The sequence below is a fragment of the Astyanax mexicanus genome, chromosome 25 (genome assembly GCF_023375975.1).
Source record: "Astyanax mexicanus isolate ESR-SI-001 chromosome 25, AstMex3_surface, whole genome shotgun sequence".
Classification (NCBI taxonomy): Eukaryota; Metazoa; Chordata; class Actinopteri; order Characiformes; family Acestrorhamphidae; genus Astyanax; species Astyanax mexicanus.
The window spans coordinates 23,717,787-23,773,075 of NC_064432.1; the positions used below are offsets into that span (position 1 = coordinate 23,717,787).

A 55,289-nucleotide genomic window follows, 5' to 3' on the forward strand; every position below is an offset into this window, starting at 1 on the left:
ATCTGGTGAAAAACTACAGGAAAGTTTGAGCTCTGTAACTGCAAACAAAGGCTACTGTACCAAACATTAACATTGATTTTCACAGGTGTTCAAATATTTATTTGCTGCAGTAACAAACAAATAAATTATTAAAAAATCATACATTGTGATTTCCGGATTTTTTTTTTTTTTAGATTATGTTTTTTTAACCTGTTTTTTTTCCCATGGAAAAAAATTCAATTCATTTTTTTTACTTCAGCTTAGCAGATACCCAAGAAAACAATTGTCACATTTGACTGGTACAAACCACCTAGTGTTGAGCTCTGGAGGATAAGAAAGGATAAGAAAAAAAACTATATTTTTAACAGTTGAGACAATACTTTTATTCTAAAATTAGCTCTTAAAAAAAGTGACTAGTGATCAGCTAGAAATCAATAAATAATCGTTTATTATAACTGTAATATTAATATAATGCTATAAAATTTGAATATTTTGATTTTTTTTTAACTAAACCACATAAACTTGCAAATATTAAAGTCTTATTCTCACCTTTAATTGTTTTTTTTTTTTTAAATATATTATGTTTTTAGGTGAAGATGAGTGACTGGAGTCAGCCAGAGTGACCAGCCCCACACTTTTCCCTCTCTCACTCTGATGATCTATAGTTCGTCTCGCCCTCTCTCTCCTTCCCTCCACCCTCGCTCCCTCTCTCCCTCCCTCCTCGAGCCCCCTTCCCTCCTTAATATGATGTAAAAAGCTAATCGCATGCAAATGTCTGTTGTCCCGGTAACGGGGCCGAAAAATCCCTTTGATGTTTCACCCAGCTCATTCTCTCCACGTTCCCTTTGTTCTCCAGAGTCTCTCTCTCTCTCTCTGCTTTGTCAACATACCCCCTCTATCCCCGCTCTACCCCTCTACCCCTCTCTCTCACTCACTCTCTCTTTCTATACAACTCTCTCACTCATTCACTCACTCACTCACTCTTTCTGTATACATGTCTCTCTCTCTCTTTCTACACCTCTCTCTATCTCTCTTACCCTATTTCTCTTTCTTTCTGTTTCCACATATTTCTCTCTCCTTTTTTACACATCTTTCTCTCTCACTTTCTTTCTTTTTTCTCTCTTTAACATTCTTTCTACACATTTCTATCTCTATTTCTCTCTGTCCCTCTCTCTCCTTCTACACGTCTCATTCCATCTTTCAATTTCTCTTTTTTCTATTTTTACTATACACACGCACACACACACACACACACACACACACACACACACATACATACATATATATACATATATATATATATATATATATGTTGACATTTAGAGAAATATCACATACAGCTCTGAAAAAAATTGAGACCAATTTAGTTTCTCTGATTTTACTATTTATAGGTATATATTTAATTAAAATGAACATTGTTGTTTTATTCTATTATTGTTGTAAATTACAAATAAAAATATTTTCATTTAGAGCATTTATTTACAGAAAATGAGAAATGGTTGAAACAACAAAAAAAGATGCAGAGCTTTCAGACCTCAAACAACAATCACAGTTTTCATGCATCTTGGCATCATGGTCTCCTCCACCAGTCTTACACACTGCTTTTGGATAACTTTATTCTTTACACTCCTTGTGCACAAATTCAAGCAGTTCAGTTTGGTGGTTTGATGGCTTGTGATCATCCATCTTCCTCTTGATTATATTCCAGAGGTTTTCAATTTGGTAAAATCAAAGAAACTCATCATTTTATGTGTTCTTTTATTTTTTCCAGAGCTGTGTATATATATTGCCATTTAGAGAAAATGAAAGTTCAAAAATCCATGGTTAATAGAATAACCCTATTTTTTTAAAGCACTCCTCCACCAGTCTTACACAATGCTTTTGGATAACTTTATGCCTGCACACCTGGTCCAAATTAAAGCACTTCAGCTTTGTTTGGTTTGATGGCTTGTGAACTCATCAGTTTTTCTCTTTGTTACATTAAAGAGGTTTTTTAATTGGGTTCAGGTCTGGAGATTGACTGTCAACTTATTGGAATGTCATTCAGAAACATGGTGACCAGTACAGCTGGAAAAAGCCTTTCATCAATGGGAAGCAAAGAAAAGCCAGGCTGGATTGTCACAAGCCATCAAACCAAGCTTGCAAAAAAGTGGCATAAGGTCACCCAAAAGCAGTGTGTAAGACTGGTGGAGGAGGGCATGCCAAGATGCATGAAAATTGTGATTAAAAACCCAGGTTATTCAACCAAATTGTGTTTTCTTTGCATTATTTGAGGTCCAAAAGCTTTCCCATTTTCTGCTGATAAATGCTCTAAATTATTATATTTTTATATGGAATTTGGTTGAAATGTTGTCTGTAGTTTATAGAATAATTGGAGAAACAAACAAAATTGAAACAAAATCGAGAAGAAAACTGATCATTTTTAAAAGTTCTCTCTCTTTATTTTTTCGGGAGCTGTATATAAAAAAAACATGTCTTTCCCCATAACCTCTGTGCCCTCTCTCTCTCTCTATCTTTTTCTCTCTCTTTCTCTCTATCTCTATCCATCTCCCCCTTTTTCCACTTTTGCTCGCTCGCCCGCTCTTCAGCGTTCCTGCCAGACAAAAAAACCCTAGAAAACTTCCCCACTTCAGCATACCTCCCTCTCTCTCATTTCTCTCCCTCTCTCTCTTTCTTTTCTCTCTCATTCTTTCACTCTTGTTCTCTCACTCTTGTTCTCCGACTCCCCTCTCTCTGTGCCTCCCCGTCCGTGCTCTCTCACTCCGTCATTCCCCATCATCCTATCTACTGTCTTCTGCCCCTCTCTCCCTCTCTCGTTTTCTCTCTCTCTTTCTTTTTCTCTAAACCCCTTCCTGTTCCTCACTGTGCTCTATAGATCCTCTTTTCACCCCTCCCTCTCTCTCTCTTTCTCTCTCTCCCTCCCTTTCTCAAATATCTGATCCCCTTCATTGGCCGCTGAGCCGCTGCCATTTTCAGTGTGTCAGTAATGTTGTCAAGTGCGTATCCCATAATGCCCGGGTGCTTTAGTGCAGCGATATGTGCTAAATGTCATTAGCCCCGCTCACTAAAATGGCTGCAACAAACAGAGCTCTCCCCGGCTCTCCTCTCGCCTCGGTTCTCTCAGAAAACGCTAGAAAATCATCACACTTACAGACGTGATACAGTAAAGCTCACCACAGAGAATCACTATCATTAAAACCTTCAGTATTTAACACACTTTACAAATAAACTCAGCTCAGAAGCTTCTAAACACTCAAGCTTCTACTCATTGATGCAGTTCAGAAAAAACATCAAAACCTTCCTTTAATATAGAATATTATAGAACTTTTCCACATTTTGTCTTTTTATGTGTATTTTATTTACGTTTTAAGTGATTTTAAGACAAACACAAAGTATTGCATAAATGTGAAGTGGACCGAAAATGATGCATGGCTTTCAAAGGTATATCAATAGTTTGCTAGTATTTCCCCACGCCCTTGACTAAAAGAGAAGAAAAAAGAGAAGAAAGGGGGAAACAGGAAGATACAGAAAGTGAAAGGGAGAAAATAAATAAAAGAAGGAGGAAGATGGGGAGGAGGTGGGTGCGAGGTTGCTTTATATTGGGCGGAGAGTGGGAGGAGTAAGGGCGTGGAACAATCTCCCAAAATTAAGTTTATATATATAAGAATATGTGTAAAAAAATAATGACTACAACAGCCTTGCATCAAACTAATAACCTTGCGGGTAACACAATCAACATGCATTGTGGGAAACGTAGTTTTTGGTCAAAGCACGCTTTTAACCTATTTATTTGAAGACACTAAGACCTTCCAAGCTCATATTTGGCCCACGGGCCTTGAGTTTGACACATATGATATAGAGACTGAGATTTTTGCCCCATTCTTCTTTATAAAACAGCTCCAACTCAGCCAGGTTGGATGGAGAGCGTCTGTGAACAGAAGCTCAATGCGATTTAAGACTGGATCATTCTAACACATGAATATTCTCTGATCTAAACCATTCCTCTGTAGCTCTGACTGTATGTTTAGGTTTAGGTCATTGTCCTGCTGGAAGGTGAATCTCCATCTCAATCTCAAGTGTTTTCCAGCTTCCAAAAAGTTTTCTCCTTCCAGTATTGTCCTATATTTAACTCCAACCATATTCCCGTCAGCTTTAACCAGCTTCTCTGTCCCTGCTGAAGAAAAAAAAGCATCTCATCATAATGATGCTGCCACCACCATGTTTCACAGTGCGGATGGTGTGTTTGGGGTGATGATCACTGTTACTTTTCCTCCCCATTTAGCGCTTTGCATTTAGGCCAGAAAGTTCTTTCTTCATGCTAATCTTCTATAAAGGCCAGATTTGTGGAGTGCATGACTCCACATTATGATAGTTGTCCTGTGGACTGTTTCTCCCACCTGAGTTGTGGATCTCTGCAGCTCCTCCAGAGTGACCATGGGTCTATTGGCTGCTTCTCTGACTAGTGTTCTCCTTGCTTGATCTTTCAGTTTGGATGGACCTTGGTCATGTGTTGGTAAGTTGTAGAAACAGTTGTAGAACACTTTTTCTATATTTTTGGATGATGGATTGATTGTGAAACAGTGCTCCTTGGTTTGCTCAAAGCTTGGGATATGTTTTTATAACCTAATCCTGCTTTAAACGTCTTCTCTACAACTTTATCTTTTCTGACCTGTCTGGTGAGTTCATTAATCTTCATGATGCTGTTTGTTCACTAGTGTTCACTAGCAAACCACTGAGGCTTTCACAGTTTTTAACAGCTGTATTTATACTGAGATTTATAATTTAGTAATTAGTATACTTAATTAACTAATTAAATTACTTCTAAGAGCAGTTAATTGCAATGGATTTGTATTTTATTTAGGGGTTTTAGAGTAAAGGGGGTTGAATGCATTTTTCCGATTTTTATTTGATAAACATTTTGAAAACCATGTATTATTTTTATTCCACTTCACACGTACGCAATACTTTTGTGATTGTCTATCACTTAACATGTCAAGTACCTGTGACAGGCTCTGTATCTACTGTAACTGTAGATTAATCCTTATTTATAAGCAGAAATAAAAGGAATACTCACATGCATTCAACTGATTGAGTCAAATTCTGTCAGGGAGGCAGATCTTGATAAAACACCTGGAAAGACAACTTGCTGAATTAAAAAACATGATGGGTGGAGGGTGGAGCCTGCTGCACTGACCACTGCATGCCAGGAACACAGTACCAGACCTGCCCGATGTTCTGGAGATGTTCTGACCCGTTATTAGCTCAGTAGCTGATGAGAACACTGTGTTTCTTTAGGAAAGGCTTCTATTTATAATGAAAACCGTGAGTCATGCCAAGGTATTTATAGTGATAAAGAACGAGCAGCTTTAAGAGCAGTGAATCACGGGGGCTTGGGTTTATATTGGGTCTGAACTACATTCCTAATGCAGCTCACACGGACACACCTCAGAACTTTGATCAAATTCGATTAGCTTTTTTTTATGGGACTTCCATGAGCTGGAACTGTTTCTGAACCTTAGCTGAATAGTACATAAAGACAATGGGCTCTATTTTAGCAAAAAAATATGCTTTGTGAGGGTCAAAAAGTGTTTTGAGCACAACGTAAAATAAACCAATCAGTGTACCAGTCGTCATTCTCTTTAAGAGCCAGGTGAGCTCTGACTTTGATGTGCGATATCGCAGGACGTGCGATATCACTTAAGGCAATTAAATCAAACACGTCATGTTGCAAAGTTTTGATTCTTGACACAAGAAGTACAGGGGTTGGAGAATGAAACTGAAACACCTGGTTTTAGAGCACAGTAATTGATTGTGGTGACGGACAGTTCTGGTGGAAACAGGAGAGTTGAGGTGCACATTGAATTCTGTGTGATTTGATCAGTCGTGGTTTTATGTGTTTTTGGATACAATCCGGGTTAGCACCCAAACATCCCTTTCAGACAGCTTCCTCTTACAGCGTACACAGTTAATCCTGTTGGATGTGGTTGGTCCTTCTTGGTGGTTAATGCTGACATTACCCTGGATACCGTGGCTCTTGATGCATCACAAAGACCTGCTGTCTTGGTCACAGATGCTCAAGCAAGACGTGCACCAACAATTTGTCCTACACTTGCAATGTAATTTTTTTCCTGTAATACTAATACTAACTGGACCTGAAAGCAGCTCAGATGCTTTAAAACTAGGAAACATAATGTAAAATAAAATAAATAGGTGAACAAACACAGAGCGTTCTGGTTCATCTCCAGTTTTAATTCTCTCAGGAGCGACAAAATCAGACACAACAAGTACAAAAGTGAAACAAAGATCAACACAGCATGCAGTCGATCCATCATTAATGCAGATAAGAGGGTTTTACGACGCTAAATACATGTAAACAGTATCAAAAAGAGGCTGAGAAGCTTATGAGAGCGCTGTGTTTCTTTGGTAGAAGCTCCTATTTACAATGAAAACGGCGAGTCATGCCAAGGTATTTATAGTTGTGAAGAGCGAGCTGCTTCAAAAGCGCTGAATCGCACAGATTTCCCACTGTGGAAAGTATGTTTGGATTGAGTTTGGTGTGGGTTTAAAGCCTTAGCTACATTCCTAATGCAGCTCACACACACACACACACACACACACACACACACTCTCTCTCTCGCTCGCCCTCTCTATTTCTCTCTCTCACTAATACACACTTACACTCACACACTCTCTCTAATAAAGCAGGATAAAGTCCTAAGGAATGTCAGAGAAACTCTAAAAGCATTAGTTCTTGTTAGTTCTTGATAAGAATCAGCCTGGCCCGACCACACAGAGTCCCGGAGCGGCGGCTGGAGCGAGCCATGTTTTGGGTTAAATAAAAGGAGAAAGAGATGAGCAGAAAGTAAGATAAAGAAGATGAATGAGCAGAAGATAGACTGACTCTTCCCAAACTGGACGACCACCAGAACTTAACAAACTGTACACATCCAGAGAGCCTGCAGTCGTGATGTTGGGTGCAATTTTTGATGATTCCAGATCACCAGATCACCTCTTTACACAAATTAAAACACAAAATAAAACTAGAAAGGGAAAGTTGTGAATGAACTTAAACTTTAAGTAGGAAAATCAAGCTAAGTGCAAGCTAATCAGGTCAAGGTCCTACGATATTACAAATTTGTCGTGATCCCACCCTAAAAGCTGTGGGATGAGAAACGTTATGGCATCACAGCGGTTTACTAGGTTCTGATACACCAGCTTACAGACGCAGCCTTGTGCTAATCAACATCATCCTAGGAGTGATGAGGGGAAAGAGCGCCATCTACTGTACCCACCCAGAGAGACAGAGAGAGAGCAAGGCCAATTGTGCTCTCTCGGGGCTCCGGCCGCTGATGGCAAATCCATATCACCCAGCTCTATTTGAAATTACTCTTTTCTTGTAAAGCTATAAAATTAGCCTTTTAGAAATTCCAGCGCAGATTCTCTAGGACGAGTGGAGCGATGCGGAGCTCTGCGAGATTAAAGCAGCTGAAGGTCTGATGGAGGATAATAGAATATATACGAGGGTGGGGTTCAACAATTACATAACTCATAAAGCAAGAAAGCAGAAAGTCACAGCGTTCGCTCTCATGCAAACCATCCTCGGATTTGGCTGGCGGAGCCGCCATGACAATCAAAGCCAGCTGGATCCTCACGCAGCTCCGAGCCGGAGCAGAACCCTCTTCCCCTCGAACAGCAAGAGAGAACCCGGGCCAGAGAGAGAAAGAGAGAGAAAGAAAGAGAGAGAAAGAGAGAGAGTGGTGGGTATGAGAATTCATATGGCACTAACTAACAGCAGAGTAACAGTAGGATCTGTGTTGGAAAATATGCTCAAATCTGAACTTTTATGGCCCTATTTTAGCTTGTTTTAGGGTCATTTAGGGTGTGTCAGTGTTTTTTTGCTATTATAACAATGGGAAAAGTATAACTTGATTTAGGGTGTGTCAGTGTGTATTTGCTATCATAACAACGGGAAAAGTACACCTTGATTTAAGGTGTATCAGTGGGTTTTTGTTATCATTACAATGGGAAAAGTATATCTTGGTTTAGGGCATGTAAGTGTTTCTTTGCTATTGCAACAATGAGAAAAGTACACCTTGATTTAGGGTGTGTCATTGTTTTTTGCTATCATAACAATGGGAAAAGAATACCTTGATTTAGGGCATGTCAGTGTGTCTTTGCTATCGTAACAACGGGAAAAGTACACCTTGCACAGCTTAAAACACGCAAAAGGCATGTAGTAATTCACTTAATTAATCATGGGTGTGTTTTAGGAGTGTGGCGTGAAATAAACCAATCAGCGTGTCACTTTCACTTTAAGCATTCCCTTTAGGAGCCAGGTGAGCTCTGACTTTGGCACTGCTGAGCTCGTGCTTTAAGGATTGTTCCACTTATTAGGGGACAATTTCACCCCTTTCTCTTGTAGTTAGTTAAGGAAAAATAGGACTGGGCCTTAATCATATACACATACAGCGCTGGAAAAAAAAATAAGAGTCCACTTAAAATGATGAGATTCTTTGATTTTACCAAATTGAAAACCTCTGTAATATAATCAAGAGGAAGATGGATGATCTGAACTGCTTAAATTTTTGCACCAGGAGTAAAGCAGCATAAAGTTATCCAAAAGCAGTGTGTAAGACTGGTGGAGGAGAAGAACATGATGCCAAGATGCATGAAAACTGTGATTAAAAAACAGGGTTATTCCACCAAATATTGATTTCTGAACTCTTAAAACTTTATGAATATGAACTTGTTTTCTTTGCATTATTTGAGGTCTGAAAGCTGAATTTCTCATTTTCTGCAAATAAATGCTCTAAATGACTATTTTTATTTGTAATTTGGGAGAAATGTTGTCTGTAGTTTATAGAACAAAACATCAATGTTTATTTTACTCAAACATAAACCTATAAAAAGAAAAAAAATCAGAGAAACTGATTCAGAAACTGAAGTGCTCTCTTAATTTTTTCCAGCGCTGTATATTACTATATGTAATAAATACCTCTGTCCAGAGAACCAGGCCCTGGGGTTTATACAGTTTATAGTGTTTATTAAACGTGTGGATTAAGCCAGAGAACGAGAATGAGATCTGAACATGTACAGCATCACCATAAGAGAACAATAATTCATTGGCTTGAACACAAAAAAATGGATTTGGCCTTTAGCAGAGTGTTTGAAAAATGCCAGACTCATTGTCTTCAAGCTGTTTCTGCTCCCTAGCACCTCCTGTTGGACAAAACAAGACCTGAACATCTGTAAAAACTGAGAAAAACCCAATAAAAAAGCAAGAAAAACTGAGAAAAACAAAAAATTTGCATTTACACTCAGGGGAAAAAGTAAAAAACAAAACAATCAGCACCTTATAGATAGAAATAGCTAAAATTCAAAATTCTGACCTGCTTCAGCAGAGCATGCAGTGTTAGATGCCCTACACTGATATTATGTAGTATTATACTCGAGGAATAAACACACAAAACACAGTCATACAGTCGTACAGATGCCGTACGTTATATAATATATACAGATTAATACAGTGGTTTGAAAATGTATTTGCCCCCTATAGATGTTGTACGTTTTTTGCATTTTTGTCATACTAATATTTTTCCAAATAATAGTAAAATCTAAAAAGCACTTTTTAAATGATAATTTTATTTATTCTATCCAAACCAATCTGTGTGGAAAAGTGTTTGCCTTCTAAATCCAATAACAGCTGCAAATCAGGCTTTACTGATAACTGGAAGTGAGTCTTTCTCATCTCTGTGGAGGAATTTAGTTCCACTCTTCTTTACAGAATTATTTAAATTCAGACTCATTGAATGATTTTCCAGCATAACCTTTCTGTTTAAGATCGTCCACAGCATCTCAATCAATTAGACTTTAACTAGACCACTCCTCCAAAACCTTCATTTAGTTTTTATTTTTAAGTCGTTCCGAGGTGAAGAGCTTGTTTGTGTGCTGTGGGTCATTGTCCTGCTGCAGAACCCAAGTACGCCTGAGCTTGAGGTCACGGTCAACAGATGGCTGGATATTCTCTGGCTCTGATTTGTCTGGCAGTAATCAGGTCTGGTTGTGGTTAGTAGTGAAATTAAACTTAGATTTCTAAAAAGTTTGATTAATTACAGTTAATTTATAGGGCAAGCAAACACTTTTTTACAAAGGGCTAGATTGGATTGGTTTGAATAGTGTTTTTTCCCTTCGGTAAACAAAATAATCATTTAAAAAAGTACTTTTCATATTAATTCAGGTTTTATTTGTCTGATATTAAAGTCTGTTTAATAATCTGAAAAATGTAAGTATGGCAAAACTGCAAAAATAAAATAAATCTGTAAGGGGCCAATCATTTGGTTTACGTCACTGTATATAATACTGAGCTGGACTTTAGGAGGGCGGAGCTGGGAAATCCGTGGATCCACGCACTGTGTAAAATCAGTTCAAAGTTAGTCCAACTTAAAATGATGCATCTAAAATAATGACTGAATAAAGAATGTTAACTTAACTCAAACATTAACAGTTAGGTCCACACACAACATAAAAGACAAAATAACAAAAGAGAGTTCATTTCTTGACATAATATGTGATTGAATTTAGTGAGTTTAGTATCTGCTACTAAATTATAAAGCACTGATTGTTTATCCGCAGACTGCATACATTTATTATCATTTTTCCCCCCTAATTTTCTCCTATTTTAATTAAAACCAATTTTCCCACCTATTTAGCTGCTACTCAGCTGTATTTCCCTACAACACCATGAGGGTGAAGCGCAGCGACTCGGTTCTGATACAACAGCTCACAGACGCAGCCTTGTGCTGATCCACATCACCCTTTGGAGTGATGAAGGGAATGAGCGCCATCTACTACTGTACCCATCCAGAGAGAGAGAGAGAGCAAGGCCAATTGTGCTCTCTCAGGGCTCCGGCAGCTGATGGCAAGCTGCATGACTGGGATTCAAACCACTTGCTGTTCAAACTCTGTAAAAAAAAAAACAATCTGTATTTAGTTTCTGCATCATTTTAAGTTGGAATGACTCCAGATTCTGAAGTATGTTCGCTGTAGAAGTGTTAATAAGGATTATTTTTAATAATTGTAATATTGTAGCACACTTCAATAAGTAAGCTGGCCTGTCCACAGACTATCCAAACATAAAATAAACCCATAATTTCCCTGAATTTCCAAACATCACAGGTTTAAAACTCAAAAAGCACCATAATTTCGATTCTTCAGATCACAATAAAAGCGTAAAAATCTCCACACAATCGAAGAATCCAGGCTTTCCTCAAAAGATCATATTTGCTTATATTTGCTGTGACTTTTGATGGCGTGCGCTTTGAAGTGCTGGTGCGTGACTACTAATTCTGTGCAGAAATTTCCCCCAGGCCTCGCTGGCAAACTGCTATTTGGAAGATAATGAACTGGCATTGGCGTCATCTTTGATTTGGTACCAGCGCAGCCAGTGTGTGTGAATAACGTCCAAAAATAGGAATGGCGAGATAACAGCGAATCACGAGTGCAGCAAGATAGCATTAGCCTGTAATTATTAGGTGCTGTAATGATGAAAGTTCTTTGATTATGAGAGGAAAAGAGAAAAAGAATGAAAAAAATTCTGAAAAAGAAACTATTCAGGGCTGAAGCCACGCCCACTCTTATAACACTGATCACTGAAGTTATGGAATGAGCTTTTAGATCCTGTTAGATCTTTGAAGTTTTTTTTTTTTGGTTCACTTTTAAGCAGCTAATCCATCAGAGGAGCCAGTTGCAAACAAGCTCCAGTACCTGGAAACCAGTCTTTCCACCACAGAGGAACTGGGAGATGCTCTGCAGAGTGAGTGAAGGCGTGTCCTCCTCCAGACCGTGAGATACTGTACTGTAGTATAGAGTATAGGAGTACTGTAGGTATAGGAACTGCTGCTGAGTCTTCCAGTCTTTTTTTTTTTATTTTATTTTTACTTCAGCATGTTGTCCCAGAGTCCAGTTGTCCCGATATCCAGTGAATGTCCATTTTAATTCTGTTTAAATAGAGAAAAAAACAAAACAAATAATCAAAAACACAAATAGAACATTCTATAAACATATAATAACTTATTATTCATCATTTTAAATCCAGATCACATAAAAAACACCTTTGTTTAGCTCCATATTCCACATTTTAACGACCCCAAATTTCAGTTAAAAATCTTACTATTTAAAGCAATTATTAGCAGAAATTAAAACTACTTACAAACATCAGACATCAAATAATGCAAAAAAAAAAGTTTCATTTTCAAATGATGGAAAACTAAAATGATGGACAAACTAAACAAAAATGAGGCAAAATCCCACTGCAATACCGCATCTTTACTGCTATTCCATTTTCTCAAAACACTTTTCCACCTTAATGAACTTTAACTCCCATAATGCACTTCCCAGTCACATGTCTCAGCCAGCCGATTAGCTTCTAATTGGTAGATCAGCCTCACCTGAGTTTTAATTTCATTCAGCTGTTTTCCCGTGTATAATTACCAGCTTATTTCCCCTATTGTTTCAGCTGCATATCAAGCATTATTTCTTCGTTTGTCTTTTTCCGTGTATGACCTATTTTCTTCATTGAGTTGGTGTTTTGCTCTAGTTCTTGTCCCTTGCTTTTCCCTTTTCTCTAGCATTTTTCTCTTTTAGACTGTGTTTTTTGGCTCAGAGCTTTTGGTTGGGTTTGTCTCTGGGTTTTATCTTCGTCTGTAATGGATGTAGATATTTTTTTCTCCTTTGGTCAGGAGCCTCTTGGGAACCCCAGGGTTAAGAATCCCTGTTTTCTACTCTGCCTGGCCAAAAAAAAAAAAAAAAAGTCTCCACCTGGAAGTAAGTAAGTAAATGATGTGGGGTTGGTTGGTTGATGCTGCAGTTGGTCTGCAGGTCTAGGTTCAGCAACAGTATGTGCTGAAAGTGTAGTGGTATAAACACACTTAATAGATCTGTGAAAAAAGATACATACCTTTAATCTCGAGATGATTATCACACGGTGGTGGACGGCGATGAATTCTGATTATATGCAAAAAAATATATATAGAGAGAGAAATAAAACAAATAGCATATACAGCAAAAACCTGCAGAGGACATGGCTTTCTATTTATCTCCATGGAAACGTAGCACTTTTTGTACTATTTTGTATTACTGTATGTGTTTTGTCACCTAATGTAAAAAGTCAAATATACTGAGGTGCCGAAATTCATGGGACAGCACGTGAACTGATTGGGAATGCCCACACCTGTATAAGTTGTGAGGTGTTATCTTGTAAGTGAGGTAAAACACTGGTCAACTTGACCGGTGATGTCTGGCTATAATTGTCCATATATCACATAGACACACATACACATGGTCAGTTCAGAAATCTTTAAATTTCATTGGACATGGCAGTGTATAGATATTTATAACTTTTGGTAGGAAAGTACAGTTAAAAAGACCATTAAAATGTTGAAATGGTGAAACTGGCACTCATCAGGACCACCCCAGGAAAGGAAGAGCCAGCATACCTACCGAGTATAAATACGTGGTATATGCAACTTTGACAGTTCTGCTTCATCATTCTGCTTAATATATTGGGGTATATGAGGTCTGATTTTATGATTTTTAATGTGTATTTTTTTAGTTCTCACCTGAGTGTGGACACTTTGGGTTGAGTCCCTCTTTGGGTCTCGAGCAACAGCTGGAGAACCTCCTTCCTTCTGACTCCCCACTGAAGAGGAGTCTGAACAGCTACTCTGAACTGAAAGAGAGAGAGAGAGAGAGAGAGAGAGAGAGAGAGAGTATAAAAAAGACTTGCTCTAATTTTCAACACAAAAAAAAAAACATACGTCATTTCCATATGGAGGACCCTGATCCAAATTCCTAAATAACCACAAGACAAGATCAACAGAGACACCTAGTGGTCATCATGCACATTTCATCTTTGTAATATATCAACTCTATTGTCTCTTTTACAATCACTTCTGATATATAAGTGTAAAAATGTATAAATCTGTTTCTATTTCAATTCTCATATAATAAAAGCTGTATATTTGAGACCCAGTGTAATAATAATAATGTAATAATAATAATAATAAGCCAATATATGAACACATAGCCAGGTTTATATTTTACCTCTGTCATTAAGACTGAAACTGGAGTCCAGCTCAGCTGTCGGAGTTCCGGTTACATCCAGCAGCAGCTTACTGGACACTCCCATACACAGAGATTCCTTCAGACACAGTTCTGCAAACACACACAGAGCATACGATCACCTGACCAGTCCTGAGATATGATGGTGTCACGCCTGGTGTCAAGACTACACTACCCAATGGAAAAGATAACATTCTCAGTGAATATAAGAATGGATTTATTTAAAAAACACTGGAATAAATTGACAAAGTATATATTAGAAATAAGACCAGATGACCTGTTAGAAATATACATAGAAGGAAACAGTGGCACACCTGTATTTCCCACTGCTAAGATAGAAACATGCCAGAAATGTACCTGAACACACCTCACCTTCCAGACCACTACGCACCTCAGTGTAGATATACGTATTCCTAAACAACACTGTTTTAACAGAATGGGTGCAAGGCGTGAAAATAGACTGTTGACGGGGTGTAAGATAGCAAAGAGCATCACAACTCAGGGTGTACGATAGAGCCAATAATATCTTGTCTTTGTAGTTTATTCAACTGAATATAGGTTTTTCACTTGAACTGGGGTTGTATGTTTATATTGGTTTTTATATAGGTTTTTGCCTTTTTACCACATAAATATGTGCATCACTGCATGAACTATAGTGGCTGTATCCATCAAACAGTTAAAAAAAAAGCGATCCCTGGCACAGGACTGAGTAGTTTCCCTCTTAAACACAGTGATCTGCCAGATAATTCCGGGTGTCTCTCACACGGATACAGTCTGCTGCTCGTTTGGACGGCTGGGCAGCAGCGTGGGCGGCGGGAGACGAGGAGCAGGGGCAGCTCACTGTTTTGGGAACTGATTTGGCTCAGAGTGAAAAACCACAAGGCTCAGTCTGAGCAAATAAACAAGCAACTCAAAGATCACAAATCTAAGATGAAATATATCTAATATACAGCTCTGAAAAAGTAAGGGAGTTTCTTTGATTTTACTAAATTAAAAACCTCTGGAATATAATCAAGAGGAAGATGGATGCATTTATGCAGCATAAAGTTATCCAAAAGCAGTGTGTAAGACTGGTGGAGGAGAACATTACTCAAACATAAACCTATAAATAACAAAATCAGAGAAACTGAAGTGCTCTCTTCACTTTTCCAGAGCTGTATTTGATTGTATATGATTATACATATAAATATATATTCATATTTTATATTTAAAAATAAACATACAGTTTCTATGTACATCATATGGACCAATGTGATGAAACACCTGATTATTATTTTTTTCTTCTGAAATCAAGGCACCCTATTTGTCTTTGTCATTGTCTTTGTTTTTTTTAACTCAGTTTTTAAGATTTTTATTTTTCTTAAATGCTGCAGCAGTGCCCTCCTGTGGGCGTGTCCTGCCACTTCTTTAGAAAGGTCTTTAAACGGCTTTAAAGTCACTGCAATATGGACCAGTCCAAATATTTATGCGGCACTTTTCCTTATTGTTAATTTTTCTTTATTGTTAATATTTATTGCATTGAAACAACCTTGATCTCCAACATTGGAACTATTATCTAATTCAGTTTTGTAGTTTTATATGTACTGTTTTTATTAAACTTTAATTACATTAAATATGTGCATCTTCACATATGTACAAGAGCTTCAACCATTCAAAACCTTTAAATGAACGTTGGTTCAATGTCAGAATTTCAATATTTCAAGAAAACAAAGGTAGTTTCTTTTCCATCATTAACCTTAAACGATGTAATGCAACCACAAAATTCTTTTAATTTACAGTGAGCTTAGATTTTCAATATTTTGTCTAAGGGTGAGTTTTCAGTGAAGTTTCTCCAGCACTAAGGCTTGGTGCAGCAGCATTAGCATTAGAAACTTCACTGAAAACTCACCCTTATAATGCTGTACTTCAGCAGAGTGGCTTTACTGCACCTTAAAACTTGACCTGTAGAATTCTTAAATAAGATGCACTGTTGATTTTTGGGAAAATTAAAGGATTTTAAGTGAAACTTATAGTTCGAAAAATATGGTCAGATCCATCATTTTTATATCATAATTTTCATCAGCAGTTACAGTCTCCAATAAAACAGCTACACCTCTATTAATTAAATTAACTTCTCCTGCTCTTCTAGTTCTTAATCACACATATGTAACTGGGTCAGATAACGGCAAAACATCATTATTTAAGTTCTTGTTAATTAAAATGATCTGTTTTTAGTTAATTAACCAAGAATCTATGTGAAAAATGAGATAACTGACCTAATTTTAGACCCAAATACAGTTTAAAAGTCTGTAAATTCATAAACTGACTGTGAAATGTTTTTACCCAAAGGACAGCCTGGAAATGTCTACACTTGTATAAGTTTTGAGGTGTTATATTGTGGGTTAAAGCCTGATTGTGGGTGCAGATGGATTGGATGTTGCATTTCTGAATTTGGCCTTTCTTTTCCCTAACTTACGATATCTGCAAAAATTTCCAAACCATTACACTACCACCACCATGCTTCACAGCTGATGTGAGGAGCAGATTGTGAATTTTCACCACATTTCATAAATAAATAAATATGAATGAAGGAGCATTTAGCAATTCGCACACAGCATACTCTTAACCGGAAACTACTGTCCACCTGGAGGACTTAACTGGGCACTGAGGAATAAATGTATACATGCCGTATTTTTTTCCCCACTAACCCCGGCTAGCACTGCTGGAGCAGAATTAGCATTAGCCGCTAGCCGCGCTAAGCGCTAGCTCTTTCACCATTCAGAGGTGAGTATTATTGGCCTGTAGCCTGCTGCTAACCCCAGCCAACACTGCTGGAGCAGCATTAGCATTAGCCACTAACTGTGCTAAGCGCTAGCTCTTTCGCTGTTCAGAGGGGAGTATATCAGACTGTAGCCTGCGCATTCACCGTGTTAAAACAAGCAACAAGGGACGAACCACTAGCTATTTTTGCCCTGGCTTTCCAGAACACTCAGGGTTCCTCAGTATAGGGCTGTTGGGCGGTGAGCCGCTGCCGCTAATGCTAATGCTAATGCTTCAGCTTTAGTGCTGGAGAAATTTGAGAATCTTAGCTTACAGTAAATAAACGGAAGCGCTTTACTCTCCCAAATAAACAGTTTTTAAAAGGGAAATCTCGTTTTTTTGTGTTTTTTTTATTACAGTTTTGTTTACTTAGCTTAGCTAAGCGTGCCTTATGTATGAAAATGTGTTAGAGCTTGCCTGTGTTATGGATGGCGTGAGTCCACAGGAGCTGGGCGATGTCGTGGGTCCAGACCTCTCTCTCCTCAGGGCTGGACGTCTGCAGGGTGAGACAGTCCTTGGTTCTGGAGTTCTGTCTCACCCAGACCTCGAACCTCAGACCCTCCTCTCCAACACTCTGAGTCAGACCCATCTCTCCCGTCTGCAGCACATAAAACTCTTAACTGAGCTTCAGCTTTATTATACTGTATGTTTAATTATCATTAATATACTCTACAGCTTAGTACAAAAAAACACTACAGAGATCATTTTAAAACTGTTGTTATTAATTATAATAAGTAGTGATGAAATATGCTGCAACACGATGGTGTCTTGATTAAGTAACATTTTCCATTTCAAAAAAATATTATGAAGCCAAGTTAAAAGTGATAATGAGAAAAGAATATTCTATTTTTCCCTCTTTTAGTAATTAAATATTAATGTGATCATCATATATTAGTTACACTTCATTTTGTCTTTCATTTTAATGTTTGTAACTTTTTAAAAACTTTTTGGCTGATCGAGTTTTGTTGATTTTGTTGAAGGTGATTAAATATGCTATTACTTTTTTTAATTCCCTGTTTACTGGAAATGCTCAGCTACATTGTTATGAGGGTCACCTTCAATGTACTGCTCTGAGTGAAAATAAAGGTTGACTGATTGATGTATTTATTAATGGATTGACTGATTGATTAATTGATTGATATATTGCTTGTTTAATTGAGTGACTGACTGACTGACTGATTAATTGATGATGGATTGACTGATTAATTGATGATTGATTGACTGATTAATTGATGATTGATTGACTGATTAATTGACTGACTGACTGACTGATTGATTGATTGATTGATTGATTGACTGGCTGACAGACTAATTGATTGGCTGATCAACTGACTGATTGTATAATTTGATAGATTATCTGACTAATTTATATATTTATTGATTGGTTGATTGAGTGATTGACTGATAGATTGATTGACTGACTGACTGACTGACTTATTAATTGATTGATTGATTGACTGACTGATTGACATAATTGATTGACTGACATAATTGATTGACTGATTGGCTGACTGGTTGACTGACTGATTGATTGATTGACTGACTGATTAACAGACTGATTACTGGCACATAAACTGACTGACTGACTGATTGATTGATTGGTTGATTGATTGACTGACTGATTGATTGATTGATTGATTGACTGACTTATTAATTGATTGATTGACCGATTGACTGACTGACTGACAGATTGACTGATTGATTGAATGACTGACTTATTAATTCATTGACTGATTAACTGACTGATTAACTGACTAACTGAATGACTGACTGATTGATTGATTGATTGGTCTGTGTGAGGTGTGTTAATCTGTACCTTTAGGCAGTGTTTGAAGCTGTAGACGCTGCGTCCGGGGCTGGGGGTCTTGTGTTTGGTGAAGATGATGTAATGCTGGTAAAGGAACACACTCCTCATTCCTGTCTTCTTCCTCCTCCCCCCCGCACACACACACAGCTCACCCTGCCGTACCAGCTCACCACGTTCTGCTACGGGGACCTGACACACACACACACACACACACACACAGACTTATATAAATACACAGGTACTGAGCCTTATGATTATCTATATATTCACATAAAATCAGACAGTCATATGTCTCTAATCACTGTACACTGTATTCTCTCTCTCTCTCTCTCTCTCTCTCTCTCACCGGACAGCCCGTGATCAGGTCGCTCGCCCGCAGGTCCTCTCCGTGCCGCTGGGCGTGTCTCAGAATGGAGAGGGCGGAGTCAGGGGCGGGGTTTAGACCTCCCAGTTCCTCCAGGATCTCGCAGTAGTGCTGCAGCCTCTGAGTCGGAGCCAACAGACACTGAGGAAACGAGACGGAGGAGAGAGAGGGAGAACCGGACAGCTTCACCTGGAGAGAGAGAGAGAGAGAGAAATGAATGAGAGGCAGAAAGATACAGAGCACAATATGAGACATATGAGAGAAAGAGATCATGAATAATGAGAGAAAAAGAGAGAGAGTGAATAATAAGAGAGAGTGAGAGACAGAGATAAGAAATAATAGGAGAAATAGAGAGAAAGAGAGAGAGACTTCTAAAGATTCCACTCTAAAATGGTTTATAAAGTGGTTTATACTATTGCATTAAACTTTAATAAATACATTTAGTGAAAAAAGTAAAAAAAAAAAAGATTAATATTCATTATTAATAAGAATTACAACTATTATTTAATATTTACTAGTGATGCATTATTTTCATTTTTTTCCACTATTAAATAAATTAAATAGTAGTCAGTGCTTTACAAAATCCTATCATTTGAAGACACAAAATTACAAAATTAAAGTCGCTGTTTAGAATGAATTATTCTGACTCTTTACTCATTTGGCTGAACCAAAATGTTCTGTAAAATATTATCTGTTTTTAAATATTTGTTGCATCCTTACTTTCTGCCTAATATGTCCACCGCCCCACAGGAGCTACTGCAATAAAGATAAAGATACTTCCTGTTTTTTTTTTTTATGTTGGTACTAATGTTATGGCTAATTGGTGAACATCTCAATATATAACATATAACACATAAATAACACACAGCAAGCTTGGTCAGACCAAATTGACACTTATAATGTTTGCTGGATATTTGTGCAGATATAATAAAAAAAATTACACATAAAATCAACGGTATAACATGTAATAATATATGTATAACCATATTTACTGCATTTCTCAGTTAATGTCATTGAGTTACTGGTGATGTTAGGAGTTCACAATCCATCAGAAGTGAATTTTTGTGTACAATTATATTGTGAAATTGCAATAAACTGAAATTTTAAACCTAATCTCACCATCAAATCTGATTTAACAGACTCATATCATCCTGAAGTCTTTGCACTAGATAAAAGGAAACTCACTGCACTCTGTTTCACTATGTGGGCCGAAGATGCATTAACCACCTAGTGGGAACCAGCGGTACTGTCACAGATTCACAGCAGCAGCAGCGTCCAATCACAGCCAAGAATCCCCAGCGACCGTCCACTTCATTACACCCATTACCGGCCCCTCGCCGGCAGTTTAACTGCTGTTATAATTACCCTGCTGTCTGTTACTCAGAGACTCAGAGATAAGATCAGTTAAAGAGCTCACCTTGAAGAAGTCAACAGCCTGGCTGACGAGTAAAGAGTCCGGATCAGGCTTCATGCGGATGTAGTGCGAGTACTGCACGAACTGATCCCTCTGAATAAACAGCAAACATCAGTAAAAAATTACAGAAATAAACACATAATTTACAATCTTTAACATCTCATTTACTACTGTAACACTGTTAACCCCTAATTTCTTTCTGTGCAAACAGTTTATGTAAAGATTACTTAAAAAACATTTTTTTTTGCATTACTTAAACCAGGGGTGTCCACAATTTGTGTTGGGGGCCAGAAGGAGAAATATATTTAAAGTTACGGGCCAAAGACTCTATATATAGCACATAAATAATACATTTTGCTGATTATTTTAATTTACACACCATTTTACTTGAGTTACTATCTTTATCTTTGACAGTGTTGTGTAAACTAAGATTTTTCAAATCGATGTTTCATTTCATGATGTCTCTTAATATTAAACTCCCTAATTACACCTACTTTTAGACTCTTTTGCCCTTTTTCTGTGCTACAACTGAACACTCTCGCCACTCTTTGGCCCGTTTCTGACACCTAGCATTCAAACTTTGAATCTCACATTATAAAAACCTGCTTAAACAGCGGGCCAACTTTCATTCTAATTCTAAAATACCTCGCGGGCCACTCCAAAAAAAGTAACAGGCCGCAAATGACCCGCGGGCTGAAGTTTGAAAACCCCTGACTTAAACACTTTCAGTATGTTATTTTCCTTTGTTAGAATCACTGAGAATATTAGCATTTTAAGTTGAACAAACTTTAAATATGACTTTTTATTTCAGACCCCACCCCAGCACATTCTCATTGGTCAGTAATAAGGAGTAATGGTGGCGCTCGGAGCTGAAGATAGCATTATGGGATGTAAACAGTGGTTTTTAATAAGCTTCTTGTGCACTTTTTAAGTTATTAATGCCTCGTTTTAAAAGTCAGGGCTCTCCAGATTCTAGCAAGGAGGTGTGGAGCTACTTTGAGCTGGATAACAGTGGAAAAAGCGATTTATCATGACAAAATATGTCCCGAAACGACCGCTGTACAAAGTGTTGAGCAAAAAGCAAAAATTACTGGATCTCAGAAAGCTGTAGGAGAGCGGAGGTGAGCTATTCAACAAAGATTAGTACTCTTTATCATGATTTACTACAACAAAAGTTACTACACAACTATTGGGTAAAAGTTTTAAGGCGCTTGTTCAGCCTTTGCTGTAAAGCAACACACTGCCCACTTGCTGAAATGATGATCTGGGGAGTATCGCATACTTGATTGATACTGATTGGCTACTGACTGGCTACCGATTGGTGATTGGCTGTCAACTGACTCAACTATAGAGTAGTGATTTTCCGCCATTCAGACTACTAATTGTCTAAATAGGCTGGAACTACCAATTCAGGCTACTGAAAGACTGAATGAGATTTTAGCTGCCAAATGCCGATTGGCTAGAACGCTGAGTACTGTACTACTGACAACTACCCAAAATCTACTCACGCATTTACTGAAGCAGTCAGTTTGCTGCAGTGTCTGGGAAAGAGCACCCTCCATGGCGGGGAGGAGTAATTGCGAGTGGAAGGCTGCAAGGCTGCGCCAATTGGAGAAGAGCTGGTCAGCCTTCCCTCTCAGAGGGGGCGGGGCATCCGCGCTGTCCAGCAGGGGGAGGTAATTCTCTTCTACAGCCTTCAGTAGAGACACGTACTGCCTCTCAGAGCTCACCAGCCGGCACCACTGCAGGTACAGCTTACTGCAAGAGAGCAAAACACATATAAACTATCAAAATAATGTATCAACAGACAGTCTCTTATTTAAAAAATGGTCAGTCTGAACACAGACGCACCTCTGAGCCGTGGTTCCAGGCCTCTCTCCACCCATCTCTCTCTCCGTCCGGCCGAGCAGGACGTGCTGCCGGGTCAGTCCGGTATGATCAGCGATCTCCCTACTGCTGACCTCCACTCCCCGAATCAGCACCCCTCCACCAACACCACCTCCAACACCTCCTCCTGCACCTCCTCCTCCTCCGGTGTCCCTCCACCCCGGCACGGCGGCTGAGATCCCCGCGGTGAGGATGGGGTCAGCTACAGCCTTCCTGCCCAGCCAGGACAGGGGCGAGGCCCGGCTCCCGGCGCTCAGCGGCGCCTCCGCGGGGCGGGTCACGGTGGCGGTCGCTCGCCGCGGTGCCAGCAGGGCCTGTAGGTCGAAGCTCGGGTGGCGTTTCCGCGGAGGTTTGGGGGGCAGAGGAGCTTCTGTGGGCTGAAGAAGAGAGGAGAGAGAAAGCTTGTTTATGGATCAAACAGAACAAAATAAAACTTCAATACTTTAATACTATATATTACATTAAACTTATATAAATATAGCACTTAATACCGCAGTAATAATCTAATGATATAAATCAACTATAGACAAAAATGTAATAAATACTTCAATACATACATACTAAACACCACAAATGATTAATCTGGTCTTAAATTTCAATAATTCACCAATCATCTTGTATTAAATGTTGTGCATTGTATTGTATAATGTTGGCAGTATATGTAGTATCATGTAAGTTGATTTCCAGCCTGTTGCACCAAACACCAAAAATTACCACCAATATTGTACAAATAGAATTGGTACTATTGAATTGTTGAAAACGCACCAGTTCTTTTTCTTCTTTTATTGTTTAATAAGTGGTCCAGCGGGCTAAAGCGCTAAAGCCACTATGATCTGGAGATCTGGAGATAAGCTGCCGGAGCCCTGAGAAAGCACAATTGACCTTGCTCTCTCTGGGTGGGTACAGTAGATGGCGCTCTTTCCCCTCATCACTTCTAGGGTGATGCGGATCAGCACAAGGCTGCGTCTGTGAGCTGATGTATCAGAACCGAGTCACGCGTTGTGATGCTACTCGATAATGCTGCATCAGTAGCAGTTCAAAAAGAGGCGGAGTCTGACTTTACATGTATTGGAGGAGGCATGTGCTAGTCTTCACCCTCCTTGTGTTGGGGAATCACTAGTGATGGGGGATATACATCTGGGAACCATCTAAAAGATTTTCACAGTTCAAGCCACATAAGTCTTTAGAGATGAAAATATAATTCTATAAACTCACGCTCTTCTTGTTTGGGTTGAGAAGGTTCTGCAGGAACTTCCCGCCTCCCGCCGTCCCCCCGGACCCCTCCTTCTTCTTCTCCTCTCCGATCTTCAGCGTGGAGCAGTTCTGAGGGCGGAAAACCGAGGCCAGAGACCCCCAGGACTGCAGCCCACCCTCCCCACCGCTCCACTCCGCCTCCACCTCCCCCTCCAGCTCCCACATGCTGGTGGTACCAGGCCCAGGGGTCCGCGGGGTCCGGAGCGGGCCTGATTCGGGCTCCTGGCCCTGGGCGGCTGTGGGTGAACCGCGCTCGGCCTGCAGAACCCGGGTCTTAAAGTGGGCCAGCGTCCGTTGGTACCGGTCCAGAGTCTGCGCCCAGAGCTCCAGCAGAGCCCCGCCCCCCAGCTCAAGAGCCAGGGCCCGGGCGTCCTGGAACCGGGACGGCGGGATGGGGGGGAGCGAGGAGAGCGGGGAGGAGGGGGAAGAGAGGGGGGAGGAGGAGGAGACCACATCGCACCACTGGGACGCCTGCAGAGGGAGGAGACAGTGAATGTCCTGTGCAGACCAATCAGCTTGAAGAAATTTGCATAATGTCAGTCAATCAATGAATCAATGAATTAATGAATACTGTTTTTATTTGAAATCTGTATAGAGCTGCATGTTTTAAAAACATTGATTTACGGTATAAGGAACACTCCTGAATTCTATGAAGTCTTATTATCTTACTATAACAGGTAATACCAGGTAATAACAGGTAATAACAGGTGAGAGATGTCCTCTGAGCAGTTTGTTGCTCAGAAGTGTGTGAGTGAGCAGGTGCGTATTACCTCAGTTAGAGTGGACAGCAGTCTCTGTGTGTTGTCCAGTTGTGTCCAGCAGTCGGACAGACAGTGAGACATGTCTCTGACCTTCTCTCTGATTGGTGGGAGTCGTTTAAGGACCGCCCCCAGCCCTGGCCAATCAAGTTCAGACCAACTCTCAACCTCTCCCAGTACCACTAGAGTCTCACTGTGAAGCTCCTACACACACACACACACACACACACACACACACATATATATATATAAATATATATACACACACACACACATACATACATATGTACAAGTAGAAACAAAGCACAAAATACAGTCATTTCTATCCTTTAAAAAAATATTTAAAATATTTATTTAATATTTTATTTGACTGCAACTCAGATGTTGCATTTTTAAATATAATATGTAAATAATCATTACCTGATTATAATTCCTATAAATCTGATTATGAATCATTAAAATACAGACCAGTATGTACAGTAAGTACAGCAGCTGGTTTTACCATAAAACCAACAACTTCTCTCCTGTATGATCTCACATGAGTCTCTTCAGACTTTACAACTACTGACAGAATCCCCCCAGGGAGGGTTCTGTATTCAACTGGCATTCCCCCCTGAGGGTTCTGTACAGACCTGGCAACCTATGACAATTGAGCGCTGCCTCGGTGTGTCCAGGATTCAGTATAATCAGTGAAGGCAGGGATGTGTGGGTGAAAGTTCACCACCTTTCATGCATCACTGTAGTAGTTGACGAAAGCTCACACTCACCATGGCCGACTCTCGGAAGCTTCTGAACTTCTGCTGTTTGAGTGACAGGCGGCTGAGAGAAAGGGGCGGATCCTTATAGTCCTCCAGCTGCTCCTGCACTCGCTCTATCTCCACCTCACACTGAGCGAGAGAAAAGAAAGAGAGAAAAGAGAGAGAGATTTGTATTGTGATTAATATGTGGTATATTACAGCACGTTCAACAGGTTGATATAGACAGTAATAACCTATAAGAAATGTAAATATTCTATATGTAAAATATATTTATGAATACACTCATCATCATCAAAAAAAAAAAAGACCCGAATTCGGGGATTGGAGCATCCCTAATAATATTTACTCAGGAAATTATTTGTTGTTTTAAATGTATTAATTAGATTGTATATGTTACTTTTTTACACTCTAATTAGGTAAATGTTAAAAGCTCCTGTATGTGGTAGATTTATGTGTTTTGACTGGTGTTTATTCTCACAACACAGCAGAAAATTCCTGGAAAACATTTTAAATATAATCACTTGCTTTCCCTCAAATGTTACTGTTATATACTAGTGCATCTCAAAAAATTAGAATATCAGTGAAAAGTTACTTTATTTTAGAAATTCAGTTCAAAATGTAAAACTATTTCAAGCGTTTAGTTCTTTTATGGAGATGCAGATTTTATTTTCCAGCAGGATTTGGCACTATTATATAATATTCAAATTTTCTGAGACACTAATTTTTGGATTTTCATTGGATGTAAGCCACAATCATTAACAATAAAAGAAATAAACGCTTAAAATAGAGTTTTATATTTTGAACGGCATTAATAAAATAAAGTTTTTCAACAGAACGTAGTTACACAGTTATTTCATTTTTTTCTGATTTTATTTATGATTTCACTGTAAAAAATGCACAAATTGGTTACAGTGTAGCTCTAATAATGGTGATTAATATTTTTCGTGTTTATTCTGATCACCTTGTCCAGTCTGTTCACTAAAGCTGCCAGTCTCCCCAGTGCCTCCAGGTCGTGACCCCTCTGGTTGGAGACCCTCACCAGCCGATGGAGCGCGTCGTCCACGCTGTCGTACAGGCTAGAGGTCGCGGATAAAGCGGCCCTTTAACAAAACATCCCAAAAACATCAAATATATAAAGAAAACAGCACAGGAATTTACATAACGAGTAAGTATAAAAGTGATTTACATAATCCCTTCAGTTTTTAACAGAAAACTGTCCGAAACCACGATGCTGAGCCGAGTTCAGAGCACTTACCTCCTCCGGGACGTCTGATTCACCACAAAATTACACAAAACAAACTGTTTTCTCTTTTATTTAGGCAGTTTCTATGGCTACCTGCAGTCTGGCGACTTCTGAGCCAATCCTGAGGTTCCGTTAGCCAGTCCAGCCAGCCAAGCCCCGCCCCTTCTTTGGAGCTCTGTCAGACGCTCATCGGCCAAAACATCCGACATCAGCTGCTTGTGTTTATCAACACTGAGCGGCACAGACTGGGGGGGCGGAGACACAACAGAGAGCTCTGATTGGTCAGGAGGAAAATATGGTTCCAAAAATCAGTCAAATAATATAATAATCATAATGGGTCGTTTTCCCATGCAGGGAGATGCAGGAGGGAGTGCAAGTGGATGGAAAAAAAGGGAACAAATAGAAAAAACAGAAAGAAAACAAACTAATATATATGCATACACATATATATGCATATACATATATTCATATATACCTACATATTCACCTAAACATTCTTTTTATTTTTTTTCCTGTGTGGGAAGCTGCCCAAGTGTTTTTATTAACAGAAATAAATGAACAGAATAATGATAATCAGCTGTTCAAAAAAGTTCGGTAAAAAGCAGAGTAAATTTGCTAATTATTATATGATCATACATATATAATATATTACAAATATCTCAGTGTTTTACTAAATCGAAATCAATAAAGGAGTTCTGGTTTACACTACGTTTTGTGCTTTATTTCTTGTATTTCTATTTTTTTATCATTTCAATTCAAGCCTTAAATTGTATATTCATTATTTGTTCATCTTTAATTATAATGTCTTTTTTTAATTTTTTAACGTTTTTGTTAACTTTGTTCTGTATGACTTAAATGTATTATATTGTAATTTTATTTATTGTAATTCACTGTTTTAAATGATGTAATTAGGTTTCTTTTTGGGTTTAGATTTCATAGCTTTTAATTACTTTAATTATAAGTTCTTTAACTTTAAATCAAGTGATTAGATTTGTACAGTGCTATTAAGTGCTATTAAATAAGTCCTGTTTAAATGTGAAATTTACAGTTTAGAAAATGTGCATTAAAATCATAAACCTGGTGGTAAATTACTGGGAACTGAACCAAACATGATGTTTAAAACATATCTAATGTCTCACCTTCCACCAATCAACCTAAAACCAACCAATCAGTGAACACTGGACGCTCTGTCTCCCCTGAGTACTAACACCTGAACACCTGAACCTGGTTACCTGCTCGTTAGTTCTGCCTGGATAATCCTCACTTCTGTTTAACTCCTGCAGCAGCACTGAATCTTACATGATTTTATTATATAAAACCTGTGGGCCACAGCGGTACTGCTAGTGTGCCATTGGCCAAAGACATTTCTTAATTTTCTGTTTTCCTGAACAGATAATTCCACAATTGGTTACTTGAGAAATCAGCAGATTAATACATAATGGAATTCCAAAAGCTGGAAATAAAATAGATCAAGTGCAGCTCTTTTTCGGATTTATTTATTTTCTTACATAAACTTCATAATAAAGTGTTTTAAGCTTTTAGGGTCAACATATAATCATAACAAAAAGAGGAATAACTGTAAATTATGGATACACTGAGATACCATAAAATCATTTTTGTTATTATATTATTAAAATCTCTATATTATGAATACTATAGTAACCCTATTAATTATGAGCACAGTACCTTAATGCAGTCGGGCAGCGGCTCTGTTTCCATGGACTGCAGCGCCTCCTCCAGCAGAGAGAGGGCGCTCTGGCAGCGCTGGGTCAGCTGCTCCAGGCTCTGTGTGGAGAAGATTATATATGGAGTGCTGTTCAGCTGCTGGGTTATATATAAGTTTATGGGTGGTGTTTTACTGATGCAGCAGAACACAGTTTCTAAATGTGATCTTTTACTGTGGTAAACCCTCAAACCACAGACGGGCCTCGCTCCAATCCCAATCACTCAAGTGCCCTACTGTAGGGAGCAGGAGAAGAAGGGACCTTAATAAGTGCACTCCTCATCAGAGAACACTACAGTAGATCAGTTCTGAGTGAAGAGATCACTGATCCTCAATCAGCTCAATCAGAAATTAATAAAAATATTTCCCCCACTTTTAATTAAGACATAGGAATGAGATTCTAATGTGTGGGAATGAGAAAATTAAGGTCTGGGAAAAAGATAATTAAGGCATGGGAGTTAAATCCTAATACGTGGGAACAAGATAGTGAAGGTGTGGGAAAGAGATAATTAAAGTGTGGGCACAACATCTTGATGCGTGGGAACGAGATAATTAAGGTATGGGAATGAGATAATTAAGGCGTGGGAAAAAGATAATTAAGGTGTGGGAATAAGATCCTACTGCGTAGAAAAAAAGATAATTCAGGAGTGGCAACAAGATAGTTAAGGTGTGGGAACAAGATACTAATGGATGGAAACAAGATAATTAAGGCTTGGGAGTGAGATAATTAAGACATGGGAACAGTACCTAATGCGTAGGAATGAGATAATTAAGGTATGGGAATAATATAATTAAGGCCTGGACCGAGATAATTAAGGCGTGGAAATGAGATCCTAATGAGCGGGAACAAAATATTTAAGGCATGATAAACGAGATCCTAATGTGTGGGAAACAGATAATTGAAGCATAGGAACGAGATCCTAATGTGTGGGAACGAGATATTTAAAGCGTGGGATCGAGAACCTAATGCATGAAAATTAAATAATTAATGCATGGGAACAAAAACCTGATGTGTGGGAACAAGATAATTAAGATGTGGGAACGAGTCCTAATGCAGGGGAATGAGAACATTAAGGCATGGAAACTAGATCTTACCGTGGGGCAGCGAGATAATTAAGGTGTTTGAACAAGATAATTAAGGTGTGACCACGACTTAGGGCATGGGAACGAGTTAATTAAAATGTAGACATTAAGGCATGGTAAGCTTTATTCTTCTCTGGCTATGACTTATGTATCCTGGTTATTAAGTATTCTCAGTCCATAGAAAGTTGTGGCCACGGTCTAATTATCTTATTTACATGCCTTCATTATCTCGTTCCCACACCTTAATAAGTCAAGGCCACACATTAGGATCTCATTCTCACACCTTAATAAGTCGTGGGAATTATGCATGATCTGGTGTGCAGTGTTTTGTGTGGTTAGTGGTGTTTGTTAGCTCTGCTACTCACTGTATGAGCTGAAAGATGTTTTGTTAACAGCGGGATCATCCAGCTATTGGGGTTGAAAGTCTTTAATCTCTTTCCTCCACAGCGAGTGTTAGTCTTATACATTCTACACACATATAACCAGCAAATACTAATGTGAACTGTGAGCTTGCAGCTCTGACTGGCTGCTAACAAGTGATTGGCTACAGCTGTGCACCAACTCTGGAGTTTCAGCTAGTAGTTGGACGAGGCACTGCAGTTTTCAGAATGCTCTCCAGCTCTTTAAGGTGAAGGTTCTGGAAAATGCTCTTCAGGATGGAGGTTGAGCTCTAAAGTATACTAAATTCTAGACTAGTAATTATATATGAAGTAAAATTAAATGTAAATCTCTCACCAGCCTGAAGGTCAGCCAATCAGCATGAGAGTGCTCAAAGTCTCCATCCAGATCCTTGGTCAGCTGCTGCCTGTCCACATACTGCTGCAGGACCCCAGTACCTCTCACTGAATGCACCTGATTAACACATGATTACAGTGTTAGAGTACGTCAGGAAACGTGTGTTAATCAGGTACAGAACGTGGTTACTGTGGTGTTTCACCTCTATTCCATCCAGAGTGGGCGGGGCCGACTCCTGATCTTCTTTTGTGAGAATTAGAACAGAACCAAGAGCTGCTGGTAACTGAGCCTGAAACACACACACACACACACACACATATGTACAAACACACACACACACACACAATTAAATAAAGGACATTCCACTAAATCAGTGCAATTTCTGTCCCCAGGAAATTACATATATTACGTATAAATAACTTTAAAATACATTTTATATTAAGCATAGTGTCTTGAACATTGAACTAATTGCAAAAGTAAGATATCTAATTAAAACATTAATAAAAACTACTTAGAACACTTATAATGCTAAATAATAGCATTTGTAATCTGTCCCCACTCTCTAACTATACACTTTACCATAAATATAATTATTAAAATATATATTTTTTCATAATAAATCCATAATATTTAAGTTAAAAAAATACACATTTTAGTTGTGACCCTGGGTTTTTTCACTCCAGTCCTGTTACCGTAACACTAATATTACCCTGATCATCTGAAAACATCTGGAACATCCTACAGCAGGAAGTCTCATCTACAACAGGAAGTGACATCATCTGTTTCTTCTGAAGATGGGAATGGGAAGACCAGAATTCTCCCAAAAGTTCCCTCATTAGTTTTTCTATATATTTGATCTTATTGTAACTGTAATGACTGAGGAGCTCAATCTCAACACTCAGTCCTGTTACCTAAACTCATTTTTTTTCCTCCCATAAAGTTCAGGCAAGAATAAAATGATAAATACATTTATAAAGGTAAAGAAGTGATAGTTTACAAATGTTAATGTCTTATGTAATAAACATACATATACTGTATAAAAGGGAAATACAGCACTAATTTGAATTTTTTACATGATGTTAATGTCACTTGGTTCTATGAGATTATTGGCTGTTTTCTGTCTAATTTGTGTAAATTCTGAGTTTTCCCATTATCTGATTCCCCAACTAACGTAAATTAATTTATAGACTTTTTTTTTTTACCTTCAGTAGCTTTAGTGCAGAGAGGCAGAGTTCAGGGGGAGGAGCCTGTCTGCTGTCCACCAGTACAGTCAGGCCTTTCTCTCGGGCTGCAGGTCTACAGTTCACAAACAACATACAGAAATAACACACACATTATGAAGGCCGGCGATCGGCAGGCAGAGGTCATGGCACGATGCCCAGTGGTGGAGAAATTAAATTCATCTCTCAGAAACGGCCCTTACATGGAGAGCTGCTCTGAAATAAATAAATAAATTCAGCACGGGAAACGCCCGGTACTGACTGATCGACTGATTACTGTTACTGTATTAAACATCTGCATGATTCCTGCCTTAATTCTTCTAAAAATAATTCATTATATCATTAAAATCATCCAAATTGCACAGGATTTACCTGGTACTGGTGTAAAAACAGGACAACAGCTGCACTACATCACTGACATGGTGACCCTCCTTAGGGACGTGAGCTTCTGTAATAACCAAACCTCGTCCAAGTCTGTCCACAGTACCTACAGAGAGAGAGCAGAACAGAGAATATATCCCTTATTATCATCGATTTGAGCCTAAAAACTGGATCATTCATCATTAAAGAGTAGAGAGAACTTTCTACTCCTTACATTTTAAAAACAGCCTCATTACTCCTACACTGAAAAAAATGATGAGTAAAATTTACTTTAAAAAAAAATTTCACAACTTTCTGCATTTGCTTTTGTTTTTTAAGTAAATTTAATTTCAGATAAATTTAAGTAACTTCAATTACGTTTTAAGACTTAAATATTACATAGAGTAAATAAATGTACTGAAATTCAGTCAATCCTTTCTTTTAGTAAACTTTACTTATTTCCTGCATACAACATTATCTAATTACAATAACCTAATTTATACAACATTATTAGATATAATTTTAGGTAAAACACACATTCAAATATTTACATAATCTCAAAGATGCTAAAAAGAATGTATTACATGCCATCCATGTGTTGAAAGAGTGTAATATGTGTGTTTTAACTAAAAATATTTACATTTCAGAAATTATAATATATTATGTATAATAAATTATTTGAGTAATATTGTATAAATTAAGTAATTGTAATTAGGTAATATTAAAATTAAAAAATTAAGTAAAATTAAAAAATTAAGTAAAGTTTATTAAAAGAAAGAATTGCTTCAGCAATGTAACATTTAAGTCTTGAAATTGAGTTGAAATTAAGTTGTGCACTATAGGACTCTGTGGGCGTGGCCTAAGCTTTTGTTCTTAATGGCTTTATTTTTTCCCCTTACATTACTTTTACTTTTATACTTTTATCAGTTTTGAAACTAGTACTTTTTTAAACATGTTTACTTAAAGAGTAAAAAGCTTGAGTTGATGATCAACTTTTATAGAAGTATTTTATTAAAACCTAGTATCTATACTTCTACCTACAGAGTAATGAATGGAGATGCTTTTCACACCTTTGACTTTATATATTATATTTCAGCAAAGGTTTAGCCACTAAAGGTTATCATTTTAATGATTTTGGTATGGATGAAATGTTGCTTAATTCCCCAAAGTGCTTAAATATGCTGGGCTTGGTTATCTCAGCATGTTGTTTACCTGTCATTATGAACGTTCCTGATTGGAGGAGCTCAACGTCTAAATCCCTAAGCAGAGGAGGAGCTTCAGGAGACAGGGGAGCTTTGGATTGGACAGAAGGTCCTGATGACCCGTCTCCTTCAGGTGAGTGGTCAGGTAAGGATGTGCCCGACTGGGTTTTTGAATCTTTGGTGTTTTCAGATTGAACTTCCAGTTTTTCAGCTGAAGAAAACGTGAAAAAAATTTGTTTATATTCATAAAGCATGAGCTATGAAAAATATATTTGAGAATTTCTTAATAGACTTGACAAACCTGGACTTGTGCCAGCAGATTCAGGCTCTGCTGCGTTGCCATTGGTTAAAACAGGCTCTTTTTCCTGTTTTTTGGGCTCCTCTGGTTGGGCGTCCTCAGAGTGGGAAGGGTTAGCCAGTGAATCTGAGGTGGTGGAGGCTGGGCAGGCCTTGTTTTGGGTCTTTGAGAGACTTTGAGGTTCTCCCTTGTTTTTTTGGTTGGTACGAGCACCGGATTTGCCCTTTCCTTTTCCTTTACCCTTCCTCTTCCGTCTATAACAAAATAAAATTAAATAATTCGCGTATTTCTAAGTAAAACAACAAATACCACCAGTTATAATAATGTTCAGTAAAGGATCTGTACACAGGGGGTTCTGCAGATTCTGCTTTAACCCTAGCAGGCGACAGCGGCAGTCATTTTCAAGATTTGTAGCCGCGATTTAGCAAAATAAAAGTGAAAAGAAGGGATAATAAAAAAAAAAAAGATGCAAATGCACACAAATTATGAAGCAGTGAAGCAATACTCTATATGACTGGCTGCAATAAAGGCTGGACGATATGAATGAAAATTATTTAGCAATATAGAGTAAGACTAAGGTGCTGCCACTAAGATCAGGAGATCACTGGTTCGAATCCCGGTCATGCAGCTTGCCATCAGCAGCCAGAGTCCGAGAGAGTGCAATCGCTCATGCTCTCTCCGGGTGGGTAGATGGAGCTCTCCCCTCATATCTCTCTCAAGGTGATGTCAGTCAGCACAGATACAGCATTTTAGTACTTAAGTACAGTAGTGAAGTAAACATAATACGCCAGTAATTACAGAAACAACATTTTAGTACTACAATACTATTCATGTTTGGTTCTTACTATGTATCTTTTGCTTAATCCTATCGTGCCCTAGGACTTATGACTCTTATTTTGAAGCCTAGAAAAGTTGATTAGCCACAATGCTAACAGTCAAACATGGGGGGATATTATTGACTTGTTACCTGTTAATATGAATGCAGGGTTAGAATTATTTAGTCTAAAATGAAAAAAAGGAGAATGATGATTAGTAGCATCTAAAAGCAAATGTTAACAGTGTATGAGTGTTAAGTGTTTGTGTGTGTGTGTGTGTGTGAACATGCATGTGGGATGTTCAGAGGTGGGTACTTGCAGGTTACATCTACAATATGTACTTGAACATTACATTTATTAACAGAAAATATTTTTGCGCATTTTGCATGTACAAAATGCAACTTTTTTGTAGCAAAATTCATATATTTCAAATGTATTAGTTCATTTTTTGTACTTTTTTGTATTGTTCTATTGTTATAGCCCAGGAAATGGGCTCACTATGGTTGAAACCCATGGACAAGACTTTCTGGTTCCAAGTTGGGCTACCAACACAGACCCCACATGGGCATGTTTCTGGAGAAACAGTCCGTAAAAGTGTGCCAAAGTGTGCCAATATCTGCCAATTGTCTTATTACGAAGAAAACTGCCACTACAGGACATATATAGTAGAGGCTATATAAGCTCTGGTGCAACTCAGCACTTGGATCACAGCTTGGTATTTTACTGCTAATTCAAAATTAGCATTAGCATTTTTCCCTACTCTACCCACCTCTGCAGTTGTTATACCTGGGTGCTCGAAATCCAGCTGCTTTAACTTCCCTTCCTCTGGGACACACGCGTTCCTCCGTCTTCCCAGCATGCTTTTCACTGGCAGCACTGTCGGTACCTGGTTGAGAGGGATTTCTACCTTGATTCTGCTTCTTGAGTTCGTTACAACGTCCCGTTTGATTTTTGGAGTTAGATGAATCTTTGGTTAGGCTCTGAATATTGTACTTGGAGTGTGATTCCTTGTTACGAGAGGAGTCTGCAAGTGGCTTTAGCTTTGTTTCAGATCCGTTGACAGTTTCCGCCAACGTTTTTCTAGAATCTGAAGTGTTGGCATCTTTGGAAGCATTGGCTAATTCTCCTGAACATTTAACTCTACTGTCTAAAGTGCCAGTCGAAGACTTATCGCTCTTAAAAACAGAGTCTAAGTGCAGACCGTGATCTTCAACTGGATGGTCCACCCCTGGATTACCTGCTACAGGTAAGTCTACTTCATTGCAATCCTCAACTCTAGAGCTATGGCCTATTGAGACCCTTCCTTTGGCACTTTCTTCCCAAGGCAAAGTGCTACCAACTCCCTCTCTTTCCTTCCCCACACCAGGCCTCCTCTCCTTGACAGGACCCTTCAAATAAAGTCCCCTGCTTTCCAGACCTAATGGATCAGTACCACCCTCATGCGAGTCCTGTAGGCAAGGAGGGCACGGCCTCCTTTCTCGAGCCAAATTGATAACCCGAGGTGGAGGTCTCGAATTCATCGAATCCCTCCGAGTTGCCCCATTTTCCTTGCCACTGTTGTTGCTGTCCCTCCTTCCCAAGCTTCCAGTCCTTCCCGCAGCATCGCCCCTGCCATACCCCCACGCCTTTCCCTTGCGCAACCGGATTGCCTTGCTCCTCCTGCACAGCGGCAGCGTCTTAGTCTTGCAGATTCCATGCATCTCCAAGTATCGCTGCTTGGGATCGGCGCCACCGTCAGGACCTCCTCGAGGCTCCAGAAGCTCCACATAATCCCCAGAACCATCTGCAACCAGATGATCCTGCCTCAGGCGTCCCAAAGCAGACTCGATCTCGGCTTCGTCCCCATCCGGAGGCAAGTCGTCCTCTTCGTCCCAAGACCAAGAGTCGGCCTCTCCCGAGGAAGAGCCCCACCCCACTCCCAGACCCCCTGTGGTCGGGGAGAGGCATTTAGGGGCTGCAGGGTCTTTGGAGGGATGCTCCAGGCTGGAAAGAGGGTCCGTTGGGTTGTGGAGCAATTTCGGGTACACCACCTCGTCCCAGGGGATTCGCACCACGCCGTCACAAGTGCTGACTAGACAGGTGTCTAAACAGCCACCTCCTGTAAAGAGTGAAGAAAGAACGGTTTGGAAACGAGAAGATTAGAGAATACTTTTGTTTTATCTAATATAAAACTGTCACAATAACATACATTACATCATAGAGTTATCGTTCAAAAAATTGACATGACTTCAATCATTTTAATAGTCGTGATATCGTCCATAGTGTTTGCACTTGCAAAATGCACTTTATATTGCATATTTCGTGACTGTGGGCGTGGCTGCAGTGGCCCGGTAGTGCAGAAGCACAGAGAGAGACGCAGACAAAGGGAGTGAATTAACTCACAATGTACCTTTATTAGAAAAAATACCATCAATCAACACCCAAAACAAACTTACAGAAACATAATAACGGCCCAGTGTGTCTTTATTAGTGGCTTAACTTTACTGTCTTAGGTTTGTGTTGCCTCAGCCTTCCTCTCACCATCAGCATGAAGTGAAGGCTGAGGCAAGGTCTTTATGCCTTGTTCAACGTGGGCCAGCTGGGACAGACCGGGGCTGTAGGTCATAGTGTAGGGCAGACCGGCGGTTCCCTTGCTTCTGCACTTCGCAAAATTAGGTGCAGTTTTAAAATTCTCTTTAAATGTGTTAATTCCTTTGTTATAATACTATGTTATTATTTTATTAGCGCAATCGTTTCTGCAAAATATCGTTTGCAAAAAATTGTTATCGTGACAGGCCTAATCTAATAGCATTTAAACAAAGTTGTCTAAAACCCTGGGAAACTCATATTTCCACCTTCTCTCCTGCAGCACCACTCTTGTTTGGTTCCCTTAGTCTTATCTCCAATCTGCCCAACATAGCAGCATTTCCGCAAATTCTTTTCAGAAAAAAAAATCTTTATCTATAATTTCCTCACCTTCCCTGTTGCAGCCCCGCTCCTTGTTGATGCAGTGCAGCCACTCAGCCGTGAAAACCAGGGGATGCTGGGACTCAGGCACCAGGACCTCCTGGACGTTGCGGCCCCCCGGGGCCAGGCACTTCAGGGCCAGGCGGGGACAACGGGTGGAAAACGGCACCACTTGCAGGTAGAAGTCAGTACTGCGCAAAAGTCTCCAGTCGAGAGTCGAGAGCTGGACCACCACCTTCTCCTCCAGGCACAGCGGCCAACCAGAATGCAGGAACAGACAGCCCAGGTACTGGGACTGAAAGACAAGAAGGAAGTGGAAAAATAATCCTATTATAATGTTTTTTTTTACCAATATAATATGCTATAATTGGGATTTCTTGCTCTAGGGTATCCCCTAAAGTCGACAAGAGTAATTTGTGCTTTGAGTCACCTCTAAAGCACACACCTTACACATGCATTTCTGGACAAGCTGAGAGATACAGACCCGTCACTGGAAATGAAAGAATACTAGAGTAACATTAAATTATTTCACTCAAATATGATGCTACACAACATAACATTTGCATTATAAGGCGCACTTAAAGTCCTTTAGTTTTCTAAAAAATTGTCAGTGCGCCTTATGTATGAACTTTACCAATCAGGTTGTAAGGAGTAGTAAAGCTACTCCGCTGAAGTACAGCATTGTAAATGATTTTCAGTTTAGTTCTTCAGCAGTATTAGCATTAGCTGCTAATCACGCAAAGCACTAGCTCTTGTGCCGTTCAGAGGTGAGTATTATAGGCCTGTAGCCTGCTGCTATCCCCTGATAGCACTACTGTAGCAGCATTAGCATTAGCCGCTAACACAACACTAGCTCTTTTGCTATTCAGAGGTGAGTATTATCGGCCTGTAGCTTGCTGCTAACCCCGGATAGCACTGCTTTTAAATGTCAATCAATCAACCTTTATTATCACTCGGTAAATACATTGAGGGTAACCCTCATTTTCAATGTAGCCGAGCTTACATAAAATTAAAGGGATTGAAAATTAAGTTTAAATTATTAAAACAAGCAAACAATGTAAGATTTAATTAAGAAAAAATAAAATAATTCAATATAAAAGGATATGCAAACAGGCTAAAATATAGAGCAATAAAACAAAGAGATAAATACATAGAATAATAAAATATAAACACAGTTAAAGAAATAAAGGACTAAAATTATAACCACAATTAAAAAAAAGTAAATAATAATATTAATAATAAGTAAAAAAAATATGGAAGAAAATAAATGAAATAAAAAGGTAAAAGGCCAAAAGTAAAGGCCGTAACAAAACAAATAAAAGGATGAAATGAATAAAATTAATACAATAAAAGGGCTAAATGGTAAAACAAAAAATTAAATACATAAAAAATAATAATAAAAATAATCAACTAAAACAGTTATAAGGCTGTCTGAAGGTGGTTATTTATTAAAAGTTTAAAATGATTTAGTGACACCAAATGTGTGAGAAGCCAATGTGATTTGAGATCCATGCGTTTTTATTTTAATTACAGTAAATTATTACTCTTAACCATCTCATTCGCTCACATTAAACTATGTTTTTTTTTTTTTTTTAGAAGCTTCCTTTATCTTTATTTATGGACTAGTCTCTTAGCTCTTATCTTAAAACTAATTCTGTAGTTCTGAACTGGTTTCCAGCTTGTTCTTCGTCTCAGACCTTCTGTAAGAGAGATGTTCTTACCTCTCCGTTTGGATCAGATCTCCTACGTCCAATTATCCAATGATATGTTCCCTCTCTCTATCAGTTCATGCAGCTCACGGGACCTGATTTTATTATGGAGACTGCACACAGCTCCACTGTCGCTCTACCTCTGTCTCTTTACCTCTCTCTCTCTTTACCTCTCTTTAACTCTTCATTCTCTTTTTTTTTTAGATCCAAAAACGCGTCTTTGGTGTTAATACACCACAATACTTTCCACGTCTTTAACTCACTCTCTTCACTGGAACGCTACCTCGTAAACCATCCCCCCCATACCGTCTACACACACCCCTCCGTTATGTCACTGGAACACTCCCTCGTTCCCTCCGTTCCTCTCTCTGTCTACCACAGCCTCGCTTCTATCGCTTCTTCCCTCTCAATGTGGCCCAGTGTTCGGTTTCCCCATCCATCCCTCCATCCCTCCCCCTGTTCTCAATCAATCCTCTATATAACCCCAGACTCTCTTTCTCTTTTCCCATTCCTTTTCCCCTTTTTCTTCCTTTCTTTCTCCCATGAGTTGCAGCCCCCTTTCCCCCTCTCCCTACTTCCCCCTCTCTCTCTCTCTCTTTATGTCTCTCTCTCTTTTTCACACACATATGGTAAGAATTATAGTCATGACTCACAGGCAGCCCCGGCCAGTTCCTCACAGAGACAGTGAAAACAGAGCCGGCTGAGGGCGAGAGAGCGAGAGCGAGGGAGCGAGAGAGAGAGAGAGAGAGAGAATGTGTGTGTGAGTATGTGTGTGTGTTTATATAAGGCAGAAAAAGTGTGAGAGAGTTGTGGAAAAGGAATGAATGAGAAACAGAATGACATTGTAAGCGTAAGGACCGTAATGTGGGTATGTGTGTGAGTGTGTGTGTTTGTGTATCTGTGAGTGTGTGTGTGATGTGTGTATATGTGTGTGTGTGTAGAGGTATGTGGCCGAACGAGCACACGTGTCGCCAGCTGTGAGTAAACATCAGTGTGTATGAGTGTCTGTGTGAGTGAGGATGTCGCTTTAACCCTTTAAGTGGAGTCCGTGTTGGTCAATACTCACATTTTTAATATCAGTATCTGATACATAAGGTTCAGTAACAGGACACTGTAAGCATGGATACGTTGAATTTACTTAAATTACTTGAGGAAACTATGGATCTAATAATTCTGTTAAAACTCAAGGCTGATATATAACCTTAGTTTTGGGGTCATTGAAGCCTTGGTGTTGTTTTTTGTTAATTTTTTTTATTTTGTTCAGATTTTAGATTCCAACAGATTTTTGAAGCAAACAAATAAACAACGGGACACTCACGCAGGCATGCTGCTGGAGTCTGTGGAGAAGATGTTTGGCTGGGATGAAGAAATCCAGGAGATAGCGCAGACTGTCGTGCTGGTAGGTGGACTCCAGGACTGAGAAGACCTGAACACAGAGCGATAGAGCAAGATCAATTCATCAATGGAGAATTATGACTTGGAATAAACTCTTTTGGAGATACAGAACTTTGTTATTAACATTTTATTATTTGATGAATTATTTTACTCATTTTTATGTTTTTTTTTTATATACAGCTCTGGGAAAAAAAATAAGAGACCACTTAAAAAGGATGATGGAAAAAAATCAAGAGGACGATGGAAGTGCTTGAATTTTTGCACCAGGTGTAAAGGCATAAAGTTATCCAAAAGCAGTGTGTAAGACTGGTGGAGGAGAACATGATGCCAAGATGCATAAAAACTGTGATTAAAAACCAGGGTTATTCCCCCAAATATTGATTTCTGAAAATTTTACGAATATGAACTTGTTTTCTTTGCATTATTTGAGGTCTGAAAGCTCTGCAACTTTTTTGTTATTTTAGCAAATAAATTCTCTAAATGAGAATAATTTTATTTGGAATTTGGGAGAAATGTTGTCTGTAGTTTATAGAATAAAACAAACGTAAAAACAATGGAAGTCATGCCTGCTGGGGGATCCAAGTCCAAGTTCAGGGGGTACCTTCCTGAAATTAATTTGACAGGTAATAATAGTGTAATTCTTGTACATAGTCCTATAGAGAACCCTTTTTTCAAAGAGCGCATACTAAACTGCACTCTAATTAAGTCTAGCCTCAGGCTAATTCTAGGTCTGAGAAACTAGGGAAAACAAACAAACAAACACTGACCTGGGAGAGGAGAGGGGGAGCAGTGCTCTCAAACGGGGGGTAGAGGGAGGACAGCGCCCCCTGCACACAGTCCTCCACCGCCTCCGAACCCTGAGAGAAAAAGAGAGAGAGAGAAGAGCAGCAGATACACACGGATGAGTTTACTGCACACTGTGTTTCATTTAACATAAATATTATACACACACAAAACATTCACACAGACCCGGGCGGGGGTGGAGGGGGGGCTGCAGTGCGAGAGAAAGAATGAAGGAATGTGTTGATGAAACGTTGGCAGCTTGTTCCTCTCTTTATAACACACACACACACAAACACACACACACACACACAAACACGCTATTTCCTGTTGTGTGTTCCAGGGACCGTCAAAAACTTCCTGTAGGCCAAACGGCTGCTCTGACCTTTTCAACAGAGACACCGACCCCTACACTTAAAACTCTCTCACACACACACACACACACACACACACACACATGCACACACACACCTGGGTTGGAGCTATACAGTGTGAGGACATACATACATACATACACAAACATACACAAACTATACGTCCAAATATTTGTGGACACCCCTTGTAATGTATGCACACATGTGCAAATTAAAACAGCTGAATGTATTCACGGGAATGGGGTTTCCCCAATATGCTAAATACACAATGAACGGGCCAATAGAAACACTCTAAAACGACTTGTAAATAAAGCTATTTACTTGGAATACTATATTCTTGGAAAGTTAAAATTACTATTGCCATTGTGGTTAATATGCTGCTGGCAGAGTGTTGATTTGTTTTTTTTAGGTGGTTGCTATGGGGTTGTTACACTGTTCCAAGCAATTGCTAGGGTGTTGCTTTATGTTATGAGGTTGCTATGATATACCAGGTGGGTGCATTAGGGTTGGTATGCTCTTCTATGTGGTTGGAAAGGTGTTCTAAAAAGTCACTATTACCTTTGCTAAGTGATTACTATGTCATCCCATGTGGTTGCTGGTAGAGAGGTATTATGGTTTTCTAGGTGGTTGCTATGGGATTGCTACACTGTCCCAAGCAGTTGCTAGGGTGTTGCTACGTTCTGAGGTTGCTATGATATTCCATGTGGTTGCTGGTTTTCGATATGGTCGCTATGGGGTTGTTACACTGTCCCAAAGAGTTGCTAGGGTGTTGCTTTTGTATTCCTATGTATTGCACTTGCTATTATGTCCCAAGTGGATGCTAGGTTATGTTGCATGTGGTTGATAGGGTGTTGCTAAGCTATTCTTAGGGTGTTCCAGGTGAGTGCTGTAAGGTTGCTATGCAATTGCTAGCTATTTTCTTCCATGTGATTGGAATGGTGTGCTAAAATAATACTATTACCTTTGCTAGGTGGTTACTATGTTGTCCAATGTGGTTGTTATGGTTTCCTAGCTGGTTGCTATGGAGTTGCTATGCTGCCCTAAACAGTTGCTGGGGTGTTGCTTTTGTGTTCCTATGTATTGCTATGATGTCCCATGTGATTGCTAGGTTGTAGCCAAGTCCTTCCTATGGAGTTCTGAAAAGTTATCTTTACCATTGCTAGGTGGTTACTATGCTGGTCCATGTGGTTAGTAGGGTGTTATTATGTAGTGGCTATGGTGTCCTAGGTGGTTGCTATGTTGTCCCAGGGTGTTGCAATGTGACTGATAATTGTGGCAACAATGTAACAAGTGGTTTCAAGGTTGTTGCTAGGTACCCAGGTGGTTGCTATGCTTTTGCTTGCTACATTCTTCCATGTGGTCGCAAAAAATGATGTTGCAATGGTTTTACAAGGCAGTAGTGTTGCTAGGCAGTTGAAATTGATGCTCCAAAATGACTTGAATAAAATGTTTTTACTACATTTGAATACATTTGTTGAACAATCAAACCTGCAGCTTTCTTTAAAAGCTCTGTACGAACTCTAGACCTGAGTTTACTGGTGTTTCTCTGGTTTCTCTACGAAGTTAGAAGCTAAAACTGTAGTAGTGTAGAACACCACGCCCACACACACATTCACACACCCTGTAAACTCTCCCCTGTGTAAAATATAAAGTATGTGGACGGCAGGAAAAAATGTACAGGACAGATTTCTTCATAAAGACTTAAACACACACAGTGTTTACTTTACTGCTGCATAGCGACCCACCGCATTTTCTCCCATTTCCCTCTTTCCATTTTCTGCCTCTCTCTCTCCTCTCACTTCTCCTTCCATCTGTTCAGCTCCCTCTCTCTCTCTTTTTTTCTCTCTTCAGTGTCCCCTACCTCCCTCAATATCATCTGATAATAATTACAGTACTCCATTCTCTGGAGAAGGATCTCGTTGGGAGATCCAGTAAAGCCAGGGAACAGCGGGGAAAAGAGGAGGTGGAAAAAAGCGAGGGATGACTGGGAAACTCGGGCCAGAGCTGATTTTTTATGAAAGGCTCAAAAAAAGAGAGGGATGAGGGCAACGAGAGGAAAGAAAAACAAACTCAGAGAGGAAAGAAAGTGTAAAAGAGAGAGTGAGGGAGAGGTAAGAGAGGGAAGAGAAGGAGGACGAGTGTTGAGCATGAAATGTGGTATAAAAGGACAAAGCTGCACTTAGGGTGTTTTCACATCAGCATCATTTAGTCCGGTAAAAAAAAATCTGATTTAATTGCACTCTTGTTGAGGTTTATTTCAGCAGTTGTAGAAACAGTAACCAAACTCAGGTGCGGCTCCAGAGCGATCTGTTTGACTATCAAATACATTCTTCATGTTTGAGCTAAATGGCTGTTCAGGTGCTGTTTAACCTGATTTATAACTCACTGCACTGAAAACATTCACTGAAATACTGTTTATACTACTCCGTGATGCAAAACCTTCTTCCTGTATTTACTTTTTTATCCCTGACTCAAATAGCTCTGACCAATAAGCAGAAAAACGTGCTCACGCGGTTTGTTGTGATGCATTTTCTAGCACCTGCATTTTTCCTTGTATGAAACAAAACCAAGAATAAGAATAATAAACAGGTGTCTCAGATTCACTTCCTAATGCAAAAGCATAAAATCTTAGGCATTTCAACATTTTCAGTTTAAAGTGGAGTGTTACTACTGTTGCTGCAAGATATTGGATAAAAAATTATATTGTAAATGTCCTTTTTTGAACTATATATATCACGATATTAAACAATGCAGGGCCCATGACATCACCAGTCCCGCCCCCACCCATGCGCTGTCTCGCGTCCGGCCGATCAAGAACCCGAGGAAAACAACAGCAAAACAACAGTACTCAGCCCTTAAATCAGGCATTTAAATGGCATTTTAAAAGGTAAATAAGAGCTGGAAATATCTGCACCGCAAAACTGTGCTGAACTGAGGTGCACAGCTTTCAACATGTGCTCACGTTTACTAGCATGTGCCCAACCATGTGGATGGCAGCAGCAGCCTGTCACTCACACAGACACAGAGACAGCGCTGTGTATCTACTTCTTGTGTCAAGGATCAAAACATTGCATTGTATTGTAGAGCTACTTTTAGTGTTCCTCCTGGTGACTGCTAGACATGCCTCTACAATGTGCATTTATTAAATATCACAAAATCAAAGGATCATAATGTCATAATTTTCATGGACAACGTATTGTGATATCATGTCGTGAGACCCTGTGGTTCCAATATCTAATCGACATACGTATCGTATCGCCAATTTTTTGCCCATAAACAGCCCTAGGTTGAGGACTCGGCTCTAGGAATCTGACTTCCCTGCATCTCAATCTGATCTTGAATGCCTTTGCTCTTTTTAAAGCACTTGATAACTCAATTGCTGCACAAAGGCCTTCTTGTTTTTGAGCACAAAACTACCAGCACTGCAGCAGTCAAAACAGCCAGGCTATGCAGAGAAGCACACAGCTTAACGACACACCACTGTCCAACTGCGCTTTACTGGAGCAGACTGGTCTCTGAATAGCGAGCTTTTGTTAGAGCCTGATTGTTGGAGTTTGTGGTGCAGAATCACTGGAAAAGAAGAAAGAGGGAGCTGCAATTGGTGTTAGACAGTAAATATACTTTCATGCCAAAAGTACACGGTACTAATATTGTGTCCCATGTCTTTTGTCACTGCACTGACCTTTGGGATAAGTGTCTGGGGATTCTGGCATTAAACGTGGATGTGGAATCTGGATTTCTGCCAAGGACAATTTCAGCCAGAAACAGCCGATCACCATCATTACCAACCACTACAAGGAATGCACGATGATGACAGAAATATATTGGTATCGGCCAATAATTGTTTTTAGTTTAATCACTGGCATTGGCTGATATGGCCAATATTTCAAAGCAATACTTGCTGATATATATTTATTTACTACTTTACATTCATATTTAAGCTATTTTTATGTATTCTGATTAGTTTTAAAGTTATACCAGCGTGTCTAGTTTCTCTGCAAGTTATAAATGTGTAAATCAGTATCGACATGTTCAGATATCAGCCCAAAATTCCCACATTGTTGCATCCCTAAATATTATGCTTTTATAACATATTTCCATCCATCTACACCAACTATCAGGCCCCGCTTCAGCTCCCAAAAATTACACAATCTTTCCGTGATCATGCTTGATAATGATAAAATCAACCTCACTCACAAGATAACACCTCACAACCTAAGCGGTTCTATCATGGACCGAGACAGATGGGATGGACATAAATCCAGGTTCTAACTTTAATTCAATAAAAGAGTAAACTACAGCAAATAATACAAGAAAACTAAACTGACAAGACTAAATACTAAAGACCCCCCAAAAAAACAAAAAAAGTATAACAAAACTAAGACAACAAGAAACAAGAAACACACAAACCTGACTAAGCAAACACAAATAATATACAAAAACGATCCACAGCACATAAGAAAACAAAAGACTCCACAAGAAACACTAAAACAAAGGAGCTTATATACATGAGGAGGGTGAGGAACACCTGGGGAAGGAAACGAGGGGGCGGGGTTAAAAAAAACAAGACACAAGTTTTCAACACTAATGGCTAGGGCGAGGCTAAGGTGGAGACAGGATAATAACACAGGCCACGTGTTCTAAGAGCACATGGGGGAGGAAAACAAAACAGACTGAAAGGCAGAACAGAAACAGAAAGAACAGAAAAGGAAACACACAGGACACACAAAGGCTGAAGGTGTGACAGGTTCTATGATTCAATGCTTCTTATCATATGTCCAATCTTTAAACCAATAGGCATGTCTTGATAACTGTCCTAGTTAAATGTCCCCCTCCCACCGTCAGTGTGTAGTCATTTTCCTGTATGCTACAATCTCTTATGTATGCCTTTTGTATATCTTATGTAATGGTTGACTGCCTGGCTTCAGTGTTGTAGGCTGTAAGAGCAAGTTAACCCTTTATTTGCTGCTGAGAGTGGCTTTATATTGGCTGAAGGCCAATTGTGAACTAATTTACAGTAGAATTATGATATTTGAAAAGGTGGCATCTGTTATTAAATTCATACCAGATTCAATAAAACAGTATTTCACTGTAATTTCACAGTGCAATTTTGTTTTACAGTGTAAATACTGTAATCTAGGAACTAAAGCTACACTAAAGCCTTCACGTTCACCTTCACTGAGTTTCTGTCTGGTCTGATCTGAACTGCTGCTGATATTCTATCTGATCTCGTACCTAGCCAGAGAACACACACGTTTCCTGCGTTCTGGAGAGTTCCCCGGCCTCCAGCACAATGGAATGATCTTTGTTCTGGAAGCGGCCGCTGTGTTTGAGGTGTGGAACGGGGGCTGCTCTGGCGGTGCTGTGGCTGAACAGTCAGTCATGAGTGCACCGAGCTGCACAATGCACTGTCACATGCCGTCTCCCGACATAATGCCCTTTCAGGGGTCAAAACCACCAGCCTAATCATTCCATAGCCCGAGAGCAGAGGCATCTACAGGTCAAGAGTGACTGGAAGCTCATTTTCAGGTTGCTAGGGTGTTGCTAGAGTGGATGCTCTGATGTCCAATGTGCTTGTGAGGGTGTTGCTAATTCTATATTCTATAATCCTATATGGACCTAGATTTATATATCGTCGCTGTCCTATGAAAAACACTCATCTCCATTTTTGTCGATTTTTAGTTTGCTACATAATTTGAACAGACAAACTGTTCCTTACTCTGTGCCAAAATTTCCTGATGAACGGACCAATAGAAACTCTTCAAAATGACCTAAAATAAACTCTTTTTACATTGACTTCCATTGAAAGGTTACAAGGTTTTTTCTCTCTCCTGTAAAGTTGCTGTTTTGGAGATAAGTGTTTTTTATTGGACAGCGATGATATAATTCTATATAGAAAAAAATATATAATGCAATACAGATGTGTGCTGTGTCTCAGTTATGTGGCTCCCTCCTCAAATAGATAGATAGATAGATAGATAGATAGATAGATAGATAGATAGATAGATAGATAGATAGATAGATAGATCACGTTTTAATACATCCAACATTAGGCCTGTCACAATAATTGCAATATCAATTTATTGTACGATAAATGAACATGACCTCAATAATTTTTGAAAATCGTGATATCGTCTATTGTGTTTATTTGTATGTTTGTTCAAATATATAACAGTGAACAGTATTTTAGCCAGTGCCATGCTTCAATAACTGTGACTCCATAACATACACACAGTGTAGAATAAAGTAGGTGAAGAAATAAGTATATAATTCCCAAACTAATTGTAAGTGTATAAAAAGTGTATATTACTTTTTAAGCTATTCTGTTCTCATTATGTCAGTGGCATTTAATAGTCTTAAAATTCCAAAAATATTGTGTATCGCAATAATTTCTTGGACAATATATCGTCCACAAAAAAATCATATCATAACAGGCCTACCTAAAATACATTTCACAATAGAGGTTTCCTTTAAGATCATTTTTATTTGCATTTGATGGATTAATGGGGTTCACTAGAAGCCAAACTGAGTGATAATGACTGAGATATCATATGCAGTGGGTCAGCTTTTCTATGTCTGTGTGTATATGTGGTACAATCTATCCAGTGGGGTGTGTGTGTGCAGAGGGGGTTTCTTCAGGGGCTGTGGGTATGTGGCTCTTCCGTTTAACTTCCTGTCTTTCTCTCCAGCCTGAAAACTTTCAGCTTCTGACGGAAGAGTCTGGAGACTTCCTCCAAACAGAAAGAGAGAGAGAGAGAGATAGAGAGAGAGAGAGACGGGTGGTGGGGCTGAGAGAGGGAAAGTGAGACTGACCCAGACAAGGAAAGAAAGCTGTGACAGAAAGCAGATCCCAGAAATAGAATAAGAGTCTGAGAAAATATTGCAAAAACTGGACGACTAAACAGCTCCATACAAACATATCTGAGCAGATAAGGCTCCGTCCACTACTGTCTTGTTTTATAGAAATTATTGCATGACCAGACCATGCTAAAATACATACAATCTAAATTTAGAGTTTGGTAATAAAGTAAAATAATATTTCCTTACACAATTAGGTGGGTAGAATGGCGTTACTATCATTCCCAGCCAGAATGCTGATACTGCACTATGTAACTTTAGTGGAGCTGTATGAGATCTATATCCAGGACTGCGTGCATTAAAGCTCTCATTTCATCATTTTTCATTTATTTTCAAATGTCTAGTTGTTGTCTCTAGTATAAATGAATGCCATGTAAACTTTTTTTTTTTTTTTTTTGTAAAAAAGTGCTTTGGCGATCCGTTATAATCGTGCTTAAGTCCTGTGGAATATTCTCATGAATATTCAAACATGCAAAAATATTGCCTCTGATTGGCTAACAGCACTGCGACACCAGCAAGATGGACAACAGTTAGTAAAATAAAGACATTTTTACACTAATAAAAGTCTTTGCAATGTCATCATATGTTACTTTACAACATGTGTAATAATGCCCTGCTAAGTGCAGTTCAGCCTCTGACCTAGAGTTTTAGAGTCTCTGTAAAACACCAAATCCACCGGAGATCCTATTTAAAACCTACAGTATAGTTACACACAGAGGTGGGTAGTCCAGGTACACAGAGTTAAAATCCAACCCAGGGTGGATTTTGTACTTTTAACTAGTGTAAACAGAACTGTTCTAAACATCTATATACCTACCTATCTCAAATGTACTTGGCTGGTGGTGTTTTTCCTCCATAGACAAATTCTAACTATTTGTTTCTTAGCTCTGAATTACTGGGTAAAGCATAAAACACTGATGTGTTATTAGCACAAATAACACAGGAATGAACTGCCATGCTGTTCCTAGCGCTGTTAGGCAGTCGCGAGCTGAGGTGGGCGAGGACATGAACCCCCCTGGGTTCCTACGCCACTATGCGTAGTGTAAAAGCATGTTGTTAATCTAGATACCAGCTGTAATCTGTGCCAATAACCCAAACATTATATTAGTGTACTGTTTTAAGCCCAGCTGGTGAGGTTACTCATATATAGAAAATTATACTTGGCCAGTTTAACCCAGTGTTTAACCCAGTGTATGTTCTGCAGTTCTACAGTGATCCAGTGCTGGAGTGTGGGTTGTGGAAATGACCCAAACTGGGCTGTTCCCATCAGTGCAGACGTCTATACTCATGAATTAATGTCCCGACAGCTATTGTTTTGGGTGTGTGTATGTGTAGGGAGGGGGGCTTTCCATCCCTCTTACCTCTCACAGCTGAAAGTGAATCATCTCTCTTTCCCACTCTCCCTCTCTCTCTCTCTCTGTCATTTTCCTTCCCTCGCTTTTCCTTCTCTTCTCTTCCAATGTGGAAAATGCAGCATCACCCAAACCACCACCATGGCTCTCCAAGTCTCTGAAAATAAAGCAGGCTTCTCTCTCTCTCCCTCTCTTTCTCTCTCTCTCTCTCTTTTGCTCTCTCGCTTTCTTCCTTGCTTTGCCAAAATGCTCCACCCTGTCCCACACACACCAAACACAGGCTTCAGCATTATAAAGCGTTTTTTGGGGGCCTGTGTTGACGCAACAGTCTGCAATCTCCCTCCTCGTCCAGCCGCTGGGTTTAGCTCTGGTGCTGATGATTAAAACTGCAGTCTGTTTGGATGAATAGCGGTTTGTTGTGCTCCACCTCGGCCCTGCAGCCTCCTGCACAAAGCTCCACACGCTCAAACTCCACACAACACACTCCTCTCCACACATCTCTCCAACACACTCCAACAGACCTGACCCTGTCTACCAGTAATGACCTGACCGGGGGAATTCCACCTATTTTACACAAGCCCTGCAGAACTGAGTGGAGGAACACATTCAGAGTGAGGGGAAACTGCTGTAAAACTGAACTGAGGTCTCAGTCACCATGACCTCAACACAAATACAGCCATTTTTTTTTACTAATCAATACCACCAGATAACCTACACAAGTGTGTTGAGCTTAAAAATACAATGATGATTATCATAGAGAATATATATATTACCTGCATGTATCCCTTCCTCTTAAAAAATATGTTTGAAGTTACATATGAATGAAGTGAATAATTTATAATTTATAGTTACAGACCAGTAATATTGTGATTCATTTATAGTAGATTTATAGTAGATACTGAATCATTCATAGTAGGAATTACATTTTTATAGTACAGCAGACACAAATGCATATCTATTTAGTTGGCTAGCAGTTGCCATCTATTGATGACTTATTTAAAGTAGATATTGAACTAAATTTTAGTAGTTACTGAATTATTTATAGTAAAAATGGAATCATTTATAGCAAATATTAAATAATTTACAGCAGTTACTAACTAATTTTATCATTTATTTCTGCAGCAATTTTCTTTTAATCTAATGAAGTTTATCTATTTATCTATCTATCTATCTATTTAGCTAGCTAGCAGTTTATGGCTCATGTAGGTATTGAACAAATTATATTACTTACTACATTATTTATAATAGAAATGGAATCATTTATAATGCATACTGAATCATTTGCAGTTGACACTGACTCATTGAATCATTTAATTTAGTATCAATTTAATTTCCATGGAAACTAATGAAGTATCTATCTATCTATCTATCTATCTATCTATCTATCTATCTATCTATCTATCTATCTATCTATCTATCTGTCTGTCTGTCTGTCTGTTCATCTATCTATCTATCTATCTAGCTAGTTATCTAGCAGTCTATGACTCAAAGTAGATATTTAAAGTACTTAAAGTAGATACTGAACAAATTATAGTAGTTACTGAATTATTTATAATAGGAATTTAATCTTTTATAGCAGTTACTGAATCCTTCATAGTAAATAATTAATAATAAGTCAAATTAAAATTCTAAACGAGTCTAGAAGTCTTGTGGTAATAAAGAAAAGGAAATAAATATGTGTATTATAATTATATTGAATACTTGTAACACTTTCAAAATAAAAGTTCTGCAATACTGTAAATCTTATTTACACTCTGACATTCACAGACACTCTTCTGTAAGCTTTATTAAAGTAACTAAAGGAAGTAACCAGTTTAAGAAGATTTCTGCTTCACCACGACACCACAACTTCTCCAAACCAGCCTGCAGACAGACACCACTGACCCTGTGAAGATCAAAACACCCTGAGGATCTGAGGTCATCGTCCTCTATAAACTGCACTTTCTCCATCACAGCAGCAGCTCTTCCTGAAGCTGCTCCAGAGCAGGGAATCCCCCGACCCCTGCAGGGTCTCACAGGACCAGTCAGAGATAAGCAGAGGAAGCCGAGTCCGCCGAGCTATCAGACAGATCCCTCTGATCCACGCTTTATCTGTCTGCCCCTTCCTCCATCAGACAACATTAAAAAACATGAGGGGGGAAAACACCAGACAGGATAACAGCAGAGCCATGCAGGTAACTGCTGTGAATGATTCAGTAACGACTACAAACATACAAATGATTCAGTTTCTACAATTAAATGTGAAATAAATTATTATACTGTAAATTATTCAAACCTGTTTAAAATGCCTTAGTATGTATATTTTATGTTATGATTCACTATACACTAGAAATGATTCAGAATCTATGATACATGATTCAGTATCTACTAAAAAGATTCAGTATACACTATAAATGATTCAGTATTATGATACATGACTCAATATACTCTTAAATGATTCAGAATCTATGATACATGATTTAGTATGTACTAAACAGGATCAAAACACACTACAAATAATTCAGTATCTATGATACATGATTCAGTATGTACTAAACAGGATCAGTATACACTACAAATGATTCGGTATCTATGATACATGATTTAATATACACTTAAATGATTCAGAATATATGATACATGATTTAGTATGTACTAAACAGGTTCAATACACACTACAAATAATTCAGTACACATTATAAATAAATCAGTATCTACTAACAGATTCAATATACACTAAAAATGATTCAGTATTTACTAAAACGATTTAATATGTAATATAAATGATTCAATGTCTACTTAAAAGATTCAGTGTCTTTGATACATGATTCAGTATGTACTAAAAAGCTTCAATATACACTATAAATGATTCAATATCTACTAAAAAGATTCATTATACACTATACATGATTCAGTATGTACTAAAAAGATTCAATATACACTGTAAATGATTCAATATCTACTAAAAAGATTCATTATACACTATACATGATTCAGTATGTACTAAAAAGATTCATTATACACTGTAAATGATTCTGTATCTATGATAAATGATTTGAATACGATTCAGTACATGGTTAAATGATTCTGATCTACTACAAATGACTCAGTATAAACTGAACTGATTCAGGGTAATAATTCTGCTGCAGGAGAGCAGAGTTCTGCAGCAGGAGTAACTCACCATGGCTGAGCTGGACTGTGTGGACTCTCTACATTGCGGTGATTTGCTGCTTCCTGTGGTCCGTAAACTCAGAATTCCCGGGTTTAATCCTCTCAGCGGGTCAGTAAACAGATAAACAGCCGGACTGACCCGGTTAGTCCGCAGAACTCCGGGATTCCGCCGCGACTCCGCGCCTCAGAACCGCTCAGACCAACTAACTTCACCAGCTTCTTAATCCACCAGTATTCATACAAGCCCCGCCCTCCTGCGCAAGGATTGGCTGAAATCTCACGCTAAGCGCTGTGATTGGTTAAAGTTCTTACTCAAAGTACTTCTGGGTAGTCTTTGTCTAAAAATTAAATAAAAAAAAAGCTGTATGTACTTTTAATTATTTACCTAAAACAGTATCCACCAATGATTTTGTTTAACATTTTTAATATTTATTAATTATTATTAATTTATTTATTTACTTTTTTACTTTACAGTATCTAATGCATTTTTATTTTATTTTTATTTGTATTATTTTAAATGATTTTATGTGATTCAAAAATTTAAACCACAGAAAATCTGTATTTACTTTTAATAATCAACCAAAAACTGTATCTGCCAATGATTTTATTTAACATTTTTAATATTTATTTATTTATTCACTTATTTGGTTTTCTGACTTGTTTTACCTTACAGTATCTTATGCATTTTTATTTTACTTTTATTTAAATTATTTTTTTATTATTTATGTGATTCAAACATTAAAACCATAAAAGCTGTATTTACATTTAATAATCAACCTAAAACTGTATCTGCCAATGATTTCATTTAACATTTTAAATATTTATTTATGCACTTATTTGGTTTTCTAACTTTTTTACTTTACAGTATCTAATGCATTTCTATTTTACTTCTGTTTTAATTATTTTATGTGATTTATGTATGCTTTCATTGAAAAAAAACATTTAAAAAAAGGGAGAGAAAAAGTATTCTGTGGTATGTTCTGCACTCTAAGCCAACCCCAGCGCAGGAGGCGGGGTTTGCCGGAAAACGGGTGGGGTACAAAATAACGGCTTTTTCCCTAGTTGCTGATGGAAGCCACGCCCCCTTTTTCTTAAGAACTTGGGAACAGGAGCTGCAGTCATTAGCAGCCACAACTCCACTCAAACTTTCCAACATATTCCCCCAGCATCAATGTATAAACAATGAAAAACAGACAGTTTTCCTTTTTAAACACACACACACTTACCCACCCACACACACCAGCTCTGCACATAACCTTACACTTGATTTTTTTAAATATAAATGAATAAAGAGTAGTTTATTAAAAAGAAAACTCTTATATCTCAAATATTAAATCAATATGATTGGCCTCTGACCTTGCAATCAATCAAAAAGTTGATGATCAGCATAAAAAAGATATATCAAATGTGCTTCTTTCATAATGTTGCCAACAAACACTGGATTTATGGGTCAAAATGTATATAACGTGAGTTTTTTTGTGTAACAGCATAGTTGTTCGAGTTTCAAACTAACACTGTGTAATAATATATATATTTTTTCCTTTTTAAATAATTTTTTACAGTTTTCTTTGATGTGCGGGTGGCTCTTTGCCCTAAAGTGCACTCTACAGTAGCAAAAAGCCACAAAGTTCCCCTTTGTCTCTACCACTTGTGGGGAAAAAGTGATTTATTGACTTTTAGGGTGCCCCTTTTTGCAATAAATTATGATGATGGGCCTCTAAAGACCTTTAATAATGTGTATTGCACTTTTTTCAGTTCAAAAGGGTGCACTTATGAAGTACCTTCTATGCAACCCTACCAAGACAGTGTCCCAAATGCGACATTATTTGAAGAGCAAATAGAAGTGAATAGAGTTTTGTCTTAAACCTTTTTTACACCCATGTTTTCAGTTTTAGCATTGTCTGTGTTGTAGGTGCCCTTTTTAATTGTTTTGTACTAACTTTTCAGAGCTAATGTAGAAAAAAATAAATTAAAGTCTCTTGTAACGCCAATTTTATCGATAATTTCTAATGCAGTCGTTCACAATTAGTTCCCGTTTTCTTTATTCTGTTCTGTTGGCTCAGCTGGGATAATTTTTGTTGCAGAACTTCTACTTCAGAGCTGTATAGTTTTAATTTAGGCTGAGAGGATCCTAAAAACAGAAGAACAGCAGAGCCTCAGTTCCGTTACTGGGTGTACTCAGAAGTTCCACTGCCATTCTGTAGGGAAGTCAGGCCTTCAGTTTCTTTGACCTCATACTTTTCACTCCTACTTAGAAGGGTTTTCTGGAACTCCACTTTTTTCCCTCTACTTGAGTCACTATTTTATTGGTATAACTTTTCTTACTGGAGCTGTAGACATCCGTAGGGATGACAGAAATTCTATATAAGACAGAAGAGAGCATATGTAAGACACAAAAGACAGATACTGCAGAATGCACCCCAAAACACTGCATACATGTTATAAAATATATTTTCTGCAGAACTTCTTTTTGTATCATTTTACCCAATCCATTTATTAGTGCAAGCTTGGATCATTATTCATTAATTGAAATTTGACCCGTGTTTCTACTTAAACAAACGAAACACTGGTGTTTATATACAATATAAAAATTTAATGAATAAAAATCATTTTTAAAAACATATCCCAATCAAAGTAAATTATAGTAAATTTAATTATAAATTTAGGTAAATTGTATATACACAAAACTAATTTTTTGTTCAAAATAATTTATTAAATTATTTGTTTATTTAGAGCTAAATAAATATATACACTTACTGACTACTGGCTTACTGAGCTTTTCAACTTTATCTGAATCCCACTTTTCTTTCTTTTTTTGTTTTGTTAGTTTAGATTTGTTTGTTTATTTGTGTTTTTGTTTTAATGTACTTGATGATGTTGGTTGTATATGATATGCATTTGACCTATT

At 38.5% G+C, this 55,289-nt stretch overlaps 1 protein-coding gene across 1 annotated transcript; it reads right to left on the minus strand.

The window, feature by feature from the left end:
* Positions 1-6,207: 6,207 nt before the first annotated feature.
* arhgef40 (Rho guanine nucleotide exchange factor (GEF) 40) lies at positions 6,208-52,609 on the minus strand. Its single transcript, XM_022682054.2, has 27 exons — positions 52,392-52,609; positions 40,635-40,724; positions 39,791-39,898; positions 36,773-37,058; positions 34,604-35,915; positions 33,006-33,256; positions 32,715-32,915; positions 31,515-31,629; positions 31,125-31,218; positions 30,125-30,211; positions 29,923-30,039; positions 28,068-28,166; positions 26,475-26,626; positions 26,100-26,238; positions 25,148-25,267; positions 24,393-24,584; positions 23,584-24,093; positions 22,333-22,745; positions 21,990-22,239; positions 20,485-20,574; positions 19,050-19,256; positions 18,713-18,892; positions 17,314-17,494; positions 14,080-14,190; positions 13,596-13,705; positions 12,935-12,981; positions 6,208-11,975 (listed from the first exon to the last, which is right to left on the minus strand). The coding sequence occupies exons 1-26, from the start codon at positions 52,392-52,394 to the stop codon at positions 12,955-12,957; spliced, it is 5,445 nt and encodes a 1,814-aa protein (XP_022537775.2). The 5' UTR covers positions 52,395-52,609; the 3' UTR covers positions 6,208-11,975; positions 12,935-12,954.
* Between the last annotated feature and the right edge of the window lie 2,680 nt (positions 52,610-55,289).

Bases quoted from the DNA above. Each gene is read 5' to 3' on its own strand.
- arhgef40 (XM_022682054.2), bottom strand. The intron at 35,916-36,772 runs GTGAGGAAATTA...CACTCTTTACAG, and splicing joins GCGGGGCTGCAACAGGGAAG to GAGGTGGCTGTTTAGACACC. The intron at 30,212-31,124 runs GTAAAAAAAAAA...TGTGTGTTTCAG, and splicing joins CTGCACTAAAGCTACTGAAG to GCTCAGTTACCAGCAGCTCT.